Source organism: Phodopus roborovskii, unplaced genomic scaffold (genome assembly GCF_943737965.1).
Source record: "Phodopus roborovskii unplaced genomic scaffold, PHOROB, whole genome shotgun sequence".
NCBI classification, from domain to species: Eukaryota; Metazoa; Chordata; class Mammalia; order Rodentia; family Cricetidae; genus Phodopus; species Phodopus roborovskii.
In genome coordinates, this window is record NW_026126517.1 from 9,683,481 (window position 1) to 9,755,569 (window position 72,089).

A 72,089-nucleotide genomic window follows, 5' to 3' on the forward strand; every position below is an offset into this window, starting at 1 on the left:
GGCTATGCACGGAGGGAACAGAAGTAAACTATCAAACACTTGATCTGTCCTGACACTAATTCAGGAAATCCCAATTGTTATTTGTCCTGACAGCCAGAGTAGAGATGTATAGACCAAGTGACAATAAAGGTTTAGCTCAGATGTATCTTACTGTGCTATTTTTTTTCCTAGTTCTGAAATGCATGATTATTAAAATAGATACTCTCAGCCTCTGGCAGAATCCCTACATTGATTCCCTTACCAGTAGAGTGAGGGCTGTAACAGAAGGAAGGGCAGTGAAATCCCTAGCAGTGACTATGTCAGGAAAGTAGGAAACCAAAGCAATTTTGTGTCTGTGGAGGAATGGGATTGGTGCCACTTCAAGGCCTCAAAAGGTGAAAGGATAGTGAGGTCACCACCTTGCCTGCCACTCAACTCCTGCGTTGAAAAGTGGGAAACAGATGGGTTTTGAAAATGCAACAGGATATCATAAAATCTTAAACAGGTGGTGATTCCAATTGCACCTGCTGTTCCAGATGTGATTTCATTGCTGGAACAAACCGACATATATGCTGCCACCTGGCATGCAGCTATTGAGGTAGAGAATGCTTTTGTCTCTCTGTCTGTTACTAAAGACCAGCAGGACTCAGTTGCTCTTGGGTGGAAACATAACTTGGGTGGAAAATGTACCAGTCTCATTTCAGGAATATATCACTTCTCATACTTTAGGTCCACAGGGATTCTGATCACTGCACATGTTTACAATAAATCACAGGTCCATCTCATCAAAGGCAATGGAGATATTGTGTTGACTAAACCTGGTAGACTAGTGTAAACTCCATGTCAGGTGCTAGAATAAAAAGCTGACAAAATTTTAAATCTCCCACAGATTCAATGTTGTGGCATGTGTCAACATGTCCCGAGATATCATGGGCACAATGCATAGTGGCCTTCTTTGTGCTAAAAAAGAAACATGTTATTCATCTGAGAGTGTCACCTAAGCCTTTTTATAGAGACATCCAAGTGGCTTTTGAGGGATGCTTAGAAGAAGAGAAAGCTCACCAGCTATCCAGGATGATGCCTAAGCTGCTGTACCACTTGAACCAAACCAAACAGAAGCATTCTTTGGAACCTCTGGATGGCCCCTTTGGGTACATTACAGAGTAGACCAAGTGTAGAGCAAGCACACAACTGCTTTCCTTTTGATAAACAGCCTTCAGGTTGATATTGTGACTTAATTAACTTTAGCTTACCTGAAACCTAGGTTGCCCACTAACTGGGTGTTATCTGACCCAGCAGGCTGGGCATGTACAGCGTCCATACAAAACAGCACTTGGTCATCAGATGAACATATATACATGAACATGAAAATAAAAAGTTATATGAAGCAGTTGCCCATATGTTTCTGGTCACTCACTCTTTACACTTGTCTTTCCCTGTCTGCACCTATGACATCATGTGGTATTCCTTACAATCAGATGGTGGAATGGAAGAAAAGGCTATTCATGCTTGGTTCTCAGATGGTTATGAGTGCCTAGCCTTAGCTTGGCTTAATTCTAGCCAGCTTTTCTTACCTTAAGTTAACCCATCTAACTTTTCCCTCTGGGCTTTTATCTTTCTTCTGTATACCTTTTCCTTTTACTCTGTGGCTGGCTGTCTGGCTGTCTGGGTGGCTGACTCCTGTCCTCATTCTCCTCCTTCCTAGTTTCGTTTCTCTTTCTATGTATCCTCTCTGCCTGCCAGCCTCACCTGTCCATGCTCCTGCCTTGCTACTGGCCATTCTTTATTAAGACCACCAGGTATTTTAGACAGGTATAGTAACACAGCTTCACAGAGTTAAAACAAATGTAGCATAAACAAAAGACACACATTAAAATAATATTCCTCAACAGAATACTACATAGCTATCAAAGGCATAAAGTGTTGATCAAACAACATGGATGAATCTCAAAATAATAAGTATTCCAAGAGAGAAAAGCCAAGCACGAAGAAAATGGACCATATGTGGCTACATTTATATAAATCTCTGGAAAATACTGACAGACAGCAAGATGGAAGATCTGTTGACTATAGTTGTGAATTTTGTTTAATATGTGTGCCTATTTACCTGTGTCAAAATGTATCAAACTTTGAACTTTACTCATTTGAAATCTGTCTATCAATTGCACTTCAACTGAGCTATCCAAACATAAGGAAACAAGTGACTGAGGAAAGGTGCTTCTAATGTCCCTCATCCAGATGCTCACTGGGAAGAATTTCCTAGGCAGGCTCATTGTTTTTATTTGAAACAATGAACAGATATTGGATATTATTTAAATGCTTTACTGCATTTATTATTATTATTATTATTAGCTGTTCATTCTCCAACACATCATATCATAATGACTCCCCCTTACTGATCAGTGTGTCATCTTTATATTAAAACATTCTGCAGGATTTTGCTTTATGCCCACAGCTCTGGACTTGGTCAGCTGATAACTTTAAGTGTTTTTGCACTGAGATGAATGTAGAAACAATGCAGCATCTCTAGCATTTTCTTCCCTGTTCAGTTTCAATTTCAAGTTTATAACATGTTCCCAAGTTGTAAAATACATGCCTTTTATCTTCTGAGAATGTATATTAGATCCACAAGCTTAGAATGACCCATGCTATTTGAAATTAGTTGGAAAGGGGAAATAGTAGGATGACCTGGTATTTCCTTGGCCACAAACTTTTAAAATGTTATTTAATTTCATAATAGATGGAGATCTATCCAGTTACTCCAATATTTCTTGCATTATTTTGCAGTTTTTATTTTTCTAATATTTTTCCACTTTAAGTTCCTACCATGAAGTTGAATCATTAATTATATATCCTTTTTCTGTACTTAATGTTCATTATACTTCTTTTTCAATCAAAATCTATGTTCCTTGATTTTTATAACAATCACCCTTTGGGTTTGTTGGTCTCATTTAGATTATTAACATTTCTTAAAGCTATAGTTCTATGCTTTTATCACAATTTTAAAATGCTTCTTAAATGTTTCCTTCTCCTCAATGCTCTCTATTAACAGACACTGGAATACAGAGTGTGTTAGAAGTTTTACTCCATTCTCCATCTCCATCTCTCTTAATTTCTGCTTTAATCATCTATCTTCCAGCTCTGTATGCTAATGTCTAAGCAGTTTATTTCCATAAGTGGTCTAGATTGATAATTCTCTCTGTCATTACATGGAATTAGCTACTTCTAAATAATTTCTTTAGCACACTTATAAAGGATCTTGTTTTATCTCCATAGTCACACAACGATGCAAATTCTATTCAGTTGTGTCTTGAATCTGTGCAGCCATCCGGACATTATTTTTGTCAGACCCACCCTTCCCTCCTCATCTGATCACTGCCCACTACTCTCAGTTCTACCCTGATCTTAACGTCTGTTTCTCTGATTTCCCTCAAGATTGGATTAGGTATTACATCTCAGACTCCTAGCTTACTATATATCCTCTTATTAATCTGACACAGGGTCTTCCCTTCAGTGTCTAGCATGTTCTGCAGTGGGAGCACCTACTAGAGCACCTAGCAGTCTGTGTAGTCAGACACCATATCTTAGAAATTAAAAGAAACATTGGAAACTATCATAGCGATCTGCCTCCATTCAGTATCCTGATAATTGAAACCTACTCATTCATATAACTTCCAGGTAGGAAGGAAATGTTATGAACCAAATTGCATCCTTTCAAAAACCATATTGTAAAACCCCAATGTTCAGTATACTTCAGAATGAAGCTGTGTTTGGAGATTGGATGATTAAAGTGGTGATTAACGTTAAACAAGGTCACAGGGTGGGATCCAGCATGCATAGTGTCTTTCTAGGAAGAGGTAGAGAGGGAAGGAATGCCTAAGCACTCTCTGAAGAGACAATGAAATGTTAACTCGCAAGCCAGTGAGAGACCCTCAGGAGAACCAACCATGTCAGCACCTTGATTTTGAACTTCCAAAGTCCAGAATTATCAGAACCAATTTCTGTTGTTTAAAAATCTCATTCTGTAATGTTTTCTCATTATGAGTCCTAGCAAACTAATGAAGCTTACAAAGAATTAAGTGTTCTTCTCACTCTTATAACTTGTTCGTCTTGCCTTCCTGGGAAATTACGGCCATCTTTCAAGGCCATTTCTAAAGTCATATCTTCTATGTAAATTCCCTTCATCCACCTCATTCCCATGTTTTGACATATTTCCATTGTAGTACTTTTACACTGTTATCAATGTCTGTCTCTTATATTAAATGTGCATTCCTGAAGAGTTGTTACCTAAAGTAAAGCTAAAAGTTACCTCAAGTAGGAACTGTTTGTTACCCAGTCCCTACAATGATCTGTGTAGGGTGTGTGGATAAGATGCAATTTCTCAGGCTACCATACTCCTTGCTGCCCTCTGGTGTCTATTTATTCTCTAACACATCATTGAAGGCAGAACTGGTACAATACCCAGGCTTTTCTGGCCTCCTGTAGGCAGTTGACTTTGCAGTTTACAAGAAGCATCCCCTGGCATTAACGTTTCTCAATTTTCTACAGTATCTGCAACTTTTTGGTCTGACGCTTATTAGTAATTATGGTACAACCTTTAGTCCCTGCATTTGAGAAGTCGAGGCACCAGCATCACAAGTTTGCTATAACATGAGTTTGACACCCTATCTTTTAAAAAAGATTCCAAATTCTTAATAATTTACTTATATCTTACTTCAGAAATCCATTATTTGACTGCACTCAGATATAACTATCAAAACGCTTTCATCTATATGCACTTCAGCGCTGCCATAGCCAGTGTCATCCTGGAGATCCTCCTTGCTAAGAAACATGTTGCTTTGCTTGATCAAAGAGACCTAGTAGATGTGATTAAGGGATGGGAAGATAGTTCTGAATTACAGAATCACAAAATCTTTTGTGCAATCACAAAAGTCTTTATGAGAAGGCAGGGGGTTCCGAGGTTGGGAAGAGATGTAATGGCAGAAGCACAGGAGCAGGAATGTGGAGCCAGGAGCCAGGGAACATAGGTGTTCCCTGGAAACTGGAAAGGATTGGAAAGCACACTCCCTCTCCTGGACTTCAGGAGCACAGCTCTGCCAACCCATCTGAGGCTGCTAATTTCCCACAAATAAATTGTGATGGTGCAACCCACAAGGCTTACAGATCAGAAATAGGAAACTCCAGTAAACAGATCAATAGTGTGTCCTAAGCCTTTCTCTGGTTCACATTTATACTTTTCCTACTATATTCAAGCATGTTCCTACAACCAATTGTCCATCTAATGGCTTCATCTCATTTCCAATGCACCTAGATATTATGGTTTTTATTTGAGCACCTCACTTCTCAGAATGTTTATGTTCTAACCAGTTGCCATTTTCTTTATATACTCTAAAAATCTCAACAGGACAATATATCCAAACCCTGTTTGCCCCTGTTCTACACTGAGGGTACATACCACCTTGTAGTAAACAACTGAACAATAAATATTAATGAAACTACAGACTCACGCCTCACAACCTCAGCTAGTTCCTCCAACCCTCTATTTCTTTTGCATGAATTTCATTACTCCCTGTTTTCCAGAAATAATTCTATGCCATTATCCCTTGTCAACTCAACTATACTATTATCAGAATTCTCTCTGGTAAGTTAACTTATCTGCTTGTTTTATTGTTGTTCTTCTTTTAGTTTATAATGCTGGAAATTGAAGGCAAGGCCTTGAAAAAGCTCAACATTTCACTACCGAGCTATAGTCCTAACCTGTAGGACTGTATTTTTGAACAGGGTTTAAGCAAGTTGTTCCAGCTGCCCATGAGCTCATTCTGTAGCCCAGAAAGAGCTATCAATCCAGCTGCTTCAGGCTCCCACATTTCTTGTAATGCAGACCCACAACAACAAACCTGTCTTGTCTTCTGTTTTTAAGAGAAATGTGGGGAATAGTGTGGGCTTGTTCTAACCCTGTCACAGTGCCTCTTGCTCTCATGGTACTAAAAGAATCCCCTCCCCTTTCTGCCACCATTCTTCCTAGTCTTTATTTTCCTAAAACACACTTATCTCTTTTCCATTTGCAAATTGAGGGGTAAATGTCTATGAACCACCTATTCCCCAGGTGACTTCCAATCTTTTGTGTTTGCATTTTTATTGTATTGTCTTCTATTGCAATTATCATGTCATGTCACATTAAACATGACATCATGTTTAAATGCATTCCTCTTTGATGTGTCTCTACTCTGACTAGACTGAAGATACCTTTAGGTGAATTGACGATTTCTGTCTTCTCATTCCTAATGCTCTAGCACTATGCCTTTAATTCCTGAGAAATAGCAAGTAGAAAGGGAAGAAGAGACTCTCTGGAGGTGAGCAACCAGTCAGCCTCCCCCACCACATGCACACACTGTTCTATACCAGGCATGACTCTCACCTCCTTCCAATGATTAATCTGTTTGGAGACTAAGATCTGTCCCAAATCCCCGGGCAGAAGCTCATAGCCATCCAAATGACAAGTGCATGGGCATGTCCATCAAATCTGCTTCAGAATCAGGAAGACACTCTTGGCTGCCTCGGTCCTCCAGACCATCTGGTCAGGTGGCATAATGCCCATTTACAAGGTCAGTTCCTTGCTGCCCTGCACTTCCCATATTGTGATGCATAGGAACTTTTTCTCTGAGCTTCCAAGTGAAGTCATGAGTGGTATTATTAGTTCCTCCATTACTTAATTTTCTGCTGTACTCCTCAACTAGGCAGCAGGGATAGTTATTTCTCCAGAACATTACTGTCAAGTAGCTATTCCCAAGAACAACAGAATGGTTTGGGAGGACATAGGGAACTATATGCCATTCTCATGTTCCTTTCCATTTGGGGGGGATGGTGGCAGTGAAGTAACATTCACCAAAGAAACACAGACTAGTGTTTTATAGAGTAGTATTCTTTTTTTCACTTTGCAGATTGCCTCGCCTGCTTAGTGGACACATTGATCCTAAATTGTATTGTTGGCCTTAGAAGGGATGTGTCATTCATTAATTACATCCACTTGGAAATGATGGTGTCTTTTACATTTAAATGAAATTATTGCTCCAACACCAGAAGTGGAGAAGAGAAAGGCAGCTGTTAACACACTCTTTGGTGATTTCAGTCTTTTTGGTTGGAATTTGCTTGAAGATCTCTTCAAGCTTCTTGGGAGTAATTGGCTGCCAACAGAAGACAGAATGATAAAGAACTGTGCAAATGTCATTCATCTGTACCCAAATAGAAAGGAGAAGCACACTGTAAACACAGTTCCTGAGGACCATGTTGGAGACCTGTACAAGCTTCATACAAAACAGATATAAACACTTCTACACACAGTCGGTGCCATCACTTTCTTTCAAGTACTGACTCTCTTTTCAGGTCATTCTCTGAGTGGACAATTGGCAGGTGTATTCAAAGCTGAACAAAAGTGAAGCCATATTCCAAATGTGTTAGAGGATAACCTAAAAACTATGTCTGTGCCTTTGCTTTGCTTTCCTATGCAGCTGCGAAGAAAAGGAAGCACATAGAAAGAAAGTTGTTTCCTTCAAGATTCAGTACAAAGGCTATCTTTTCAACAGGCTCCTTTTAACTACTGCGATTCACTAAATTGTTCCTGAACACACTTAAGATTTTGCTTTCAGCATGTTCCATACAGACTGGCTTTACAGAAAGTCCACTTATATAAATAAACTCACTTCCCCAATTAGCTACAAGGGCCACAAGGACCCACTCTCTAATCCAGTGCATGAATGTAGAAAATGTTCACTAGAAATCTACTCCACATCACAAATTGATACTTATCTTTTGTTTGGTTTTCTCGAGACAGGGTTTCTCCATAGCTTTGGAGCCTGTCCTGAAACTCACTAGCCTGGAACTCATAGAGATCTATCTGCCTCTGCCTCCCAGTGCTGAGATTAAAGACATGGGCCACCACTGTCCAGTGAAGTATACTTATCCTTTATAACTCCGGAGAACAAATGAGGTGGGCTGTGAATTGAGGACCGAGAGTGAGAGAGTGAGAGAGAGAGAGAGAGAGAGAGAGAGAGAGAGAGAGAGAGAGAGAGAGAGAGAGAGAGAGAGAGAGAGAGAGAGAGAGAGAGAGAGAGAGAGAGAGAGAGAGAGAGAGAGAGAGTTAAGAGATGAGGGTGGAAGAAATGATTTCTGGAGGAAGCAGGGAGAATATTAAAATCCTAATCAAGCTACTAAAAAATATACCTCCCGGGGAATTAAAACAAATTAGATTTGTGAAAGTTTACCTAAGCGGCTAGAGATATTTACAAACAGCACTTTATTGCGCCTGGGCAAGTTCTGAAGACATCTAGACTTTTTGGGTGCTGGGTGAGCACAGGCAGGCTCTGGGTCTCAGTCCAGCAGAGCGCGCCCGCCGCCACCACGGCTCCTCACCACCAGGGGGAGCCAGTGGCGCTTATCCACCGGGCCGCTCTCCCAGCGTACCCCGCTCCCGCAGGCCACGACCCGGAAGCTGTCGCCGGCTGGCGGCCGGCCGGCGGCTCTGACCGCTTTGGGGCTGGGGAACGCAGTCGCCTGTGCTGCCGGAGCTTGCTGTGGCCGCTGACCGCGAAGGTCCGAAAGATCCCCCCATGAGTCCGCACCAGACAGGAGCGCAGTCTGGGCACGCGGCCCCCGGCGACGTGTGACCAGGTCCGCCGGCCGCTCCGGCGCTCGTAAGTGTCCGTGGGCCGCGCGGGCTACCGAGAGCCTCTCCCTGCGCCTGGGCCATGAGGAAGGCCGTCACGGTTTCCTCATCTCGACTGGAAGAGACTAGTTGGTGGGCTCCGTTTACAGCAGCGAGCGGGGGAAGCGGGGGTTTCTTGCTTTGCAGTGCCTGTACTACCGAGGATCCAGAGTTCACTCAGTAGCACCCGGACTTGTTCTTTCCTGGCACAGTTCATGCTCTCACTCCTATCACCAAAGTGAAATAGGAGGCTGTCATCCGTGGAAGCCACCTGCTCTTTCAGCCATGAAGGCAGAAACAGGGTCCCCTACCCGGAAGAATACCCCTGAGTCCAGCTGTGTCCTCGGTAATCTGTGGAGTAGCCGGAAGCTGATGGTTGTGGGGGTCTTGCTGGGCTGGCTGCTTGTCATCCACCTTCTGGTGAACTTGTGGCTTCTGATCCTTCTGTGTGCATCGTTGGTGGTGCTGGGAGGATGGCTGGGCTCCACTGTCATTGCAGGGGCTTCGGGTCAATTGCACCTGGAACGATTCATCACAGTCACCACCTGCCCTCCATGCCCTGAAGCTGAAAGGCAACTGGAACAGGAGATTAACCGCACCATCCAGATGATAATCCGAGATTTTGTGTTATCCTGGTATCGTTCGGTGAGCCAGGAGCCAGCATTCGTGGCAGAGATGGAGACAGCCATGAAGGGGTTGGTTCAGGAGCTCCGAAGGCGGATGAGCGTAGTGGACAGCCATGCCCTTACCCAGAAGGTTCTGACTCTCTGCGGTTGTCACCTGCAGAGCTATATTCAAGCAAAGGAGGCCACTGCAAGGGAGCAGAGCTATTCAGGTCAACCCCAGCTGTGGGATGCTTACTGCCAGGCTACTACTCCCCATCCTGCCATGCACAGTCCCACCACCGAGGTCACCTATGCACGTGGTGTTGTGAATTTGTTACTTCAAGAGTTAGTGCCTAAGCCCCACCTGGAGACTAGGACTGGAAGCCATGTAGTAGTTGAACTCATTACTTGCAATGTAATCTTACCACTGATCAGTAAGCTATCAGATCCCGACTGGATCCACCTTATACTTGTGAATATCTTTTCCAAGTATAGACATGATGCAGCCCAAGGAACTAAACCACCCTGCTCAGCCAGTGTCCTAGAGCAATCCTCAGTGCCCACATCTCTGCCATTGATTGTTGAAGTAGAGAGTCTGCCAATAGGAAAAGTGCCTTCTCCAGTAGCTGCCCCAGTACACATAACTTGCAGTGAGCCAGCCCCCTCCCCAGAGGTTGAAGAAGGCCATGAAGCAGTAGAGAGAGATTTGACTGAGATGCTTGAAGAAAGAAAAGTGGAAAATAATGCGTCCCATTTTCTACAGCCAGATATTCGAGGCCCCTTGTTCTTATGTGAAGAGTCTGAGCTGGAGTCACCGCTGTCTGAACTGGGCAAAGAAACCATCATGCTCATGACCCCAGGCAACTTCCTCTCTGACCGGATTCAGGATGCCCTGTGTGCCCTAGAGGATTCCCGGACTCTGGAGCCTAAGGATGGTGAGGGGTCTGAAGGTGTGGAAGGAGCAGAAGCTGAGGAAGCTCCAGGAACAGACACAGACACAGGCCTGCTGGTCTCCATGCTTAACTGCCCAGAGATCCAAATTGACACAGCAGACAAGGAGGTGGAGCAAGAAGACGTCACCCCTCTTACAGCTTTGCTAGAGGAGCCAGAAAACTCCTGCCCCCCACGACCTTCGTGCTTGGAAAAGGAGCTCACCAGTGATGTGAGCTCCCTTGAGCCTACTCAGCCACTGGTTGCACTTTCCTCATCCCCACCTGGTCCTCTCAGCTCATCCACCTTCAGCTTTGAGCCCCTGAGCAGTCCAGATGGCCCCGTTGTCATTCAGAACCTTCGAATCACTGGCACCATCACTGCCCGAGAACACAGTGGTACAGGATTCCACCCATACACGCTGTACACCGTGAAGGTAACAAGATTCCAGCCATTCACTCTGGGAAGGAATCTGGAAAGCAGAGTCAATATACAGGATATTGCAAGGGCAGATAAGAGTATCCTGTGTTTAATTAAACAAAGGTGTGAGTGGCATATGCTAATTTGGAAGGCTCTCACGCTACAACCATACAAACAACCCTAGAAGCTCCATGTTGCAATAATGAGAGTTAAATTTTCATTAGTTCTCAAACCTGGTTCCACCTCAAAATCGCTTGAGCTGCTGTTTAACTATACCGATTCTGATAGACACATTCTGGATAAGAATTTCTAAGAATGCATTCCCAAATTCTCCATTAAAAAAAAAAGGTGTACTTATTTTATGTGTATATTTTGCCCATGTATGTAAGTGTGTTGTATACCTGATGCTTGTGGAAGCAAGAGCATTCTAGATCTCCTAATATTGGAGTTACATACAATTGTAAGTTGTGTGGGTGCTGGGAACCAAACCCTGGTTCTTTGTAAGAGCAGGATGTGCTCTTAACTGTTGAACCATTTCTGCATTCCTCTACATTTGGTTTTTTAAATGAAACTTTTCAGTTAACATGCTGGTCCACAGCCCCACTTAAGGGGAAATCTGCTACTCTAACTTTCTTCCTATCATCTCTACATAGTTATTTCCAAGTCTGTGCTTAATCACCTCAAGGAATAAGGAACTTACCATCTTGTAATGCAAATATAAATATTCTACCTCCCTGTACTAAAAAATTCAAAAGATATTAATATTCTTAAGGAGAAAACTAGGCAGGAGAAGTTTACAGAGTTCCTTGGCAGGACCCTATGTGTCGAACTTTCCTTGCCTTCTGGAATTTCCAGGATGTTCACCAGCTTGCACTGGTGTGTCCAAGTACCGCCACCATACCAGCTAGACATGCTACTCCTTGGGAAATCCAAGCCAATTAATCAGGCATTTTTAGTTACATGACATTTAAGGTGAAGGCAGTAAATGTAATTAGAAGCACCTGTGCACTCATTGCAATGACAATCACTCACATGGTTTTTATAAAACAGGTACCTTTTAGAAGCACAGACATCTGGTCATGAATAACAGGTGACTGTAAACCAGTAGAATAACTCTTAACAGTTTGCCTACCATTTTATTCCCTAATTCCAGGTGTCCCTCTGGCATGCCCTGTGCTCACAGAGAAATACTACATTTTGGCTACTTCATCTTATGACATATTTGTGGACTGATAGCAGAGAACAGTTTTTCCTTCATATTACCAGAAAAATTAAGTTGTCCCTCAAGGGGCAGAATACTCTACAGATGGCATCCTAGCTCCCAGGTGCCCCACGCTTGAAAACTCTGCCCTGAATTCTGCCTGTTCTCCTTCTCAGTACTTATCCAAGGGATGTCTTTGCTCCCCTCAGCTCCTAGTGGATATCTCTTTTCTGTAGCTCTAGAAATGCTCAAACACCAGTTCTAGTTTTTTCAACAAGGAGATCATTTTCAGTTTTTGTTGTTTTACATCGTGTGCCATTCTATACTATTTCAAAGAATAACCAATTTCTGCCAAGAGCAAGCACATGCATAGTTGTTCATAGCAGCTCTGTATCTTAACTTCTGTGTCAGAAAGTCTTCCCATGTGCAGTCATAGCTTCCATGCTGGTCAGGTGCTTGCTAGTCTAGAAATGTGCAGTGTAGGTCATCATTCCCACACACTGGCCCTTTAGATGCATGAAGGCAGCAGACTGACCTCATATAACATTTCTAGTCATCGTGGGATGCCTAATGGTGCAGCTTATATATTCTTAAGACACATAATTTCAGTTCAATTCCAGGAATAACAATTAGGAAGATTAATCTGCCCAAAGCAACAGAAAGAGAAATCGAATATTCCAGGGAAAGACCTGATTTATGATTATCTGTTGTTTGGCTTTATTAGTTCTTCCCCAAACTAGTATAATCATTAGTGGCTGGATGTAGTGGCAAAGTGATTTTCTCTTGATGAGATCTCACCTGTCATTTAACAGTGGTCACTATTGGAGGTATTATGGCTTCTGTTTTATAATGACTTTAGGGTTGAAAAAAGTTACGTAGCTACTTTGGAAGTGGGAACTTTTGGATAGAAGTAATCCAAAGGAACAGTGAAAAGTATTTCTGACTGAGCAAAAGGTACCTGGAAGTACAGCTCTCTCAGCCACATTGGCGTTCCGGTTGTTCTTTACAACTAAGGGTGACAGTCAGATGCAGTAGGTTCATCAGCCTGAATGAACAGTTTTCTCCGTTTACCCATACTCCTCTGTGACCATTGAACAAGTCATAAAAGCCAAAATAGATTGCCTAAACCTCATTGATCCCATTGATAATTCTGTTCCTTCCACAGTATGAGACAGCCATTAATGGAGAGAACAGCAGCGGCCTACAGCAGCTGGCTTACCACACTGTGAACCGCCGATACCGGGAGTTCTTGAATCTGCAGACTCGCCTGGAGGAGAAACCAGATCTACGAAAGTTTATCAAAAGTCAGAAGTTTTCCAAGCCCCAAATGCAAGCTTGCATATCACATCTATCCACCCTGTTCTGTGTACTGTTGGCCTGTGGGTTTGTGGGGAGGAGAAGACAGCACCGAGTGTCTTATCCCCTTGAGAAGCTGTGGGGTTTAGAGCAGGGCAGCTGTGATGGAATCCTTTGTGAGATTGTCCTTGCCTACATGCTTTGTTCTAGTGCCCCCAATGGTTTACTCTTAAAAAGAAGCATTCACACGGCTACCTGTGCCCATAGAATCATTTGAGCTAAATTAGCTTTTCCAGGTCTGTGGATCCATCTTAAATAACCTAGAAATCCTGGCCTTTAGCCACCAAGCCTTTAGTGTGTTGTTTGACACATCCAAGGTTCAGGGAAGAGTATAAAATATAATAAAATGTAGCTACAAATACAGAGCTGGCTACTTTGTTGTGGTTGTTTTAGGTGCTAATGAGCACCTAAATAAATGACAGGTTGAATGTAACATAGCTAATATAGGGCAGGCTTCAGAATTGTACCTGGTTCTCTTCTACACACTTTACATGTGTTAGCTCATGTAATCCTCTAACTGCTCATGAGGTAGATACTACCATTCTTTCTTAAAAGAAGCTATCACAGATCATACAGCTTGCCAAAGGTCATTATTATAGCAGGAATTGGAGCCAAAACTTAAACTTGGACCATTGGCCCTGCCTTAACCACTGCATTGTATGTTCTCTCCACATTAATGAGAGTAGATTATTGCATTACAACCACTGGGACAGTTGGAAGTCCCAAAATTAACAAAAACCTAAAAACAGCCTAGTGATTCTGTTTGTTTCATGTGGATTACCTCTACAAGAATGCTAAATGGATGAATTTGTTGTTTTGTTTTGAAGATATAAAGGGTCCAAAAAAGCTCTTTCCAGATCTTCCATTTGGAAACATGGATAGTGACAGGGTAGAGGCCCGGAAGAGCCTCCTGGAATCCTTCCTGAAGGTCAGCATCTTCTCTTCTAGCTTTGCTCGAATTCTGACCCCCAACCATCCAACGGCAGGTGGTGAAATCTGGGGCCTGGGATTTCTTCTGACATGTTTGTCTTTTTCAGCAACTCTGTGCCATTCCTGAAATTGCCAACAGCGAGGAGGTGCAGGAGTTCCTTGCACTTAATACAGATGCTCGGATTGCCTTTGTCAAAAAGCCGTTCATGGTCTCTAGAATAGACAAGGTAACAGAGCCACTATGCTCAGCATTTTCCTGTCAGCAAGTTTGAAATGTTTATTAGACTGGAAACCGTTCTGGGAAAATAAGAAGGTGAAGGTAGAGGAGGCATAGAGAACATGGGATCTGTAGAACATGAACTAAAATTTTCAAGACCTGTTGCTAAATATTAACTGGATCATCAAGTTGCTGAGCAGCCATTGGAAGACAGTGCCCTCACACTATGTGTGTATATACTGCCAGGAGTTACTGTAGTATTGTTCTAATGGAAGCATGGGAGGATAGAAGTGAACCTCTGTTGATGGCAAAAGGCTGTCTTCAGAGAGAGAAGTCATTCATGTTATTGGGTTCTCAGCAGACAGCTCTAAGGCAGGACATTAATCTGCATTTGGGTTGGTGTAGTGACCCTCTGCTAGAGCACAGAATGTGCAGAGAACTATACGTTCCTCAAGAGGGTGTCTCAGCACCTGTGTGGTGGGAGAAGGGTGCTTGAGGAATCTAATACACTGGAGCCTCAGTTGGTATCATCAGCTATTTTATAAGGAAACAGGATTCATTGTAGGAGATGGGCCTCCTCATTTTGGCTGGAGAAGGAAAAATAAGATGGAATTTCATGTGATAGATATTAGGAAGCATCCTTGGTTATGGGGGGAAAAGCAAGCTAGAAAGGGATCAACTAGGTAAAAACCCCCAGAGTTCTGAACAGATGTGTTCATTGGTTCTTTCCTCATTTCCTTATGGGGAAATTGCTTTGCTATTGCCTGTTCCTTTCTTTTTGGCTTCTTGAGACAGGATCTCACTGTAGCCTAGTCTGGCCTGGAACTACCAATATAGTTCCTCAAACTCCTCCTCCTCAGCCTCCCAAATGCATCATGACACCCAGTTTTTATGGAGGTGTTTAGCAATCTGAGCTTGGGATCTCATGAGTACGGACTTCACCCGCTGAACTATCTCCCCAGCTGTGTTTTAGAAGCTGTATTACTTATGTTCATGCCGTTCCATCCTCTGCTCCCTTTCTGGTTTGTTTTTCCTAGTGTTCCCTGTGGCCTTGCTGATTGTCCAGTATGTCTTGGCTGTACTAGCTGTGCTCCTGTGAGGGATTTACAGAAGGCTGGCACTCCGCTGAACCAGCAGCGTCCATTAGCATTGTTTACTTCCACTTCCTTGATAGTTCTCTATTGTACACTTTTTAATAGCAAATATTGCATGCCAGCTTACTCTGAACAAGTATATAGGTTCCTGTTTCTCCAAGGTGGTTTTCTCTTTGTAGCTTAGCAGGCCTAAGTGATTTTTATTCTTTCTCTACCTAAAGAAGAAAATTGTTTGATTTGACTATAAACCCAACTTGTTACTCTGTGAATCCCCGCAGCATGTTTGTATTACTTAAGAGTCTACACAATATTTTCTCTCTCTCTCTTTTTTTTTTCATTCTTTTTCCTTACACACCTTTGAAATTTCCACTGATTCACACTTTGGTGATGGTATTGTCAATTTGGAAGCTAGGAATCCCCTTTTTCATGTAAAGAGAAAATATTAACTAAAAGTATACTCTAGTCTGAAGAACTTGCTTGACTTTTTTGTTTCTCCCTGTTTTGCTTTTGGCTTCTTTTCCCTCCTGTGATATTATTGTTTGTCTTATAGTATAAAGAAGATGAAAAACAATTCTTGTCACTGTCCGATTTTCTCAAAGACTGAGGCTCTGTGGCTGGCTGGCTCTTTTCATCCTGTGGTATAAAGCACAGAGAGATGACTGCTCTGTTCTCCATCACTGCCCATCAGGGATATGCATAGCCTTACTGACCCTGTACCTCCAATCCTGCAGATGGTGGTGAGTGCTATTGTGGACACCTTGAAGACGGCGTTTCCTCGTTCTGAACCCCAGAGCCCCACAGAGGAGCTGAGTGAAGCTGAGAATGAAAGCAAGCCCCAGACAGAAGGCAAGAAGGCTAGCAAGTGAGAAGCCCTTCAGTGGCCCAAGGCCCCTGTCCTCAGGTGTCAAAGCCCCATTTCATTCTCAGGCCCTAGAAGAGAGGAGGTGTATGGTACCCACCAGCTCCTTAGCCTGGCCAGAGGCTGGGTTCCACAGTGTTCCACCCAAGGTGTCTGAGTAGGCAAGCAGATGTGAAGGCAGCACTGCTAAGTGTTTGCTCCCACCCAGGGAATGCTGGACCCAGCTCATTGGAAATTGTTGACTGGAAGGGAAAACTCTAGAAGGTGGATACTTTTCTTTTTGTAGAAATTGAGATATTTCTTTCCTACAATGAATCAAGGCTTACAATTGATTTGTTTGCCATCATTTCTGGAAATTTTGGCTCAGAGAGCACTTATACTAGCAATAAACAGGAAAGGACTAGAATGGAATCCTGCAGGGTGTATTTTAGTAACTGGTTGACTGCTGCTGCTCCTGCCACATTCATGTCCCAGCTGGCCCCTGGACACACTCCACACCAACATGTGGAAGGCAAGAATAACACATGTACACTTACTGAAAAATTTGTGTGAACATGGTCCATTAGAGAGAGAGGATTTAAATGAATATGTACCTGACTGGTTATCTTCATGTTCATGCTAAGAGCCAGCAATACTATCTTTATAATACTTAGGCTTTAAAATGAAAAGGGTTATTTAATTTTATTTGTGTGTATGTGTGTGTTGTAGGCAACTACAATAAGTGCACTTACTCTGCAATCATCCCTGTAGCCATATAAGCTGTGCTTATATATGAAACAATAACCACAGTACCTTCCCATTTTATTGAAACTGTCATTTGCAATTGATTGTCCAGTCTTATTTGGAGTACAAGGGGAGCAGGTGATTATTCCCCAAAGATACCAAAACAGTAACAAAAAACCTTAGTCTATGGTAGTTGTCTGTTTAATCTTCAACAAATTTCTTATGCAAGCCTGTCATGTAGCCTCTGGGAATGTAGCTATGACAGACTAAGCACTATTTTACTTAAAAGCCCTTTCACAAGCACCTTATAGACACAGTATTAATGTGGCACTGTTTGAAGACTTACTGGGTATACACTGAGAGATTTCAGGGTCGCATCTTTCAGGTCGTTCTGAACACATTAAGTCCCCCTGGAGCAAGCCTGATGCTTCTTCTTTAATGTGTTGTCATTCCTTGCCAGCCTTTTTTTTTTTTTAGGGTCCAAGATCTTGACTTTTATTTCATTCTACCTGTGTTTCTGTGTCAGGTCCAGACTGAGGTTTTCATCCAGTAAAATTGCTCCCGCACTGAGTATAGCAGAGGCACAGGACAGGATTCTCTACTCTCTCCAGGAAGGCAATGCGGTAAGAGCCCAAACCCAAAGAACTGCTAGAATCACACTTGAGGTTTTGATCCTGCAGATACAGTGTGCAGGAGGCTTCTCTGAAGTCAGGGAAGAATCGGGTACCCTAGTCAAGGCCTTGGCTGATATCTGGATCTTGAAATTTTATGCTACAAGTGTTCCCTCTGAGTGCTTTGGAATTCTATCAGTTCTGAGTGGGCAAGTTGGCTTCTTAGGGTAATGAGTTTGTAATAATAATGATAGGATAAGAAGGAGAAGGAAAACCAGTTTCTAGATAAGAACAGATGACCCAGCAGTGTATGAAAATGATTATCCCATAACAGGCTAGTTTTACTTGCAACTTGGGTAAGGAGTGAGAACTTCCCTAATGTGGTCATGGGGATAGTGGGCTCTGTGCCCAGGCTACTTTTGCTTGTGGGAGATAGGGAACCTAGATGCTACATTCATTCTACCTTCTGCATTCTTGGTGATCTTTGTCACTGACTGTTTCTCCAGGAAATCTTGTCCATGTCTGGGATGGAATCCTTCATTAAAAAGCAGACAAAGTTACTGAAAATGCAGCCAGCAGAAGTCCCAGATGAAGATCTGCATCAAGTCCCCAAAGAATGTGTGGATAGTTGTTTGCTGGATACAGCTGTAGTAGCCCAAGAGCTCAAAACCAGTGACCCAGGTGAGTGACAATATCTTTGCTTCAACAAAGAAAAGCCAAGGGGAAGTCCACTGGGACTCAGGGTAGGTGGACTTTATAGTTCTGATTTCTCTTGTGTTCAGCTCAGAGTTGGAGGTGCTAGGGTCCAGAGATAGGTGAGATGGAAATGGTTGCTGGGTCCAGTCAAGCAGCAGGGAAAGTCTGTATGCATAAAATATGCATAGTTTCAGTGTGTTGTTTTTGGCACAGGGGCTACTGTCTTTTCTAGACAACTCCCTTCCTCAGTGTCTGTGAAACCACTTTCCTGATCTCTATCTCTCTCTCTCTCTCTCTCTCTCTCTCTCTCTCTCTCTCTCTCTCTCTCTCTCTCTCCCTCTCCTCTCCTCTCTTTTCTTCTATCCCTGTCTCGCTTCCCCTCCCCATGTTTAGTTTGTGATGTGTGCTTATTCTGGGCCGTGCCTACTGAGGGGCTATCACAACCCAACTGCCAGATTCTGCCATTGCACATCTACCAGTGATGCCTACATTTCAAATAGGGTGCGGCTCCACATGGCTAGACCCTAGAACAACTGAAACACAACATCACCACACAGAATTCATCTTCACCCAGATCTGGTCCTTTTACTTCCTGCATTTGCAGATGAAGCTTTCTAGTTCCCTAGGGCAAAAGAGGCAAATGAGGTGGAGGGTGTGAGCCCCACTTGCAAGCATTTTCTTCCCATGAGAAGGTCAGATGTTTCCTACAGAAGAAAAGTTCAGAACCTAGCTTTTAGTATGCTTGTGAACTTAAATGAAACTTAAAAAGAAGAAAGTTTGATTGATTAACTAGAACAAAGACCCCTGCGACGACTAAATGATCCCAAAAGTTTGAGATGAGAAGGGAATGAAAGAACTAATTTCCTGCTTTCTCCAAGATGCCCAAGAACAACTCACCTGGCTTCTGCTGTATGGACCTCAATTTAAGTGTGCTATAAATGGGACTTACTACTGTCCTATGTAGCTGTAGCTGTCAACAAGACACAGCCTAGAGTCATCTGAGAGGAAAGCCTCCACTGACTGAGGAATTGCCTAGGTCAGACTGGCCTTCGGGCATGTTTGTGAGACACTGTCTTGATTATGTTTGTGAGTTAGAGAGAGAGTTTACCATGTTCTTCTACAAGCTATCTTGTAGCTCTTTGTTTGCCTTATTTTTACTGCTATGACTACATGTTACCACAGGGTGGCAGCTGCAAACAGATGCTAATCCCAAGGAAAAGATGAGTGAAGAGGCCATCTTCTCACCTTAAGCAAAGGGCCCCCTTGAAATACAGCACAAAGAAAGAAAACTGTGTACTGGGCAGAGTTTAAAATAAAGTGAGATTCAGTTCCAACAGTTCTTCCCAAACCCAGAGTGATTTATATCCTGATTAAACCCTTGGAAGAACAGCCTGGGCAGGTTGGTCCAGAGATCCCCCAATGATCGTAGACTAGCAGAGCACTGGTAATAATCATGATGACATTTCTAGCAGAAATATCGGTATTCCCCTAATCACTATGGATCATCAGCATGCCTCTGGGACACTGACATGCCATGGGAGCACCTCCAGCACAGATGCAGAGAAAAGATGCTCCTGTCCAGTAAACAGATGTTCAGGGCACTCCATCAGAACATAAACATGAGCTCAATTGGCCCCTCAAGTTTTCCAAATAGGAAAGAAAATGGTAAATGTCATGGCCTTTTACCAGAGGTATGATACTTTTTAGATCCACATGTTATCTCAGAATCAGACTAAGGCCTCTTGAACAACCTCACAGCTCTGTGTAATGGAGATGGTTTTTTTTTTTTTTTTTTTTTTTTTTCAGGAGAATGAAACCCAGCTTTTTTTCCCTAATATGCCCACTTATTTCCATCATTCACTGTGGGGGCGAGTGGAAGGGTCAAGGAGTGGAAGGGTCAAGACCTTGCCAATTCCAGTTAGTAACCAGTTGTGAGCCCCTATTTGGAGTAGACTGGAGTCAACATTCTGGAGAAATACAGGGGAAACCGATGCCAGATAGGTAAAATAATTAAGTGTAAAAACCTGTTAGTAAGATTTTAAAAATAACAAAAAAACCTGTGGTGATAGAACATTGGAACATTAAAAAGCTGGAAAAACATACAAAGCACATAACTCAGTGTTCTAGATACAAGCATTTCTTGATTCATATTATGCAGAGGGCTCTCAAAACTCTTAAGATAAGGACATGAAGCTAGAGAAGACCCGGCTGCTACCCAAAGCTCTGAAAGAGGAAAGGTCGCTTCCTGAGTTTTTGTGATGTCTTTGTCCCATAGGAACAGAGACAGAGTTAGCCGACACGGCCTTGGATCTGATCTTGCTGCTGTTAATGGAGCAATGGAAATGGCTGTGTACTGAAAGCATGCAGAAGTTCCTCCGCCTTATTTTTGGAACTTTACTTCAAAGGTAAGATTGCTGAGCTCTCTGTCACATTGGAGCCTCAATTTGCTAAGAAACTGGACATGAAACTCCTTTCTGTACTAGGAAGATATATACCATCTTAAAAAAAAAAAAAAAACCCATGACCTCAGCAAAAGGTGAATTCCTTAATCTAGAGCTGTGGGGAGGAAGCTCCTATCAGAAACCCTTTTGTAACCACCTTGTCTAAACTTTGAATGTATCTAATTCTCTAAGATTAGTGCACTGAATTACAGACATTGTGTATGTTCTTAGAGTACTTTACCTCAGTCTGCCTATTCCAGTACACCTGTTTAACACATTAGAGATTCCTCACTCAGGGCACCAAAATGTGGTTGCTGTAAATACATTAATGTCTGTCTCAGTCACCAAGTGTGCATTAGTGTCACACTAAGAAAAGAAATCAAGGCACTTCCCCTTGGAGTCCTTTGAGCAAGAGTGAGCCCAGACTTCAATTCTCCACTTCTCTCTCTAGTTTATAGTTTCTGGTCTGACTATAATCTGTCTGTTGTGTGACTATGAATCTTTGCCACTATGGCTCTGTTTGTTGTCTGTCTTGTGTCCCTAACAAAACACTTTGCTCTGTGTTTATTGGACAACACAGAAAGCATCACATGGGGAAGGAAGGAGGATGCTTTGCAGAGTTTTACAAGGAGTCAGTCATAGACTCTGACTGGCCCCAATTAACAAAAATTATCAAGCAATACACACAGGCTGCTTCCAGCATTTGTGGTGGATATTTGTCTTATAAGATAGCTTTAACCTATTTTCTGTTTTCACATACACATGTGTGTTACTCATAAGGCAGAGCATCAAAAGAGTACACAACATTAAGGCTGTGTCTTATCTCAGTTTGTAAACCTTGATTATGTGGGAAATTCAAGTCAAGTAAGGTTTGTTGTTACATTCTCTTAATTGCAAGTTAAAGAGATACTTACAACAGTATATTATGTAAATTACCCATTTTCTCCAAGAAGTGATTCTCAACAGGTTTCTTTTATTCTCAGGAGACATTTAGCAGCATTGGAGGAGTTTTTGATGTTACAATAGGGAAGGATGGTAGGACTGCCCCCTGGCAGGCATCTGGTGGGTAGAGCTCATTGATGCAACTTTCCATCTATGCTACATAGAACACCCCACCCCACCCCACCCCACACACACTGTACTCCCACCCCATCCCTGTGCACACACAGAGATGACATATTTTTCCAAAATGCCTCTAGTGCTAAGATTGAGAAATTGCTTCACTGTTAGCTCAAGGGCCACAAGGACCTACAGGTACTGAGCCTGGTAGAGCCTCTGTAAATATTGGGCAAAAGGATAAACATATTCCTACATATTTTTGCAGTTACAATCTAGCACTGTTGTGTTTTCCTCTGTTACATGTGAGTGTGGCTAATTGGGCTTTTATTTCTCTTCACCCTTTCTGGTCTTTCCTTTACTGCTTTTCTAAGTAAGGGCTTCTGAGAGTAAAAAGACCCCCAGCATTCTAATCTGAAATCTGGTAGTCATGAGTAAATGGCACCTGGTAGTACGTGAGCACTGATGGTCCCTCCTCACTGAAGACATTTACATGATGAGCTGTTTTACATAGAAGCATCAGAAGAAACTGAAAACAAAGATTGAGATCCATGACTTACAAGTTGGAAGAGGTCAACCTTCAGTAGGAATAGCGCAGAATGTCAAAGGACTTGGGCCAGTTCAGATCCAGAAAAGAGAACTTTTTCCAGAGAGTTCCAGGAAGACCCCTGAAGAACTGGTATGCCACTGGGGAGTTCACTCCACATGAAGCACACCCCCAGGGTACATAAACATAGAAAAGTCTTGGCCTCATTTCAGAATTCAAGCCAAGTATAGTTCCTTAGCAGGAGTAAATGGGATGGGAAAAGTAACGCTGTGCTAATCTGAGCTCTCTTGTCTCGGTGGTGGAAACTTGTCTAAGCTGTTTTACAACGTTGATCCAACTCTACCTTAAAGTGCTTGTCTTACTCTCTGACTGGGGATCTATTTTGGTCTTCTATCCTCAGGCATTTTTTAAAAAAATATATTACTAAATGTTGGTGAGTAGTGTCCAGAACAGACATGAGTCCTGACTTTTCATATATTAAAATATAATGGGGGTTAGCAATGAAATGCAGACCTTGCCCTTGACTGAAAACTGGGTGAGTGGTGGAGCAGTATTCAGCCCAGCTGTCTGAAGCCAGGGTCCCACTACCACAGACTGCTCTCCATGTTTTAGTCTCTGAACTTTGTTTCCTCATCTGGAAATTGGGATTAATAATGCTATTTTTGCTTTATGTGTATTACAAACTGGCCAATAAATGTTAGGTCTTAGTATTTGTTCTTCAGAATAGGAAACAGTAAAAACAAAACTTGCATTTCTAGTAACTCCAGCAAAGGGCTCCAAATTAGCGACACTTTGAGTGTTTCAGATCTTTAGCCCTTTTGTGCCTGACTGAGCAATATGGAATTGAGCTTGCAAACAGTAGAGGCTCCATGAGGTCTTTGAAGGGAATTTATACCAGTGGGTTCTTTTGTTCCAGACTTAACATCAAGAGCAGAGGACTCATGCCCCGGGCCAAGGCAGACAGACAAGTACAATGCCAAGTTTTATCACGTTTTGCACATTTATGCTTCTGGTAACCTGGGCAGGGAGGGTTTCTGGAACCTATTTCTAATGAGAAGAGTTTGGAGGTTAAGCTAAGTACCCCCCCCCCTTTGTATCCTTCCCTCGGACACTTCCCTTAGACCCAGTTAGCCAGGCTGCCAGCTCCCATGTGCACCTCCATCTGTAATGGAATCTAACAGGGTATACTTCCAGGTGCCCCCGATTCACTTGCTTTTCCATTTTCATTCTCTGGGATTTTGGTATTTGCTTATGTTTTGCTTTATGAAGAAGAAATGCTGTTTGGAAAAGCAGGAACACTGGAGTGTGAGTGAGTAAATGCCAGGACAGTATTTTGTGGCTACCATGAAAAACTCTAACGCTGGTCAGTATTACCTATTCATCCAGGTATTCCCAGATTTTGTTTTGTTATTGCTGTTGTTCTTCAGGTACCTCCTGCCAAAAAGGTCTTACTTCCATCTACCCATTTTCTCTTTGGCCATTTTGCTTTCTGTTAGAGTAAGGGTTAGAATTGCAGTGATTGGCACCCCACTCACCTTCCACAGGCTGGAGTTAAATGAAGACCATCTCCTTCCCTGACAAAACTTCTCTTTCCCTACAAATCATTCCCCATTTTTTATAGTGTTTTTTTATTTGTTTCTCAGAATCCATTCTAGTTTTATAATGTTCTAGATGCTTTCTTAATAGGAGGAAGGTGGCAGGGATCATGGTCTTTGAAGAATGAAACATTTCCCTCAACTCACGCTTAAGGACCTGACCTCTGTGGTCCATAGACTTCCATCAACAAGTCCCCACATGTGTGGTAATATCCAGAGTATCACAATGGATAATCTTATTGGCTTAAGTGTATTTACGATGCAGCAAATATCTATTGAGAGATTAATTCACTCAGACATTATATGTGACACTGAGGGTATTTTATAGTTTAATCCATTCAAGCTCTGTGAAAGAGGCATTATAATCCCCACTTCTATCATGAGGAATCTAAGGAATTTGGGTTATTAAATCGAACCATAAAGTTCATAAATAACACATGCAGAATCTAAAACACATTTTCCCACTTTTCATCTGTAGCAATTCTCTTAATTTCAGGATCAGACCTTTGCCCCATGATTTCAAGGGACAAGAACCACTAAAAATCACTGCTCAGAGTGGGAAACATTCCCTTGGAGGAGCTTACCACATATTTATAGACTCTAAACTACATGTCCATGCTACATGGAGTAAGGAGAGCCTCTGACATGAGGTTTTTGTGTGGTAAACAAAGCTGGGGATTTGATCTCTCCTGGAGCAGCAACATATACACCCAACACACCTACCCTGACCCCACTACAAGGGATAATGTATGAGGTCCTGGTGTCCCCATAATCGACCCCCACATTTCTATCTGAAACCTTAGGGCCCTTAAATTCCTGTTCTTTATGTGCTTTAAGATGCTTGGTGGTTGTCACTGGCCACAGATAGCTGCTATTGCAGCTTTACTTTTCCTGAACACTATGCAGCCTGGGTATCCAGAATAGGGCAGCCACCTAGATGTAGGTGCCATGCCCCCTTAAAACATCCTCACTTCCCACCTCCAGCTTATTATCTCCAAGCAGACATGCTTCCTTCTGCTGCTTCCAGCTTCCTTTACTCTCCCTGCTCCCTTAAAAGACCTATATACAGAACTGCCTTGGACTCCAGGAACTTCTGCCAAATTGTAAGCACACTCTCTGTAGCCTGCAAAGGCGGGGCAGGGGGAGACAGAGTAAATTCAACCCCATGACCCCTCCTTCTAAGCCAACTTTGGAGGAGTTCTGATCTGTGCCAGGCTTATAAATCTCCCTTGATTGTTGATGGTGCGGAGGGAGTGGGAGGAGGGAAGCTCAAGAGAAGTTAGTTGCCCAAAAAAGGCATGGTTAAGTCAAAGGCAAGTCTTGCACGCATGTGTGGCTGACCTCATGTCAGCTTCTGTGCTGGGAATATCCAATTATGTAACGAGGAGAGCTCCTTATTTGGGAGGAAAGGGGAGTGAGGATAGCAGTCTAAGCCAAGGAACAACTGCATCCAGCTTGTGCAAACTTCTCATGTCTGAAAACAGAAGAAGTGTAACAATTCTCTGTGTGCATCAGAACTGGACTTAAGAAACTAGAAAAGTACTCAGAGCTAGTCTGGGTTTGGGGGAAGGAGAGATGTACTGTGCCCCATTGATGGTAGAAGGCTTGGGGCAGGAAGACCCAGCCAAGGTAAGGGGTAAAATTATTTTAGAGCCCTGATGTAGAGAGTAAAGGAATGAGAAGAAGCTGGACCATCTCCCTGCCTAGATGCCCAGAGCCATGCCACGATAAAAATAGGAGCCAGGCCAGCATCAGAGTACGGGAATGCCATATCCATGACTCTGCCCTCCCCATGGCCCCAAAGATGGCATCAAACCCTATGTCAAAAGGGCAGCAGACACATTCCTGGCATCTTCATCTAGATTTCTTAAAGTGTGAGTGAGAGAAAGTGAGTGTGTGTCTGTGTCCCAGATGTATGGAGGTGGAATTACCTGACACAGTAGAGAAAAAAAATATTCAGTTACCTAGGGAATAGAGGAGAGTAAAACCTACATAAAGTAAGCATAGCAAAAAAGAAGAAACAAACATGCAAATTGAAGAAATCCAACAAGCAGTAAACCTGGAAGTTAAATATTAAATGTGAGTTCTAGAGTTTATGCTAGGCCATCTGGTCCTTCTAGAAAAGGTCTTGCTCAACATACTATCTCCCAAGTCCAGAAGGTGGTGGCAGAGCATGGGACTGTTGGAGAGTGGGGGCTACCCAGTGGGATAGCCATGTCTCCTAAGGACAGTTGCCAGTGACTGATATGAACTCTCCTTCCACCACTGTTCTCTTAAGTCACTCAGAGTTATGGGTGTTATCTGGGTAGAACTCCACTCAAGTTTTCTTTCTTAGTGGGCATGCGCATGTACCAGCCTAAGGGGCCTTTGTGGCATTAGTTATTTCTTAAGGGAAACTCAAGGCCTGCCAGCAAAAGAACATAAGCAATTACAATAGTAAAGGAGCTTACATTTATGAAGTACTCACTATAGCAAGTAAGCCAGCCTACTTACTAATGCGTAATTCTGTAAGATAGGCATGCGTGTTCATATTTTACAAGTGAGAAAACTGATATTCAGATTAAATACCCCCCAATCAATCATCCTGGCTTCATTGCCCAAGCACCTCCTTCCACTCACACTGCCTGCCTCCCTTTTGTACAAAACGTCCTCACAAAACAGCACCCACTAAAATCTGCCTAGCTAAGTTCCAGAGTCCTAGTCCGTATAGTCTTTGGTTTTCCCCAGACTAGTCAGATGGATCTGATGGCACCACATACATTTGTTTCCCTCAGCAGGCTCTGACTTTATTCTTAAGCACTGCTGGGCCAGAGATTACCCTGTCCTAATGTTTCTATTCTACATCCTGTCCACAGCTGGAGAAAGAATATCAAAACTATTCAGAGTTGGCCTCACAAGTGCTGTGTCCCTTTACTCTCTGACTTCCCTTCCAGCACAACTCCAGTGACACACTTTGTCTCATACCTGACTTCTTCCTGCAACAGTATGTGCACCAGATCCTTTTTTGACTTACAAGTCTTCTGTTTCTTGTATTAGGCTATTGCAGGCCTAAAATTATCATTGATTTGGGTTGTTTTTAAAAGTGCTGAAATTGGGGTTTGTTTGTTTGTTTGTTTGTCTTTGCATGATGGCTTTGCTCAAATTGTATTTTGTCTACATGGGAAGAAGGAATATTTCATGTTTTGCTTCTTCCATTAGGGATGTTGAAGGGAAGCCTTTGACCCCTGTGGATCGGGCCAGGAGGGACCCCAGCAGTTTGGCCTACCGCATACATTGTCTGCCTTGCATTTAGGAGGATATCACTTGCTCTAAATTCACATTATGTTAAAGATACCATGCTCTATCCTATTACATATGAGAGTCTCCATGTGATATATCTTTAACATTGTAATCAATATGTAACTATAGTTTGTGTGTTGTTCTTCTGTGTATTTTATCTTTTTAAATTGTTATATATCCCAATAGAAATAAAGCACTAATCCTTAGAAAATGAAGGGGAAATGCAGAATATATTGAGGCATAAACTCAAAGGGACTTTTATTTCCCAAGCCACATTATTGGTAGCTGTTGCTTAACTGCAACCTAAGTAGGAAGCTGAGGTTTTGACAATAACTTTGACTGTGTAAGATCCTACTCACTGTTGTGTCCTGACCCTCATCTGGCACCTCTAGGCACTGACCGGAATTATGTCAAACGAACTGATGTGCAAGATCGCATGCAATTCTACTCATACCGGTACCTCTTCCTGTACTAGTGAGAGTGTGCTAGGGGAAGAGGTACCCAGAGAAACAAAATCCCCCCAGCTTTCCCCCCACAGGAAGTCTGCACTTGATAAATTAAGCAGCTCCGATACCACAGGCATGGTTGTGCCTACACGCAGAAGCTTTCCCTTGCTCTACCACAACAGTACTGTCCAAAAAAGCACAGTGGCCTTGAGCATCTCCTCCCGGAGCTTATCCTGTCTGGAAGTGTGTCCTGCTGTGATGCCATCTCGACCCACTATCTACATAGAGTGAGGGTGGGCATTGAAATCACACAGATCCAAATTTAAATCCTGCCATGTGTCTCTCTACCTATGTGAATTAGAAAGGAAGTCACTTCCCCTCGCTCTGTTAAGTTACTCACTGAATGGGAGGTTTTTTTAGGGGAAGGGTAATGTGGAATAAATTTTAGGAAGGCTTCATAGAAAAAGATATGTGTTTGGAGCTGGACCTTATAAGACAGGCATCATTTAAGCTAAATAATATTTCAATTTGTGACACATTTTAAAATAGAGTTACTTGTACTTTTAAATAGAAAGTGTCTCATATTAATTTTGAATGTGTTTAATCTGGCTCTCTGAATGTCTGTAGCTTGGAAAAAATGAGTACCATAATTCTCCCTATAGGCACCAGGTGGCGCTGCAGGTTAAGACATATGCATCCCCCTTTGAGGAAGACCTGTTTTGCAATAGAAGTTCCCCTGTCCTTCTGTTGATAATGCCCAAGCCTTGCTCCATAATTCAGAAGCCATTCCATGGTGCCAGTGACATAAACAAGCTGGGTTTCTTTCATCTCCCACATTCCTTCTCCTCCCTCTCTTCTGATGGGTCCTCAACACACTGCTTTTCTCTGGTCGGGCCTGTCAGAGATGCCCTTTTGAGTGGGTTCCATCCCTTAAGAATTCAGGGCTGGGACTGGTACATTAAGAACAGAACGAACTAGAGCTGTTGTAATAAATAGCCAGTCGGACATCTGAATTGGATGACTTTTGTTGGTACTCTATGAGATAGCTCATATTCTAGCGCTTTTGGATTCCAAAGCCTTAGATGTGCATGATGATAGATCTGACTGAAGTAGAGACCATCAGGGCCATACTTCCCTGATGCTAGGGATCTTAGGAACCTATGACATAACCAGGGATGTTAACCGTTTCTTTCAGCCTGGCATTGAAATCCTATGGCTCACTGCTACTAACTTACCTTGGAGAAGCAATCAATGTTCACGTAATTTTTTTACCACTCCTTCCCGCAGATGCTGAGTATTAAGCCCTGGGCCTCCCACGCATTAGGCAAGTGCTCTGACACTGAACTAGATGCCCAGCTCCATTCTGATCTTTTCTCTGGCCTTAGAGTTGCCATCAAGTGCCCTGTAAAGGATGAAAACTTGACATTGGAACAGGGAAGGAGCAGATAGTACTTCAAGAGATATGCTTTACTGTCACTCTAATGTCAGGGCCAGTGGGCTGCAGTTCTCAGGGAGAATTAAGCCTTTCTGTGAGGGAGGGAGTCTCCCTTTGTAATGCTGTGTCAAGCCAACCCCCAAAAGCCCCTTCCTCTCTTCTCTGTGGTTTCTCTTCTCAAATTTTATGCATTATTTCCCATGTTTTCTAACTGTAGCCGATGGAGCTGCCACCATGCTGTCCTTGTATCCTGAGTGTCTCTTCTTGGTGTCAGAATCGCCTTCAACTGAGAAGGCTTGCAAATCATCCTAAAAACAGGAAAACAGAAGCCTGTGCCATTAGATAACTCCCCCAGGTGATTCCCCATCCAGTTCACTGTTCCTTCTCTCCTGCTCCCCTGTGAGTATTTCTCCTGTTCTTTCTCTTAGACATCTGCTTCTCCTGTTTTCAAGGCTGGTCTTTTCCAGCCTTCTGTGGCCATTTCCACATCTTAACTTGAAGCTCTGCTATATCTGTGTATTTAAATAGGATCCCGGCTAATTCTCTTTCAAACCCTGGCTGGGCACACTCTACCTCTGGCATTTCTAATAGCGGGAACATGTGGAAGTGGGCCCCTTAGAATGAAGAGCTCATAATTACCTAGCTCTTCTCCCTCTGCTTCCTTTCTCCTTCCCTGCAGTGGTGACCATGCCCTCAGCCAAGAGGGGAGCACTCCCAGTGAGTTAAAGTTGCCAGGATCAATAGGGACTCCAGTTGTCAGGACAACCACTAAATTACTGCTTCTTCCTTCCTTTGTATCTTGCCTTTATTCCTGCTGCTCCAGTGCTGAGGACTTCACACCCTCTTACTGCCCTTTCCCCTTCAGCTAACTCCATTTTCTTCTGAATGGGTGGCCCTTTTGATTACCCTGGCCTTCTCAGCCACCTCCCTGCCTTTGCACACCACTGAGAAAGGCAGGCTCTGGATAACTACCTGGGGACTGTGAATGAGCCAGACCTGCAGTTCACATGGGGTCAGGAAGAGGGGAAAAGGCATTGTACATCCTATAGTCTCTAAAATGAAAGTGTTGTTGTTTAGGATACAGAGGTTAAGCTTTGGGAGAATTCTGACATAATTCTTATGTTACCTCTAACTCCACAGGCTTCACTCCAATCTGATTAGTCACTCTGTACCAGTTTTAGACTTAGTGTCTCTGTCTTTGTTTCCCTGAGCCTGCTGGGAAGATGGGAAACTGAGGCATGAAGTACAAAGCTCATTGTCTTCTGCTGTCCTATTCTCTGGACCTGGTAGGGTTTGTTACAAGAATCGGCATGGGTCCCTTTCTCTGTCCATGCACAAACACAGCATCTTCAAAAACAGTTTTTTTTTTTTTTTTCATTTTTCTAATTTGTTCTTGTGAAGAAGACAGAATAGGAAATCTATTTTAAAGGGAAGGAGGCCTAAACACGGTTCATTCAACTTCTAAGTGGTCGAGCCAGCCAGTTATGCTGTGCCTTCCTATCAAATGGCTGAAGGGATACTTAATGTCTTCAGAGGCACACTAATTTATGTAATGAGCTTTCAAATTAAAATCTGAAAGGTGTCACAGTGTCCAAATCTGGAATGTCTGCACATCACCCTTTGCGCTCTCTTTTTCTCCCCCAAACTCAGGATCTACAGATGTCTCCTTTTCATGCCTTATTTGTTAGAAAGGAATGCCACCCGGCCTTTGATTTTTTTGTGTCCCCACCCCCACCCTGGTACATTCTTTTCTTCTTTCTAATTTAAAAAAATTGGTTGGAAGCAGCTTGGTGTTGTTCCATCCATCAAAGACACTTTCCAAAACACAGGGGCGACTTAGTCATCATAGTCCTCTGTGTTTGACTTTCAGCCCCTTCTGTCCTCAGGGCCTATTTGCTAAGAAAACCAACAGAAATGTAGACAGCCGGCTGGCAGCTGTCTCCCTTCTCTGAGATTTATAGTGTGCAGAAAGAAGCCATGGCTGGGCCACTAACCCTTGCCTTTCACCTCCTGTCCCTTCCAGCAGGATGCATAAGTATGTGTGACTTGCCCATTGCATGACTATTCATGATAAATTCCTCATTCTAGATAAGCTGAGTTATTAGCAATGTGCTCCTGACAATGCCCACCCTGCAGCTGGTGTGTTGCCTACATTTTAATTTGGTTGCTGGCTTTCAAAAAGGTCATTGTTAGGAAAGTAAATCTAAGGATTATGACCAGACATTTGTGTAAGTACATATGAAATGTAAATACAAAGTATTTCTATATTGTATACAGTCTGTTGGGGTTTTGATCATTGATTTGGTTGGTTGGTTAGTTGGGTTTTGTTGTTGTTTTGAGTTTTTGTTTGTTTGTTGTTTAGTTCTCCATACCAAAGGTTCACTATGTAGTGAACTCTTGATCTTTCTATCTCAACTTCCCAAGTTCTGGAATGCGGGTGAATGCCCAGGGCCCACTTATTTGTTGTTTTGAGACAGTCTTACTTTGTAGCCCAAGTTTGGCCTCACTCATAATCCTCTTCCCTAGGCCTCAAAATGCTCTCTGTGCAGGTTTACACTCTTGTACACCATCTTGTCTGCAGCATTTTAAATCTATCATAATCCTCCACCATAAGCATGAATAACTAAAAGCTTGCCACTTGTTTTCTTCTGCAATATTGGAGCATATGCTTTGTGCAGAGTTTATTTTGTACTGTGGCCATACTCTAAGACCAGAGGCTTCTCCACAACACGTATGAACTGATATTTACTGTTCAGCTACTCTGTTTCAAGTTTGGTGATTAAAAATACATGTAAAAGACCCCAAGTCTCCATAGTAGGAAGTTGGATATCCAACTGGAGGTACAAACTTATAAATGAGTTCTAATGTAAACCTGAGGCTTTTACAAAGGAATTGTGTTACTCCAAGAAAGACGAAGCAGTCAGTTGTGAGAAGCCCAGGGAATACTTGCAGACCAGGTGATATCTGAAGTAGGACCTATAAGAGTGGGGAGAGTTACAGCAGCCTGGTGCTGCAGACAGAGCAGTGGGATGTGTAATCTGCCTGGTCCTAACAGGAGCTAAATGGTTCAGGATGTACTGTGTACCAGACATGAGAGCTGACTCACAGAGTCTCGTGAAGAGCATAGCATCTGTCTACCACTTGATGGGATGCAGTTTACAAACATATATCATGATGACATGATCATTTTGGCAATTTTGAAAAAATGAATTTAACAGTACTGCATACAATTATGGGAAAAAGACAAAGCTGGAGACAGGGAGAGAAACTAGGAAAGAGTTAATCTGAGAGATAGATGTTGGGAAGCTCAGCCTGGGCCCCTGCCAGCATAATGGTACAGGCAATAGGTCCATAAAATGTTGAGGTGATACAGTCAATCCGATTAGACCTGTGCTGTTGGAGTGGGGTCAAGGACAAGAAGAAATCAAGAATGATATTTATAGAGATTCTGTCTTGCGGATTGAGACCTATAACTGATAGAATGACAGAATCTTTCTGAACAATGTATCCAGATTGTGATTAAAAAGCTGTCACTGCCTAAATCAATAGCTTTGACTTGAATGCATATGAATTACACTTGAAGAAGCACAGGCTCTGTCTCTAATAATTACTAAACTTTTAAAGCCTAGATAATATATCTATAAGTCTGTCTCTAATTTTTGCTTTTGTGGATTGTTTGTTTGCATGAGATAGGGCATCATGTATCCCGGGCTGGCCACAGATTCACTATGTAGCTGAGGACAACCTTAAAGGTCTGATCCTTTGCCTCCACTTCCTGAGTGCTGGGGTTACAAGGGTGTATCACCACACCCAGTTTGTGTTCAGTGCCATAGTCTGTGATAACTCTGGATGGATTCTGATCACAGATACCAGAAAGCATATGCTCTGCAGGAGACAGTCACCCAAGGACAAGGGAGAAGTTGATAATTAAGGTAAAAACTAGAAAATAGCTGCCTCACATGGAAAAAACAGAAGTGGAGGAGAGATATTGACATTCGTAGAGAAACAAAACAGTGAGTTTTTTTTTTTTTTTTCAAGCATGCTGCTTTATGAGCTATATACCCAATGGAAGTAAAATATTGGCATCATATTCTTGAGATAGTCATGAAAGTTCTAGAATAGAATTGAGTTAGATATTTGACAGCTTCTTGTGGGTTTGTCACCATTATGTTAAATGCTCCAGGAAATAGCCTAATGATTAAGTCAGATCCCTGCCCTCCAAGCCATAAGTTGTATTCTTTTGGCACTTAGAAAAAGCTGTACCAAATCAGATTCAGTAAGTGTGAGAACAAATTAAACACATGAGTCTAAGTAGGGAAAATAGAAGAGTTGGCATCAAGTGAGATTAAGATCGATATTGAGATCAGTTTCTAGATGAACACTGTAAGTTAGAGAGGGAATATAGACTGGCAATACCAGTGAGAATAGTGAACAGCACACTAGCAGGTAGTAGGAGATAGGCTGATCAAAAACCAGGGAAGAATGACTTTGTAAAACAGCCTGCTATTTCTTTGAAAGCCATGCTGATTGTTTGGGATAGGTACTAGACTTTTAGCTACTAACATTAAGAAAGCATTTATTCATTCACAACAAACAAATGGGTCTATATTCTAGGCTGTCTAAATTCTGTTTTGGTTTCTTTGAAAGGGAATGATCTAATAAGAGTGAACATGAAGGCAGAATTGATAGCTACAATAAAAATGGAAATAATAATAGAGCATTTAAAGTAATTTGTTTTGTTTTTGTACCGAGAATTGGACCTAGCCCATGTGGATGATATATAAACATTCTACTCCTGCACTATGTTTGCAGGTCATAGATATAGCTCAGACTAACCTGGAACTTAGTATCTTCCCCCCTCCTGCCCCTGCCAACTTAACCCTTTCAGCAATTGCTTCCTCCATTCATCACAACTGGCTTAAGTTTCAAGTCCATGTATCTTACATAGATGAATCCAGTCTGTGAAACTGGATAAATTTATATTTACCACTAGAGATCCAAGGTCCATAATAAATGATCATTTGTGGATGGATCGCAGATGGACAAATTTGCCTTGGCCTTTAAAAAGAAAAGTAGATAAAATCTCTCTCTCTGGAAGTTTCTGAAGCATTTTATGAAATAGATATTTTCTGAACATCCAGGAAAGGAAACAGCCCAAGATAGTGGAATAGAATCTGTAGGCACATATCCTGCCTGGTTATGGTAGAACATGACAGGATTATAGAGGGAAATAGTGATGGTAACATATGTCTGGATTTCAACAGATGTTTGTTATGATATGCCTATAGATAAAGATGGACATACTTGACCAGAATTAATTAGTACTTTTCAGTGATTTATGGCTAATTCAAGTGGTTTTTACACACACACACACACACACACACACAGAGAGAGAGAGAGAGAGAGAGAGAGAGAGAGAGAGAGAGAGAGAGAGAGAGAGAAATAAACTGTCCTGGGAAGCTATTTGGAACATTGCTCCTCACTTCCCCTCTTCAGTGTTTTTTTTCATCAGTAACTTTAGAAGCAGCCCAGTCTTACAGCGATGAGAAAATGAGTATTCAAAAATATTTGAAAGGTTGGTATTATTATCTAAGACCACAAAATAGAATTTGTATGACATATTAACTAAAAATGTAGATTTTCTTTTTGTTTTTCTTTTTGGTTTTGGTTCTTTGAAACAGGGTCTCTCTGTATGGTCCAGATTGGCCTGGCATTTCAAATCTCCCTCGTTCTACTTTCCTAGTTCTGGGATTACAGGCATGTGTCACCACATGCCTACTACAAATTTGTATTGCACAATTACAGGTTTAATGACAGGCTGTTGATTTTTTTTTTTTAATGTACATATGTAGACTTGTGGTTTTAGTTGACTGCAAAGGCAGTGTCAATTAGTACTTTTTGTGTATGTCCAAAAGCCAGCATAGTCATAGACTGTCGACTGATAGACATCATCTAGATCCAAGAAGGCTCTATTCCCTGCATGCAGCAGGTCAGATCCACTCTTAGGCATGTTTGATTTTGGGTACTCTTAATTTAAGAAAGGAATCGTGAAGCAGCACAAATTTAGAGGATGGAGCCAGGATGAGAAGTAATTCATTTCTCTCCATCATTCAAAATATCATTAGGTGGTTGATGTGTACCCAGCTTTGAGGCTAGAAGAGTCATGTCTATATAGCTTATATAAGAGGTGTAAGAGAGGAATAATGACTGAATTAAAACTGTAATGGACCATCTTTAGAGGTAGATTTACCCTAATACCCGTTAACCCAGAGGATATAACTAAAACAAGGGACTAGAATTCACAAGGATAAAAGTACTTCTAATATACTAAAATTATAGTTTGATTAAGCATCCCTAAGGTCACATTGCTAATGAATGGCAGAAGTAAAATAAAGGCCTATTTCTAGACTCAACAGATAAGCCCTTCTTTATACCTTGAACTTACAGAGCAAGGCTCAGCTTCAGAAGGAGATTGGATAGGATAAATTCCCTCCCGGTTCTTACATTGTGCCTGTAAGCCACTTGTGAAGGCTTCTCATTGATTTTCAGCATATACATGTGTGAAATCGGTGAGACTGAGAAAGGTCACCTCAACAGAGGATTTCCAGAAGTTCCTTGCTTAAGATCCTTGAATTCTTAATGAATATTAATATAGCATCTATGATTTATAGATTCCTAATTTAGAATAAAATAGTGGCTGTTTGGAGCTTGAGAGATAATTCCAATATTCAGACCAGTTGCTGCACTTCTGAAGTCCTGGGTTTGATTCCCACTACCTACTACCTACATGATGACAACTCCAGTCCCAGGGGATCTGACACCCTCTTCTGGCCCCTGCAGGTACCAGGCACACATGTGGTATACACACACATGGAGGCAATATACCCATACACGTAAGTTTATGTACATTGCCTATAATTCTCAAAGAATTATTAAAAGTATGTTTGTAAGATCATTGCCTGTTTGCCCTGGATACAAAAGGAACCAGATTCTTAAGTTGTAGTGTTATGAATGGTTAGGTCTTCTTTAGAGGGAGATGTCTTACAGATGTGGACCCATGATCTAAACCATGAAAGCAAAGTTCACAAAAGACTTGTACATACACAGTAAGCCATTTCAGACCTCACAATAAGTGCATGGAGGAGGAAGCTGGAACTCCTTGCCCTCAGGGTTCATTTCCTCCTCATTCTTCTCCTATAGAGGGCAGGAAAGGTTAGTGACCTAAATATACATCACAGGGCAACAATGTTGAACTTTCTCAGACACTTGGGTCTGGCCTGCTATTAGACTGAGGAGTGTAAGGCTGCCTGCTGACAACAGAGATCGTGACTAAACACAAGAAGGGGCCATTGCAGGAAAAGAGGCCTGAGAAAGGAATCTGGGGAAAACACTGCTCTATCAAGTGTGAAATCAGCAAGAGAGCTTACTTAATGGGAAAGACCTGGGCCCACACTGCACCTCCCCAGGGCCTGCTTTCTCTTCCGCTCTGTAGATTAGTGCTACTGAGCAGTGAGTCAGTGCTGTGTTTGGTAAGTATATAATTTACAGGGCACTGTGATGTGAGGTGGCAGATATTTCTAGAAAACGAAAAATGGTTTGGGCTGTCTCAGAATCTCTAGTTCATTATACTGTATCATTGTATTAAAACTTTTCTGAAAACTTCTGTCCACAGTAAGAAATAAATTTTATATTGAAATTTTTACTGAATATACATGTGTACAGACATGCACACAGATACACATACATATTTAATCAATATACACATAGGCACATTCATGCATGGTACAGTACACTTCTATATTTGCTATTCAGTTTCTACTTAGATTTCTTCTTAAAGTGTTGATACAAATGATAACACATTCTCTAATGTTGTCCAGCCACAATTTGAAATATACTGTTTTAAAACTCACTGTGAAAGCAGCCCAATATATTGGCTCTAAATAACCAGGTCTAAGGCAGTGAGTCTCACCAGAGACATTTTACTCTCAGGGCCTATGGCAGTGTCTGGAGTACTTTTGATTGTCATGGCTACCATTGAGTTAAGGAAGAGAGTCAGAGATATTAGCTGATTTTTTTCCTACTACACAGAGCAGCTCCTCACAGTGAAGAGTTAGCAGTCACACCATCAGGAAGTGTATGGCTGAAAAAGCTTGCTTCAAAGGTCCTAAGGTGACTGTCAGCCTACTGTAGGTCTGCTTCAAATGATAGGAAATGTCCACAAACAGAAGATCAGGTCATTAAAGATAAGCTTTAGCCCAATCATCTCTGTTCTCTTTTACTTTGAACTGTATTTGGTATCTTACAGTGAAGTCAGAGCATCTCCTTGGGCTATAAGATACAAGCCTGATAGATAATTAAGAGTTCAGTTATTTTTCTTTCATTCAGAATGCACTGGGAAGTTTTGTTAGAATGTTATTAATACACATTTTCTATTAAATTACTCCACTGTCATTTCTCTTCTATTTAAGTCATTTAATCCAGGACCCCCCCCCCCCCCGACTTAGCCCGCTGTTCTCTTAGACAAGAAGTGAGAGATGAACCCAACTATCTGCCTTAGACAAAATCTCCAACGTCTTCTCCCCTCCCTCGTGATATTTGATTCTGCTGTTTTGATAGGATGTGACCTTCTGCTAACCTTGAAGTGCTGTCCTAAGCCCTGGTATTAAACTGTCTCCATTTTAGCCCCTGCTCCTTTCCTCTATCTGTAGCTATTTTGGACCAGGTTCTTCTGAACATGGAGTAACATGCACTCTTCTGTGACACTGAGCCGTTACTTTCACATCCTCCTTTCATATTAGGCAAAGCAGAAGCCCTTCCAATGTCCCAGATGTCCCCATGCAGTCTGTTGTTTGTCCTTTTTTGTTATTGTAGCTTTGTTTTGTTTTGAATTTTGGTCTTGTTAATTGCTATTTTGGAGTCTTCCATTCACAGATGCTTGACAGATTAAGTTTGTGAGTGGGGGTTAGGGATTGGAGGGATAAAGGTAGAGTGACAGAAAAAGACCTCTCTAAATCAAATATCAGACTTGGAGAGGTGATGGGAAATAAAACCAGTGCTGCTGGAAGCTATTCTCTACCATTTATTTCAGTGTGTTTACTTCAGACGTCTTGTGTTACATAAACAATGGTATTTGTGTTAGTAAATGATGCAGCAGAAGTTACTTCTGATAACTAGACAGAGATGTGTGTGTTTATAGCTACCTTGAAACTTTAGATTTAGGTTAGCCAGAGGGTAAGTGAGCTGGTTATAGTGGCACACTCACATAATCCCAGCATCAGAAAGTAGAGGTAGGAAGATGACAAGTCAAGGCCAGTCTGGGTTACATGAGGCTAGAGACCCTACTGCAATACATCAGTTCCATCCTTTTACTTTAAAGGAGCTATAGCAATACAGATCTCTTTTTAACCTTTCCATTTCCTGTGTTAAAAATAGAATAAGACAGGGCTAGAAAGACAGCTCAACAGTCAAGAGGACTTATGCATTTACAGAGGACCAAGATAAGTAGCGTACAACCTAACTCTAGCTCCCAGTGGAGCTAAAGTCCTCTTCTGGCCTCCCTGGCTACCCACATGCATTTACACACATACACAGACACACAAATAAACAATAAAATATTTTAAAGAAAATTTAAAAGAATAGGGTAACAAACTTGGAATAGAGAGAGAAAGGGGACAAGTGAGGAAGGGTCACAAGGCCATGCTCTCTTGATCACTCCCTCACATTTGCCTTACCTAAGGTAGGTAGCTTGGTGAGCCCATTATGACTCAAGGAGTTAAAAGTTTGATAAAGAAATGGAAAGGTGGAGCTGGAGAGGTGGGTCACAGGTTAGGGGCATTGGCCTCTCTTGCAGAGGACCTGGGTTCAATTCCCAGCACTCACTTGGTAGCTGATAGCCATCTATAACTATAGGCCTTGCACACACATGGTGCACTGATATACATAGGTATAAACTATCTGTACTCACAAAATGAAATCTCAAAAAATTAAATAAATGGTTTAGAGAAAAATGACAGAATAAAAGAAAGGGAACCTGGGGATAGTGAACTCATCTCTCTTTGTTTTGTAGAATCTCCTGGTGTTTGTTTCTATCTAGACAATCAAGGAAAGCAAATTATACCAAATGCCCGAACCTACAGCTTTGAAATGCATCTTGTGTTATAATAAAGCATGTCTTCAGGACCGTAAGTGACAGCTTAGGCACTTGAGTAGCAGCAGTGTTTGAAGAGCATGACATTTAGGCAGGGGTAGTTATGGTGGCTGTCTTCTAAGTTTGCACTTGGTTAGTTTTTCCCACTGAACTGGAGTGTTCCTTGTCCATAATGAGGTCTCACCCTACCCTCCAGTTAGAGCACAGGTGTTCATGATGAGGTACCGTCTGCCCTCCTGTTAGAGCACAGAGCATTTGATGACTAGGACCAGGAAGTGAGGCCAGGCTGGGGAAAGCAGGACTGCAGGAAAACCTGGACAAGAGAAGACTTATAGAAAGAACAGGTGTTTAAGTCACATGTGACCTGTGAAATACACTCTAGAACCTCCCCCACCCCCCTTTTGTAGACCTGATTCTTTTCTGTTTCTGTCAGTTTGCCAAAGGCTTGTTTGAGAGATCCCTACGGTTGACTTTGGGGCCCTCAGTTGACCAGCTCTGTGCTTCTACTACTTCATCCTGCCTTCCAGTGGCTGTTTCATTAGCTTTGAGGTTCCAGTCCTTATTGATAGTCCCACTGCTTTGCCTCCCCATATTTAGCGTACCAACTCAGCCCCATCACTGGGAGCTGAAGTTTACTATTTTGGACTTTGATTCTTCTTCCCAGCATTCATAGAGTTTGAAGAATTATAGCCAGACTTGTATAAATTCATGCTTCATGACATACCAAAAACTGTACCCAACATCTGTGTATGAGATGCTAAATTCCTGTGGAAGAGATCAGAGGACATCCCTGCCATAAGGAAATCCGAGGTCCTATCCTTATTGTATAATTCAATGTAAATTCAAAAGACTCCAACTCCTGGCCTCTAAAATATGCCCAAAAGAAGGCTGAGGTACCCAGATGCAGCACTCTTGTATAAGGAAAGATTGTGGCTGCTGTGGCTGCTTGGGAGAGCTTGAATGCCACATTACTAGCCCAGAGGACAGAAAAGGAGGCAGACTGATTTATTCTATGCATATGTGAATGAAGCTGAGCTAAATCTTGTCCTGTTTAATGTGTCTTGTGCCAAGATTCTCCAGTCTCCTTGAAGATCTTAGTTAGCAAGACTTTGCCCCTTCCCTCCATTCTTAGATGAGAGCTAACACACATAGTTCACCTTAGTAAAATGTGCAAACTTGTACATGGCTTTCAGTGGGAGGGAATGCTGGAGCAACCTTATCCCCTGCAGAGAACCCGATCAGGTTGTTACAGCTACCTCCCTCGGGTGCTCCTCTTCTATAAACAGGAACAGGAATTCTTCTTGCCACTAGATCCCTCTTGTCAGGTGGCTTAGGCTTGCTGAATGAAAAACCTTGTGAAAAGGAGATGCAGCCCTAATAATAACAGACACGATCCTGTTGGCTATTCTGGGCAAGAGCGACTTTGTGCCGCGCTTGATCTCTATCAATGCTTGCCATTCTTGCCCTGCTGTTACCTTTGGACTTCCTATTCTTAGAATCATTTGTGAGCCCTGGGCTTGGGGGATTGCAGCCCCCAGGACTGGAATGCCCAGCTTGAGTGGAATGCAGACAGTCTGACAGAATGAAGGTTAAATAAAGTTTGCCTTGTCAGCCCCTCTTCTCTTGAATGGATGACAAGTAATTTGGGTATAAGAGCAATGACATGAGTTGTTGTGTAGTGTAGTCCCAAACAGCCTACTGTATAGCTGTGTCACTCTCCAAGGAGATATATACTAAGGAGACCTCAGTGACTAGGTGTCACTAGGGAAAAAAAAATACAGAAACAAAAAGAATAATGACACACACCTTCCAGGTTTTCAGCTGAGCTCCAGAATTAGCTTATTTGCTCCTTAGAGTTACTAAATCATGTTTGAAGGCAAGACAAAGGAAAAAACCTTCATAATTGTGAAATCAGATATCAGAGAACAAACATTTCTTAAGCCACAAGTACTTTGGGGGATTTTAAGAAGTACAAGACATAGATGAACTGACAGTCTAGTTAAAACAGAGTATGTTAGCTTACATACCTTTGCAACAGCACCAATTGCCAGAGGAGGCATCAGGAGGAGAGCACTTTGGCTGGGCCTCTCAAGGAGGATTTCAAGCAATGAGTGTTTACATGATGCTTTGGGGAAGAAGAGAAGTAAGGCTTGAAGCAGTTCGTGGGTGTAGAACATTCTGAAGATAAAGGTCTTACAGGCTCCTGACCATACCAGAATGGCCAGGAAGAAGAGTAAGAGGTTGTGTGACAACCACCAACATCTTAACTCCAGGGCAGCGTGTAGTGGAGAGATGGAGACTCTGTGTATAGCCTTGCTTTGAGATTGGGGCCTGTTAGCATTTTCTCTGCAGGTACCTAGTCTCACAGTTGCTTGTATTGAAATGTGTGATCCTACTTGTTGAGGTGGCTTGGTTTCCTTCAGGAAGGCTGCTGTTGACTCTGGCTGCCTACATGAGTTATGCTCTGTCAGTCTATCAGGATGACTCTAAGAAAACATAGTGGTCTCCTCTTCTAAGCTATGTGTCTCTATCTTCTCAAACCGATGTCCCGCAACAGCCAGTCATGGACCAGGTAATGCAGTTTGTTGAGCCAAGTAGGCAGTTTGTCAAGGACTCAATTTGGCTGGTTAAAAGATGCACCAAACCTGATAGAAAAGAATTCTAGAAGATTGCCATGACCACAGCCATAGGATTTGCTATCATGGGATTCATTGGCTTCTTTGTGAAACTGATCCATATTCCTATTAATAACATTTTTGTGGGTGGGTGATTGCTCTCTCTTCCTGGGAACTAGTGAGCAAATGAGGGTGAGTTCATGAAGTAAAAAATTGCCTGGATAATTTGTGAGTTTTTTTTCTTCCCTTTCTCCTCCCTAAGATGTTTTCTATTTCTAAATTAAAATAATTTCAAAATAAACATTTTTTTCATGACAAAAAAGAAAACATAGTGGTTACCATAAAGCTTGTACACAGTGGAGTCTGCTTTTCACACTTCTCAAGGCTGAGAAGTCAGGGTCCAGGCACTGACAGACTTTGTTATATGCCTATAATTTGGCTCATAGATTTCTGTCTCATTTTCAAAAGAGGGGAAGCACCTCTTTTGGGGGCTTGGGTCTCTTTAGAATGAACACTATAGTCACATTCACAAAGGCTGTAGACTATAACCTCATCACCTCAGAGCCCATGTTCACTAATACTATCTCTTCACAGTTAGGATTTCAGAATATGGGTCTGAGAGGAGACATCCAGCCCATTGCCTTGAAAATGGCTGGCTTTTTCTGAGCTTTATTCTCTCTTCCCACAGGTGGCTAGAAGTACAGGTGGCTAATCTAACGTGTCCCCAACGCTGGGTACAGTACCTCCGGCTTCTTCGGGAATCTATTTGGCCTGGTGGAGTGTTGCCTAAGTTTCCACGGCATGGACGGACTCAGGCACAGAAAGCAGCTACTGAGAAGCAGGCTTTACAGAGCTTGATGAGTATCCTGCCAGGTAATGGTGATACTGACAATGTATATTCTTTCCTCCCATCCTTCATTGCCAGTGCTCCCTGACATCCTTCCCAATCTCCAAAAGGCCCTCAAAGTCCCATTTCTCCAACTGATGGGAAGATGGTCACAGCTGTGATTCTCCCATCCCTCACTCAGTGGTGGCAAGGGAGTGGAAGGATCACTTTGGCCACAGGTTCTAAGGGAGGTATGGGTTTAAAACTTTGAGCAGTTTTGAAAAAGCTATTACTGCAATAGCAGCTCTCAACACTATTCCCACCACGTGACGATGCTGAGTCTCTGCTAACTCATGGTGTTTGGAAACTAGAGAAGAGCATGATGTCTTCTGTAGTACTCATACTCAATTGTGTCCTTAGCAATATTAAGAACACAGCCTGAGAAGGGTTTTTCCTTCTCGTGTTGCTTTTCAGTGGTAGGGAAGGCAGTTTCTTGCCTGGGGCTGTGATAACCAGGAAAGAGTAATGAACTGGGCTCTGAACAATCCACTTGAGTTACCTTTTCTCTAGCCTAAACCATGACCTCAAAAATATCTCTGCACCTTTGTGGCAGGTTGCAAAGCCTTCTTAGGGCTCATTCTTAGTTACATATTCTTAAAAACCATATTTTTCATGACTTTTCTCTGTTCTATGGTGTTTTTGTTTGGCTGTGTACCTTACGGCTATTCTAGAACTAGCCAATCTGTGAGATATTAGAAGTCCTGGGAGATGTTCTTTGAGTCTAAGGCTGTGGTAGTAATGCAACTGTCTTACTTGTTTTCTCCTTCAGATTTTTTAGTAGAAATCCTGGGGGTGAACAAGTGCCAGCTGAGCTGGAGTCTAGTCTTGGAATCATTCCAGCAACCCCTCATCAACAGGTAGGCTGATGTGTGCAATACTCAGCACATCATAGAAAAAGCTATTCGTTGTCACGGATGACATCATTAGTAAATGCAGAGCCCACTATTAGAATAGGTCTGCACTTGACTTGGGCTGATGGAAGGGTCAAGTATTCAGATTCTACACACACTCAGTGAAAGTCATGCTGCCAGCTTTTGAGCGGGTAGCTTTGTTGTAATAAGCTGCTATAGAACCAGCCACTGTTAGTATTTGGAAGAACTCAGTGTAGACCCCAGCAAGAGCTAATAAAACTGCTCTGTTAACCTCCAGACAAGAACAGTCCTTGTGACTAAATTTCATAAAATGCCATACTTTTTTACACAATTACATTAGCACTTGAGCACTATACTGAAGAAGTATGCTCAATGGATTTTCCCAATATTTGTCAGTTCCTATGTCAGGAGCATGCCCTGGCAGTTCGGGCTATGTGATATCTTTCACTATAGGTTCCCAGCCTCACACCAAAGCTGTGATTAGTGTTCACATCAGAAGCTGTCATTGTTTAGTGGGATATAAACAGGATAGTAAGGGTTGCATTATATAAAGGACTAGAACCTAGAAAATTTCAAGATATAGGTCCCATCTCTAAAGCAGAAAGACTTTGGAAAAGTATCAAGTACCCTTGTACCCACTTTCTCAAGCCTCCATCAGTGTCTTATCTCTCAACTCTCAGACTTGAGGACTCAGCTCATCAAGAGTAAATTCAGTGATCCATCATCAAAAGTAGCAATCAGCTATAATGACATCACAACAGTTCTTCCCAAATTCTGCAGAATAGTGCGTGTGTGCTGTAACTGCAAATAATGTCGTTCTATACAGTCTGGTCTCCAGGACTGTTCTTGTCTTCATTGAGCTGTAGCTTTCAGTAGTGTAGTACACGTTGGTTCCATCGCAGCTGTGCTATGGACTTGGCAGCTTCTGTTAACAGTTAGACTTCTTAGAGTTCTCTATAAGATGAGAGCTATATGAGGCAGACCCTCTTCTCAGTTGGTCATTCTATCCATTTGTTTCAGACATTTGATTTACTGTCTTGGAGACATCATCCTGGAGTTCTTGGACCTTGGTGCCTCTGTTGAAGAGACTGCTCCAACCACCTCTGTCTTAGACTCCCCAGGCAACTTCAAGAGAATGGCTGTCTCCACCTAGCTAAGAGTTAATCACACAGTCTTCAACGGCTTGAGAAAGAGAGCTTTTCAACCACCCAGAGATCGATTAAGGTGCCCTCTGGAGCTAGGCTACCTTAGCTGGCCTCCATCTCAGTGAAGTTCTCCTGTCTGGTCTCCCTTAGTAACAGGTGACAGGGATATATAGCCCAATTGCATGCATATCTGTTTCCATAGTCTTAAGGCATGTGGATTGCTGCTGGTGAGGAGGTCTTGTTTCTTTGTGAAAGGAAGCTGTGAAACAGAGGCTTCTCCTTTGCCTTCTTCTCATCATCATGGTTTGCCAACAGCATGGCTCTGTACATGCATGCACCTAATCCACAAATGCACAAGCATTGGGTAATACAGGAGAAAAGCTGTAGCCAGATTTCCTAGGAGGAGAAACACTCTCCTGAGCTCTCTTTTCCCACCTGGAAACTAAACATTCATTCAGGAGCACTCCCATGCCCTGCCTAGTTTCATAGCAATTCCAGAAGAGGGAAGGAAAGTGTGTCTCAAGAGACTTCTTGCTCTTTGACTATTTTCTTACACAGTGGCCTTCTAGAGGATATCAGGAATGCTGTTTCCTTGGGTGGCTATACTTTTCCTGTCCAGAAGGCTTCCAAGCACACTGTCAAACTTCTGGTAAATCCACTCCACCCTTTATAGCCTTTCCTGCAAGGGATTACACCACAGAGTTTCTAAACTCTCCTGCCCAAGAGCACATGAGTTTTGGATTTGTAAGTTTCCCTCTGTCTTAACAGAATTATATGACAAGTTACATATTTGGCTTCATTGTTTCCAATGAGAAGGGAAAGTACTTGTTCCATGGCTGAGGATGTACAAAGAATAGAAGTTGGGATAAGTGGGAATCCTTTCACAAGTCTTTGGTGAGAACCCTTTACTCTAAACACATAAAATAGCAAACTTGCAGGATATATAGATTTTACTTCCAGGTCCTTAAAGGGTGAATTAGTCCTTATGAGCCCAATGGTGAAATCAGACATACCCTGTGCCCATTGGAAAGATAGAACAACTCAGAGGATCTGTTAGAAGAAAGGGGAGTTAGAAGGAAAGTCACAATGGAAAGGGTGCTCCCAGTAAATGCATATGAGTTGCTGGTGTTCACATGGTACCAATGGGAGACCATAGCCAATCCTCAGCTCATTAGCATCTGTGTAGCTCTAGCCCAACTTACCCTGAACTGAACTACAGGATCCACATGGAAGGGGGAGGGGGTCTTAGAGGAAGACTGATGAGAATGAGGTAAGGCATCAAGAGCCAGCATTGAGGTTTTCCAGACTTGGAAGTATGTGATGAGTACACAATTAAAGTTGTTAATAAAAAAGGTTGTGAAATCGTTGTTCTTCTACCCTGAGAGGCTCGTAACCATACATCACTCTCTGATTTGACTGGGTGGCTTAAGGTGCTGCTCTTGCCAAAAGGCAAAAGGTAAATGAGATAAAGTTTCATGGCCTCATCTGGCCTTCAAGCATGACTTGATGGCTCCAAAGTTCTTGAAGTATCCCCTTCCTTTGGCCTTCAAAGGCAGAGGTAACTCAACATGCTGTACTCTGAGTGCCTCCCAGGGCATGATTCCAGGGGACACCTGGGATCTGCCCCTGCAGTAAGGACCACTTTATTCTGTTTTGGTGAAGTGAGAAGTCTTGACTTCTGGAATTCTTTTCTCCCCACATCCACACCCTTTCGCATATCCATAGCCACCTATGTCACTTTGAGTCTGTGTACACATGTGCGTAAACCTGTTGGTAACCCAATGCACCCTGAGTTCCCTGTGGCTGTGAAGTCTAAGGGATCTTTTCATGCTTGCTGCCCAGAGAACTTCCTTACATTTGTACAAGACCCCACTTTTACTCCACCTGCCCCCAAAAGATAAGCTATCTTCAAGAGGAAAATGATAAAGATAACCAGAGAAATCATCATAACCCATCTGGCTTTGAAAAAGACCAACCAAGTTTGAGTAGCATGTTCAGACCATGTGATCATCAGCTTATGGGAGTGTCAGGATGATGCTGCAGGCTGGGAGAATGAAAAGCAGGGAAGAACCAAGCCCACACTAGCCTGCTGCTTTTCTTTCCTTTTTGTTGGTTTGTTTGCTCTGGCTCTCTTTATGATAAGTTTACTCATTTAATTCAAAATATTAATATCTGAAATAAGACCAACACCCTGTCTTGATTGTACATCTAGTAAAAAGATGAGGGATGAGGGAATATTGTCAAACTCTAAATGTGATCCTTGCCACTATTTGTTGAAGTCCAAAAAGCTGTATTTAATTATATAATGTTATATAGCTATAATAGCCCACAATTTTTGTTTTCAAGATTCTGCATTAAGTTTGATAAACTTTGAAGGGAAGTGCAGTCCTAGATCTGAGCATAGGAAAATATTCAAATTTAATATTAATAGAAGTAACCCTGACTTCCATTTTGAAGTTTCCAACTTACAACATGATTTTTTGTTATGAGTGCCATGGAGTTTTGCCTGCAAACACTGTTGTACACCACATGTCTAGAAGATTTCCATCATGCATAGCTATAACTTTATACTCAGTGGAAAGCAATCTGTCCTGTCCCCTGCAGGGTGGTGGTGGTGGATTGGTTGGTCATCATGCCACTTTCTGTGTATGTAAATCACAATCCAAGTGCGTGGAGTTGAGTTGTGCAGTGTGCCCTATGACTGGATTATTTCAGTTAGCTTATGGTTTCTGGTTCATCCATGTCGCAGCATGTCAAAATGCTCTTTTAGATTCAACAACGTTATGTTTTATGGGTATGCCACATTTTCTTCTTTCTATTCATCCAGTAATGGACATCTAGGCTGCTTTAATTTCTTGGTTAATATGAACACAATGGGAAGTAGCAGTGTGAGTATTTGTGTGGGAACCTGCATTCAATACTTTTTGATAAAAGTACCCAAAAGTAACATTATAAGATTTTATTTATATATATATATACATATATATATATATAATATGTATTTGCATTTTAATTTTTGATTAAAATTACTATTCTATGTAGCAGCTACATTTCTACCAATAGTGCATAGAGGTTCCAATTTCCTATGTGCATGCACTCACACATCTAATAATGCCTCCTTCACACATGTGGTTGCTGCTTCACTACGTTTGAACCCAGGCCTTCTTGAGTCCTGCTTTGCCTCACTCAACCCATTCATTTCTGCCCTTGCTCTCAGCACCTAAGAGTTGTTGGGTCCTAGATGGGGTGACAGTGTGTAAATGTAGTTCCTGGCTATATGAGTTCTAGACAGGATTAAGTTGCTAGGAACATTGTATTTTCTTCCATAAAATCAGTGCATAAGTAAATGAGTCCCAGTGGTTCATTGATTCAACAACTTTGGGATGTCACAAGACCTGTTTTTATTGGTATTGTTTGTTTGTTTTTCTGCTCTTGCATCCTAAACATTTAAGATTCCCCAGTCCATGCTTACTGTGCTTCCTGATACCTCATCCAGACCAACTGTCTGAAAGATAGAACATCTCTTTCAAAGAATGAGGGATCCATCCAGGGACCCCTCCAGGAATTCTATATTCATTGTTCCCACCCCTGAATCTAGACCATACACATTAAGAATGGTTGGCTCAAAGTAGTACTTACTCCTAAGGATACGACAACTATTAAATGAAGGTCAGAAAGATAAAAGAATAGTTTATCAAGGAAGAATCAATGCGTGTATATTGATAGACATTGTCTCCCTAGAGATTCATTTTGCCTGTAAATCTTCCATGGAAGTCTAAGAGCTGCCATTTGTTGAGGTCATTGCTTGAAGCACTTTATATATATTATCATTTAACCCAGGAGTCAACACCATGAGGTAAGTTCTGCCATGTTCCTATTTTATAGATGTGGAGCATGACACGGAAGTTGACACATGACATGTCAGTTACTAGCAAGGAAGTGACAGAGCCTAGATCCAAGTGTCAGCAGTCTCTCTCGAAGCACACTTACATAACCACTCAGTTGCCTTTTTGTTTTACCGAGCAAAATCTGACCAGACTCATTTTTTGAGGAGTCTCTAGCCTAATCCAGTAGGAAGAGAACTTCTGTAAAGGATCAGAAAGCAAATGTTTCAGGCATTGACTGCATCCTCAGCTGTAGCCACTCAGTTCTTCCAGGGTAGCATGAAAACAACCACCAACAGTTCATAAATAAGTGAATCAGTGTTACAGCAAAATGTGAATTAAAAACACAGGCAGATGGCCAGATCTGATCCTTGAGTGGTAGTTTTCAGACCCAGTCCAGTGAGTTACAGGAGTGCTACTCAAACTGTTGTGGCTGAAAATCTTGTAAACATAAAATATAAAAAAATTGATTTGGTAATCTGGGATGAGACCCAGTAAAGATATAAATGCCATGCTATGAGATGTCGTTTCTGAGGAGACAGGTGAAGGGCTTCCCTAAGGGACTCCACCAGACCTGTCATGTCCTTTTTACCCTGACTGAAGGCTAGCCTGTCCTGGATAGGAAAGGGATAGGCACCAGGAAAGAGCTGGTCATTGGCAAAAAGAGGAACTATGATGCTTTTACAGTTGAAGACACAGCTGGACAAGCTTTGCCATAACTTGGCCTCCTCTGTTTCCTTTCCACTGAAAATGCCAGAAATCACAGGACAGTCATTCTCACTGCCTTTGTGGAAAAGAGAATGAAATCATTGTAGGGTGAAGTTCAGCTAGCAAGCCTGTGTCGCTACTTTGAAGTGTGAGACAGACACTGCTACAGGAAAAATAAAAAGGTGGGCAGGGTGTGAGGGGTTTTCTCAGGAGAGCATTATGAGGGAGGCATTGTTGCAGGCTCCATTCTACATCCAGAACCTTACCTGAAAGTTCCCATTGCACAGGGATACCACTCACTGTCTTTAAATAAGCATGGGACAATGGAGAGATGGCTCAGCTATTAATTGAGTACTGTTCTTGCAGAGAGATCAGTTTCCAGCATCCATATCTTGCAGCTCACAAACTGCCCAACTCTTGCTCCAGCCAATTCAACAATGTCTTTGGACTTTGCTGTACCTGCACTCACACATGTACATTCTACTATACAGGTACCCACATAATTTAAAAACCTAAACCCAAAAGAAAGTACAAGCACATGAAAGAAACAAATGAAACTCATGAGGACCTGTTCCTGTGATGAGGTGGCATCAATGAACGGGCAGACTCTGCTCAGGTGGCAGAGAAACCATGGATGCCAAGTCACCTGGCAGACACACAGAGCTGTTCTCACACTAACTTTGACTGCCTCCTCATCACTTCTTGCCTGTATGCAGTTGAAAGGTCCATGCCAACTCTGTTTCTTTGGATACAGAATAAGCATGCAGCAGGAGAAAGAGAATGATTTTGATGTCTCGTTGCCAATGTAACATTGGATTTCTCCAAAGACCTCCTCCATTCTGCATGTCTATAGAAGTCAGTGTTTTAGGTTCTGAAATGTCAATGGTTGGGAGGGAAGAATGAAAGAAAAAAATGAACTGAATCCAAATCCAAATGTAGAGATTATGATTGCTTCTCGAGACAAGGTCTCTTTGTAACCCAGGCTAGTCTTGGACTTATGACTCTTCATCTTGAATCTCCAAAGTGCTCTGATTATAAGTACCATGCCCAGGCAAAAACCATTTCCTAAAGTAAAATCATCTACTTTGCCCAAAGTAGACCCCGTGGTCACCAGTCAGTGCTTTTTCAAGAAATACAAGCTAATTGTAGTATCAAAGTGTTGCAGTGGCAGACAGTATGTCTATATGTGAATAACCCACACTTGGGCTTTTGCCTTCTCCCTCGCTCCATGCCACCACTACACTCAGTTGTTACATGCAAGGGAGAATTGGCTATGATTACGTCCAGACACTTTAATTCATGAGAGCAGAAACCAAGCACAGAAGTCTCTGAGATTGAATAAGGAGACCAGCGGCCTGGAGAAATGACCCAGGGGTTAAGAACGCATGCAGCTCTTCTTCCAGTGGACCCAGTTCAGTTCCCAGTGCTTTGGCTGTGCAGTTTACAAGCACCAGTAACTATAGATCCAAGGGGACTGATGACCTCTTCTGGACTCTCAGATAACTACACTCACATGCACACACCTCTCTCTCTCTCTCTCTCTCTCTCTCTCTCTCTCTCTCTCTCTCTCACACACACACACACACACACACACAGATGTGCATACACATAATTAAAAAAAAAATGTTAAAAAGAGACTTGTCAACAGACGCTCTGACCTGCCTATGTGTGTTAACTTGAGTTTGGAGACCTGTACCAGTCTACTGACCCCTTGCTGTAGAGTCATCCTGTCCTCACAGCTAATAGAAAGATTAGCTTGAAGTGAGGCTGTGTATAAAGTGCCTGCCATCACGAGAAATAGACTTTGGTTAGGGAGGGAAATCTCTTGCGCAATTCACATCCTGTATCAAGACAGCTCCTGTGAGGTCCAGTTGCAGCAGTGTGAGAGCAGGCTAGCTCCTTTTCATCTTCATGTGATTATGGTAAAACTTAACCTTCTATTATCTAGGTAAATAATTCTTCCCAGTAGTGAAAAGGCATCTTTCATTAAGGCTTCCTGGGTCACTGGAAGAGTCACAGCCTTGCTTCGCAGTAGGGACAGAATCTATTATGGAGATAATTGAGGCAGGGGGTTAGATAAGAAAGCTTTACAGAAATCTTGGAGTTAGCATCCTGCCTCAAACAACCATGCTCGGTTCTGATTTTTTTTTTCTAGCCTATCTCCTGATCTTGCTTTTGTTTCTAGTGGGGAGATTACCTGATTACCTACTTTCCCATCTCTGTGTGGGCACATAGCTTCCCTCCACCTGTCAGGACCCATTCAGGTTCTACCTTCTCTAATAAGTTTCTGTGTGACCTTGCAGGCCAGACAAAACTCTCCCTCTCCCTCTGGGTTTACATTGCCTCTACAGTCAAGTCGCATATACATAACGCCTTCCATAGTTATTTGAGAACAGTGAGCACATGTATCTCCCATTCTATCCCTATGGCTGGCTGGCTGACTGGCTATATGTATGTGTGTATATATGCATTTGTGCCACCTATGCTGTGTGTGTGTATGTGTGTGTGTGTGTGTGTGTGTGTGTGTGTGTATGTGTGAACTATGTCATATATGGTATAGTTGGTACAAAATAAATATATATTTATATATAATATATCATCTTAGAGATAGATGAAGAAACAAAGGAAGGTGGCAAATTTTCATTGTTAAGACCTTATTATGTCCTTATTTACAGCAAATATCAGAAGCCTATTCTTATATTTTCTAAGCAAGAGCCCATACACATTCAGGATGTACTGTGTGCATTGTAAGTATATGAGTCATATAAGATTCAAAAACTGGGCTCAAAGTTAGGGGTCTTCCTGCCTCTGTCTCTTACATGCACGTGCTACCATTCTGCTGCCCTCACACCCTCTCCCCACACACACAAAAAAAAAAAAAAAAAAAAAAAAAAAAAAAAAAAAAAAAACCTAAGCTCTTTAAATGAAAGAATTCTGCCATAAAAAAATACCTTTTAAAGTCATCCAATCATAAAATAGCCAGCATTGCCAATGACTCTCTTAATTGTTCTAACTTCACTTCCCACATCACACTTCCCACATCAGGGTATCTGCAAAGGATGCTGCGACCAAGAAGAGAAAACAAAGACCTTTGCTTCTGCTCACTATATGAATCCCTTAACACTTTCCTCGAGTTCCTTTGGCTTCAAGTTTAAAATCTTGTCTCCCGCAATGCCTCTGGTGCCACAACAAGAAAGCCTTCAGAGTTTAAGTAATGTTTTTTAAAGGAAGGGTACCACAAGTTCTTTACACATATGGGTGTTTGCTATCTCCCATACTGTTTGCTGTTTTAGCTATGTATCCAAACCCAGATCAAAATGAGACTGCTCTCATAGGAATGAAAACTAAGGGACCCAAGCTCTCTGACCACCGCTATAGGGTCTGTAGGGACAAGGTTACCTATTTTTGAGTCTGTAGCACCAGGTGGTCTACAATCACCAGGCCATGGGGGTAAAGAGCAGATGGAGGAATGAAAAAGAATGTTCAGCCAGAGAGTCAAGGCAATATTGGGTTTCATAACGGGAATCTAGGCATCTCAGTGCTTGAGTTATATGTTAGTTTATATACTCGTGTAAAGCCTGCATCTGCCGTGAAATAAGGCCTGTTCCTTGTTCCAGGGCACATTTGCACAACACATGATGCAAAATAGTATGGAGCCAAAGCTGATTCTGTATCCACCCCTGGGGCAGATGGGTCATCTCCAGTGTAAACCTCCTTGGGATTAACCACTTATTCCAATGGAGAGCACTGGATAATTAATCCCAGACCTGCCCCAGCCTACTCTGAATGTCTTGCTTATGGGTGAGGGAGGACCCATAAAGTTTCTTGAGCATATTTGGATGAGGTAGAGAATCTTCTCTTCTAATATGTGAAAGGGGGTGTGGTTTGCACAGATACAGTCGAGTGGAGAGCATATGCATTTATAGGGCAGGTCATAGGGGAATGGTATGCATTGTGACTCCAGCAGCAATGCCTATGAGCTTTCTGTCTGCCGGCAATGGAATTACGTCCTTCCTTTTAGCATTCTGGAGAGACTGAGGCAAGGGCTTGTGTTTCAGCAGCTCTGGACCCTGAATCTTGAGGAATGGAAGAACTGCCTACTGGAAGGCCAAAATGACCTGACTTCTAATGGGGTTGGGTTTCTGTGGAGTTTTTCCAAATGGTAGAAATTTCCCTGATCTAGTCTCTTTCATAACAGCCAGCCTCGAATCAATGGTTCACTTTGTCCAGTTCCTTCTCTGTGTTCATTCCTGGGGTGCTATTCTTACAAACTAGGCACACAGGGAAACAATAAAAACTCCTATCTCTCTCATTTCTCCTCAACTCATATAGCCCCCAAATTTAATTTCTTTTCAGTGTATCTTCTCTTCATGGTAGATTTGGACACCCCAATGTCTTTTTTTTTTTATAGTTAAAATGGTTATCAGTTTAAGGATATGTCCCTCATTTCCTCCAGATGATGCTTCCTGGGGAAGGTAAGCCCAGTGAAATCAGTCATTGCCAAGGTTAAGGGTAAACATTTTGATGAACTTTCTCCATCTTGCACAACATTCACAATGCTGGAGTTTAGCTTCCCTTGATTTTTTACCTCAGATTTCAAAGCCAAAGTGTTTTATTGACTTGTGTGAGAACTGATTTGATACTGGGCTGGGCTGGACTGGGCTGATCACCACAACATCTAGAAACACGGTCTAAACTGTTCTTCATCCCTGCCCCCCCATTCCAGTTATTTCTACAAGTTCAGCCTCTTAGAGAAACTGTCCAAGGATATGTGAGCAGTTAGGTCTCGGGTAGAAGAAGGTGACATGTAAAAGCCAAAATGAGTGCTCTGCATACCTCCTGTGTACTCTGCTGATGGGCTATGTGAATAAAGATCCCTTTGAGACTTTCTCCTCAGTCAACTGCTTCAAGCCCCGGCAGCTGTCTTCCTGAGAGGTACCCAGCTGGCAGAGTTCCTTTTGAGTCTGGCTTCAGACTGTCTACATGCCTGTCTTCCCTTCTGGGTTGTAAACTCCTCACAGGCAGACTCTGATTTATACTCTCTCCAGCACTGAACAATGTGCCTGGCTTCCAGTTTCCTCCTCGTATATTCTGTCACGTAGCAAATTCTCAGGCCCCAAGACTTGTTCCTCTGCCTTCACTCAGACTAGTGATGGTATTGACAAACTTAGTGCAACATTGCTTGATGCATAAATGAAGTCAGTCTGCCAGTGTCCTCTCACAGTAAACAAAATTTTCTTTCCTTGGGATGGACTTAGAAGTCTCTCTGCCATCTGGAAGTTTTCTTTCCAGCTTCCTACAGATATGAGCCCCAAGCCTCATCCCATACCCCTTCAGCTATCCAGAGACAGCAAGAACACCCTGTTCTGAGCAAGCAAAGGAGATGTCTCAGGCTTTGCCTTCCCCAGAACTCTCTTCTGCTGTGAAAGTCTGTCCGGGAGGGGAGGACACTTCACCTTTCTCTTTGTAGGAGGGGTCTCAAGTGAGTTTCACAGCTTCAGTTGCTTCTATCTGAAACTTTGTGAGCTCCTGGGCTGTTGCCACAGAGACCAGCCAGCTCCTATCACCAATGTCTTTGAGTCAGCCTGTCTGATCTGAGGTGGAGATGGACCCCAGGCTCGCAGCTCTTACCCTGATTATCTCATAAGCACATAGCCAGCTGCCGTCTCTCCGTTGCTGGGGTGAAAGGACCTCAATACCTTGGGGAATTAGATGGGTGCAGAGAAGGGGCAGACTATTTTTCCTAGTACCAGACTGACCTCCCAACCCCTAAACAAACCCCTTAATCAAGGGACATTTTAGAATTTTTTTAATGAGGCCTTCTGGTGTATTTGTTGCTATTTCATAGCTCCCAGTGGCTCTTCCCACTCACAGGAGCAGGTACTGGTTTCCAACCTGAAGGGAAGCATGTTCTTGTCACAGGAAGACAGATGATTAATAACCCTGAGTTATTTATTATCCATATTCAACTCTTCAGACAACACAGAGGAAAAGAGACTTGAGAGATGAGCTGAGAAACAAAACCTTCATGTCATGCTTTGTGACTGACATAGGGCACACTATGGATCTTTAGTAAATTCCCACTCACCCAGCCTCTCCTGAAAGAAAGCAAGGAAATGGGGAGAGACATGTTTCCCTGTTTTCAGAGTAGCTGACTCAGTCACAGGTGCTGCGGACTGTGGACCAGTTCTTCACCATCCTGGTCTTTGATTTCTTGCATACAAAGAGGGTGGATGGAACCACAGACAGTCCTTGTTCCATCTGACAACTTCATTAGAGTCGGATCCAGGCTGGTTTGTGACAGTGGTCTCCAAGGTATGTCACAGGATGAGTGAGTAGCCACTGTGTTCAGCTTGGCTTTCACCAGAGGTTTTCTTCACACTGGTGTGGGTCTCAACTTAGGGAGGGAAGAACAGAAGCATAGTGAAAGATGAGAAGACAAAGAGCATCTTTAAGAGGAAAGTGTTAGGCTTGGCTCTTCTAGCCTCCTCTAAGGTGAAGTCCTTCCCTGCATGTTTCCTCTTTAACCCTGGCACAGTCCAGGTGATTCAGGAGCCACATCCTCAAACGTGCATGAAATGGAAGGACCTTACCTCAAATTAACCTTTCCCCAGGAAGGTGGGGTTATGGATTAGTGGGGCTCACACCTTTATGTTGTCCATCTACCCATGTCATTTTATCTTCTGATCATTCTCCTGAGGAATATACTTCACATGTGTATAGGGTTTCCTGATTCACAGTATTTCTATCCATTATGCAACTTAGCTCTTAATTAACAGCTTGGGTAATTTGAAGTTATCCATGTCCTCATTTGACCAAAGAAAAACCTGAAAGGCCGTTCATCTTTGGCTCAGATTTGGTCTCCCAATGGACAGAAATTGCAGACTTGAATGGGCTATGCCCACAGATAGCCAAGGAGCACTCCAACTCTGCCAGTGGCTAAGTCTGGATTCATGGGTCAGTGGCATAGAAACTCTGTGCCTTAGACCCCGTATCTGTGAAATGGGAACAGAGAGATACAGGCAAGAGGTCTCAGTGAATCAGTGCACCTAAGGACAACATCTGGCTCCCAGTGTAGTACATATCCATTATTATCATTGGCAAAATTAAGCCTGGAACCTGAGCCTTCCGAGCTCCAGTTCAGTGATGGATGTTCCTGCTACCCCGCACCAGTGTTCACTGTAACACGTAGATGACAATCTCAGCCTCTGCCTTACAGGAAAGAGCAATTCCACCCGTGGGCTTTCTGCTCCAAAGGTCTCTGGGCTCCACTTAAGCACAGGTGATGACCTTCAGGTTTTTAGATGACAAGCTAGGCACTCTCTTCCCATAAGACTGTCAGCTGAACATAGACTGCCCCAGGTCTCTGGGGAAAGTATCTCCTACCCCCAGAATCTTGTAACTCATAGCTACAGTTACATGCTAACTGTTGTCTCCTGTCCCTGACCTTTTCTCATGTCATGTTCCAATTGCAATGAGCCAGAGCTGCAGACCATTGAGGTTTTGAGGATTTGTAGTTTTCAGAGTACATCTCTTGTTTCCATGCCCTTCGTGTGCTCCACCTGAGAATATAGACTGTGTGGAGTGCAGAGAGACCACCTTTCACTGTACCTAACAGAATTCTTGGTAGATAGTGGGCACATGCATATTTCCTGCTTTGAGAATTGACTGATGGGCTGGCAGAGAACTCTCAAAGGGGCTGACAGAGAACTCTCAAAGAAGATAATAGGTTCCTTTCTCTATGTTGCAAGCTTAGAGTGATCAAAGACCATACCTAGATGCATTCAGCCCCCTAGTGCCTAGACTCAGAAACAGATTTTAGGACCTACACATGAGGGAGGGGTTCATTCTTCTTGCAGCACAGCATACCATCTGCAGCAAAAGCCCAGAGTGTGGGCCTTTCCTGTTGCCAGCTGCACACTGGACACAGAAACCCAGGCCAGACCCAGGGCTCCTGCTCCCAACAGTGTCTGTACACCTTTTGGGAACTTGCCAGTAAACATAGCCCTGCTCTCCAGTTCAAAACAAGTGAAAGTCATTTGCCAGAATCACCTGGCACCAAAGCCATGTGGCAGAGGGGCTCCGAGTAAAGGGCAGTTCAAATCCAGGCATTAAAATAACCCAAAAGCTGTTTTCTGATCAGATTGCTTTCCTTGTCGGGTTTGTGATTCTTGAGCCTGAGAATGTCCTTCTCAGCTCAGGTTTCTCTGCTGTCACAGTAGTCTCAAGTCTGGAATGTGAGCAGTAGCCGCTGAGATCTGATGTAGCTATGTCACCATCCCAAAATGGGGAGACATTATCTCATAGGTGGTGGCACAGGCAAACACCAGAGTTCTGCTGGCAGGCATATCCTACCACTGGACTGTGGGCACCTCCCATACCCACACTTCGCAGGGAACACAGTCTGATGCCCCATACTCAGAGTTTTGCACATCATCATCCCTGGAAGTGGAGGCAAGAGCACACCCATTTTTGGTAACCGCATCAGTTGTCAGATGATTTTTGGAAGTAAGATCTGAAGCCTTGGACAGAATGCAAAGACAGCCATTCACATGGTGGAAGACACTCGGGTAGTGCTAAGCCTGCATCCTTCCCCAGCCTGCCCAGGGGAACAGGGCTGCTTTATTCAAGGGCACGTAGGTCCACTGGCCTCTGAGGCAATCATCCCTTTTAGCACTTGAAGAGGATGAAACCTCTGGGAAACCCAATAACCACTTTTCAAATAATAGCATCAAAGTCCTGGTCATTTTGACCCTGGATGAGACTTTGGGTTAAGAGGCAAACTTTGTTATCTAGCCTTGGAAAAAGGGAACCTTCCTGTTTCCTTCCTCCCTAGTCTGCTCCCCCAATTTTGCATCCCATTACTTTGTTAGGAAAACAGTTTGGCTCATTTGCCAACTAGGCCACATCCCCTCCACCGTCCACCCTTCCTTAACTAGATAAGCTCTTTTCTCAAAATTCAGTCTAAACTGTCCCTGCTTATCCAGGCATGCTTGAGTGCCCGCCCTCCTCCTTATGTCTAGAACTCCTTCAGAACTAGTACTTTCATGTGCCACACTCTCCCAGTACAGAAAGGATCTCACAGGCACCAGGCAAATGCTACCTCTGAGTTGTAAGCCCACAGCCTCTGGGATGTGTACCTAATGCTTAGTTCACACCTTCTCTCACCATCAATTTCTACCTCTTCTATGAATTAGTGTATGTCCTTTAGAGCACCCCCCCCCCAGTATAGACAACAGATGCAGACATTCCCAGAGCCTAGCTAGCTCACTACACAGATTCAGGAATGCCTCTGCACCTCAGTAACTAATTGCTTCTTAGTATCAAAGCCTACGAATGACTCTTGGATTTAGCCTCACTTCCCATCTCTCCCCAGTTTCCTTATTTTTTCAAGCACAGTAAGCACATCCCTGATTCAGGCTTCTGTCTGGAACCATCTTCCCTTGATGTCCAATGGCTCATTCCCCTGTTGTTTCTGCCTCACTGCCACCTTCTCTGAGACCACTGTCCTGACCATTCTGTCTAAAAGATAGCATCCTTTATGCCTAATTTTCCTTCACAATATTTACTAGCAGTTGATTTAAGTGAGAGCATGTTATATTAACAATCAGTATGTCAGTATGGAAAATTAAAAGTAGTGTTTTGAGGAATAAAGCATTGCATTGTAATATGTATATGAATTGAGAACTGAATAAATTATGATATATATGTATATTTGTATATATTACCTAACATTACTTCTTGGATTGAGAACACTCTGTGCAATTTTCAAATATATAATGGGCTTCTATTTCTGGGGACACTGTGCTAAGTGGTTGATCCTATAAAGTTATGCATCCAATAGACAAATACTGCCAGGATACTGTTTCATCATTCTTCCTTACCACCTGTTTAGCAGGACCCTGAAGGACTGTATGCATTTGGAATTAAGAGGAAAGGCAGGCATATAAACAAAACTAAGTTGTACTTATAGCCCTTGGTCTCCATTTGATCTTCCCAGGCTTCCCATGAGATGCTGGTGGGGACACTATAGATGGCAGGACCCTGCTCAGGGAACCCTGGGCATGACTGTCTCAGCTGCACTGTCAATAGCCATCCCCAAATATTTCTGTTGTTTTGGGTTCCCCACAGGGGTCTAAGGAAGTCCCACCAAAGCGAGAGCCTTCTCTTCCAGCAGGCCTTCATGGCAGCTGCCTGCTGCTTTCCTGGGAAGACTTGACAGCAAGGAACACCAACAGTTTCGCAGCAGTCACTTCTTGGCAGGACAGATGGGTATGAGACGTGTCCCCAAACAAAATAAGCCTTTCAGGGAAGTATATTTCAAGCCTAGCTCACGTTCCCAAGACACGGAGATTCTTATATGGCTGACACAGGAGCTGAGGCTGAGCCCTAGCCGGGGACAGCTCATTATTGCCAATAACACAGAGAGCCCATCAGTTCAGAAAAGGGAACCGGACATGCCTGGGGAAAGGCTTTGTGCTCCAGCCTCCTCCTCGCTGACTGCAGCATGGGACAGAACAACACCCCTTCTCTTTCCGAAAGTTTTCATCCCGAGAACCTCCCCATCATGCTCCCCGGCTTTTTCCTCTCCATCAACACCATTTCTACTGCGGTGTTTGTCACCTGGAGTAGTTTGCCGCCTGGAAACCCGTTACATCTACGCCTCTGACCCTCTGCCCTGCAGTTAACTTCTATGCATTCTTTTACACCAGCCAGCAAAATCAGACAGACTTCCCAGGGGAGGTTCTCCAGCCACCAAGTCACTCTGTGTTGTCTTCCAAAAGTCCACAAGAGGGCACCCAAGATCACCCCAGCCAAAGCACAAGCTGTGGCACTGGAACCAGCAGGTGGTGCTCTTGCTTCAGCCATGGAGCTGTGAAAACTAACCTGAGAGCAGAGCTTTCATGTGTAGCTAGCCATGGGACAGTGATGCCATGAGATGCTGCAGCTGGCCAGACTAATGTCACCAACCACCCTGGGAAGTACACCAAGCCCCAAATACTGGCTGTGAAAAGGAAGCAATCCAAACTGTCTGCAGAGCCCCAGTTCCTGGGCTCCTATTCTGGTTGTGCCAGGAGACTGAAATTGGGGGTCATTTTACCCTTCCTCTGAACAGCCCCCTTCACTTTCTCTGAATCCAACACAAATCTATAGGGTCAGGTGGCCTTGGATTCAGATGGAAAAAGGCTAAGTTTCCACTCTGATGAATTCATCCTGGGTACAATGGTTATGATGCTTAAGGCATGAGAAGTCACAGTGTCACTCAAAGACCTCGCCCATCTGGGAGCTGCAGAGGGCAGAGTCAGACAGTAAGGGCACCCTGGAATGAGTTTGGGAAGATCATCTTAGATAAGGGCATGGGTTCTCGCCTGAGGGAGCACAGCTAAGGAAGGAGTTGGATCAGGCCGAGGACCAGAGGGTGGGAACTGCAGGTGGTGTGCAGACCTCCCCTGATAGACTTCCTCCTCAACATGCTTTGTGCAATTACAAATAGCAACAGTGTCCATAGCACATGTATTCATTTACAAGTATGTAAACATATGCTTTTGTGCAGATACATGTGTGACTCCCCTTCCCTCCTTTCCCTTCCGTCCCCTCACTGCCCTTCTCTTCCCTTCCATACCCCTTCCCTTCCTTTCCCTCCCATTCTCTCCCTTTGCCTAACAAGAAATACAAGAAGCATTATATGAAATCAACTTGTTACTATTTTGAATTAAAGCACTGTTGACTCAGTCAGATCAATATGCATAACCCTTATTGTAAGGTAAATAGTTCCCATAAGCAAGTCAAATAGAGGTACATGTCATCATTTATTCATCAAAACTTAGGTTTCAATTTTATGGAAGAGGAACTGAGGTCTACTGAGTTTAGATGGCTTCCTACTAGTGAGAGTTCTCATCCAGACAATCTCGTTGACCCTTCACACATGAGGTGCCTCACCCGCGTTCACTCAGGAGTTTGCTACCTTGCTGGAGAAGGGGGGTGCCAAATATCAAAAGTGATCAGTACACTCTGTGCAAGACACTAAGTCATACGCTCCATGGGTGTAAAGACGGGAAGCCCACAGCCATATGTTGCACTGGCTGTTCTCGCTTTCTTTTCTATAGCTTGCTAGCATGCCAGTGTGAGTACTAAATGGTTTTCTGCACTACAATGTCTAATGGTGGCAGACACTGTACTACTTGGTTAAGTGTGACAGGATAACCAAAGTTCACCCTCACAGTTCCAGAACCTACAAATCAGGATTGAGGTGCTGGGGGTTCGATATCTGGTGAGGACCCACTTCCGTATGTACAGCTGTCTTCTTGCTATGTCTTCACATGGCAGAAGGGATAAACTCCGGCCTCTTCTACCAGGGCACTAATCCCACTCATGAGGACTCCACCCTCATGATCTAATCACCTCCCAAAGGCCCCACCCACCAATACCATCACCTCTGATGCTTAAATTTCCACATAGGAATGTGAGAAAGACACAGACTTTCAGTCCACAGTATGGGAAGGTTTGTTCTATAAAACCACTTATTTGGGCATGATGGCATCTATGACAATGTGGCAAGGAGGGTCATCTGGGAGCATCTGTGAGTTGGTACATCCTTAGTTAAAGTGGCTGCTTTCCCAGATGCTTGATCCACACACAGAAAGGCCTGTAATTTTATTCTTGGGAGTTTCTATGGCAGAGATCCCTTGCCAGTGTGTTGAAGTTTATTGAGAGAATGTTTTTAATCAGTGAAGTGTATCGAAGTGGTGCACAAAGTTCCAGGAAAGAACAAAACCCACCAGTGTGGCAAAAAAAAGAAGTCCAGTAAAGACAAAGGATGTCATGTTAACCTTCACTGGGAAGAAGAAAAACCCAGTAAGAAAGCTTTGCTGGAGGCAGATCATGAAGAATAAATACCATGGAACTAATGGCATGCCAGTAGTCCACAGGGTCTCATGTACCCTTGCTTTTGCTAGCCTCCGGGAATCTTCAGGGAGAAGAACCTGAGAGTCTCAGGACTCCCCATCAACTGAAAATGGTGATGAATCCAAGAGAGGGAAAGCCTTCCCTGACAGGAACACTAATATCCAAACGGGTTTACAGTGTGTCAAGCTCTGGCTTCAGTCCTCCTGATAGTAAACTGTGTCCTTTCCAAGCTTGCTTGAACTATGAAGTTTCCACCCATATTAATACACTTGTAGATGGGAACATTGATGCTTCAAAATAAAGTAACTTGCACAGCTCAGTAAAGAAGGGGCAAGGCAGGGACTCAAACCCAGGCCAGCTAGTTTTGCAGCACATTCTCATGGACACTTTGCTATATTGGTAGCTCCAAAGCCAGCAGAGAATCAATGAAAGAATGAGGGCCAACCTCCAACACCTCATCTGCCAGTTTTTCTACCATACTACTCTTAGTAAAACTCAAGCTCCACCAAGACCAACATCTTCATCTGCTTCAATGATAATATCCGAGTGCCTCGCACATATAGGCATTCTGTAAACAGCAAATAGGTAATTCAACAAATCAATAAACAAATGGGCAAATACTAAAAGCATCCATAGGCCGAAGAAGTCTAAACACTACCATGCTGTGTGTTAAAAATACTCCTTGGTTGCTTCTCACCTGAGTTCTTGGATGTTCAGGTGGCTCCTTCCCCATGAAAACCCTAGTCTTCCCATCCTCCAGCCAAGCTGCTTTCCTAGAGTTCTAACATCATATATTTAAGAATAGTATGTTAAAGGTTAGAGTCAAGGCTAGGCACTTCTGAAAGACAGTATATAATAAATCAATGAGTTACTATCCAGCAACACTTCTAAATATATTAAAACAATACCTATAGACTGCTTTATGGATAATCGATCTGAACCAAAGTGTAGCTATAATGAAGCGAGTGCACAGAACATTGCCAGCCATGGTGCTAAGTACTTTGCACACTAGATAAAATTCCAAATATCTCCAGCCCTCTGCTTTCCTAGCACCAATGAGAAATGTACTGTCCAGACCTTTGCCGTTGGATGGTACCACGTGGCCAGTTCTAGCCAATCAAGCATAGGTGGACCTGTTACCCACCTAGGGTGCTAAGGAGACAAACTTCAGAGCTCTTTTCCTTTTGGCTCAGTCAGCTGGAACACTTGAAGATAGTGTCTGGCCCATCAGCATAAGTCCTCAAGTGATAGTGATGAGCATTGTCCCCAGTCTCATCCATGTCCCCAGCTGAACTGCACACAGCACCTTTTACGGCAGTCAGTTCTGAAGTCCTTTGCTCCACAAAACAACAAGCTCCAAGATGTGAAACAAAGCTGGCCAGGCCCTGCACCTATACATGACAAGAGCAGGAGTAGATCCCAGGTGTCAGATGCTAGAACACAGGACCTGGCTCTTCTTGTCCCCTCACCTAAATTTTGTATGGGCATATGAAGATAAGAGCTTCAGCTTCTTTGTGGAAAAGAGGAGTTTTAAAGGACACTGTGGACTTGGAATCATGGGAGCCAAGGGGAGAGGAGTGGTTGCTGGAATACTTGGAAAGGGTTATGCCCACTGTGGGTGGTGTGGGGTGTGCCACACTGGCAGCACTGAGGAGCCCACAGCTGCCCAGTACTCTGCTTGTTGGAGAGGAAACATCCTCAATTTTGAGTTTCCTCTTTTCACAGCATAATCACCAGCAGAAAGCTCATGACTAACTAATTATGCAGCAACTCTGCTCAGGGTAGAATGCTGCAATGAGAGTCTCTCAATGATGACAGCACCCATGGGCTCTGCTTTTGAAGACTCACAGGATATCAGTAAAACACTCTGCCTTTTCCCACGGGCTATGTGCATCACCTCTGAGACGACAGGCAGCTGTGTGCCCTGTAGGTCACTGGTCAGTGGTTTCCTGGTAGAGGACCTGAAACAAATCCATGCACTACCACTTACGTCTGAAATCATTTGGCATTTTTATACTTATGTGTGGTTCCAATTCTCTTTGACCTGTTCACACAGCTGTTGGGGAGAGTCTGGGAAATGCTTCTGAAAATGCAATCTGTAGATGTGCTTTAACTTTTTTTCTTAAGTTGCACACATGGTGAGTGTGTGTGTATGGGGGGGTATATGTATGTAGGTCCCTTAGAGGCCAGATGGCATCAGATCCTCGCCTGTTACAGGTGATTTTGTGCCACCCAGCAGAAGAAAACTCTGGTGCTTTTAAGTGCCAAGCCATGTCTTCAGCCCCCGGGTGTGAAATGCGGTGTTTGAATGAGAAGTTTCCACTTCTATTCTTACATTTAGATTTTGAAGGGGGGAAAGGCTGGAAAGAGGACCCAGGTTGGATTCCTAGCCCCTCATGATGGCTCACAACTATTTGTAACCCCTATTCTGGGTGATCTCACACCCTCTTCTGGCCTCTACAGGCACCTGGCATGCCTGTGGTACATGCAGGCAACACACCCACATACATAAAATAAAAATACCTTTTAAAGATGAAAAGTAAATATTTCACATTGAAATTCATTCAAACAAGAGATGGGGTGTAAATGTTGTAGCACAACAGAATTGTTATGTCCTGATAATGCTGGAAAATTAGCTGCAGGCAGGATAGAATTGCATGTGGTTTCTAGACCAGATTAGCTAATGTGGGTGAAGCTCTTGGACACTTGTGAGGAGAACAAAATAGTGTCGTGATTGTTGTTATTACACTGTTAGATGTTTCCCCTGAGATGTTCAGTGAACTTTAATGGCTGGTTGGCCAACCTCTGCATCTCTGCTTCTAGAACCCACAAAGTGGTTCCTTAGATCAGATGGGCTGGGCTGCTGCTTCTTGGAAAGGAAGGAATTAGCAGGTACTTGGTTCAGAAGACATTGGGAAGGAAGAAGTAGAGAGAAGAGGGAGGCTAAAGGACAGAAGGAAAGATGAGAAAAAAAGGTTAATAATATCCTCTCTGAGTTCTTCACTCTATGTGAAGACTCATCCAAGCTTGCATTTGTTTTGAAAAGCAATCTTGAAATTTTCACTTTAAATAGCCCATAGTTAAGCAAACCTATTGATAGATTAGGAAGCAATGTACCTAAAAAAGAAAAGGGCATGTACTAAGTAGAGCAGGTGTGTGGCCTATGGAATACATGTAGTCCAGGATAGCTGTGAATAAAGCCAAATGAAAAACCATAAATTTAATTAAGACATCAAGAGGTATTTTTGTCATTTTTTTGTGAAATTCTCAAACACGAGCTATATAAATGACTTTATGTTGCAATGTCATGCAAAATAAATATAAGTATGTTCTTGCTATTTGTACTCATGTGTGGCTTCAATTTTACAGTGGCCTGTGACTTTCCATTTGTTCTTTCAAGTGCAGAAACTGAATTGGCACCTTCAAATATTATGTGTGTTCCTGATGACCTGGCAACTGAAACACAGTGACAGTTTCACATCTGTGCACATGCATATTTAGGTTCACTTGTGTCTGAGCAGGTATAGGCCAGAGAGTGATATCTCGTGCCTTTCACAATTGCTCTGTGTGTGTGTGTGTGTGTGTGTCTGTCTCTCTCTCTCTCTCTCTCTCTCTCTCTCTCTCTCTCTCTCTCTCTCTCTCTCTCTCTCTCTCTCTCTCTTGTTTTTTTGACACAGATTTTCCTCTGTGTAGCCCTGACTGTCCTGGAACTGGCTCTGTAGACCAGGATGGCCTTGAACTCAGAGATCCACCTGTCTCTGCCTCCCTAGTGCTGGGATAAAAGTCATGTTTGCCATCTTTTTAAGTTACAGTTCTGATTGTGAACACTAATTTAATTGCAAGGTAAATATATACAACAGAAAAGGAAAAGAAAAAGAAGCAAAAACCATTAGCAATGGTGGGTTTGTTAAGAGGTGTATGGAGGGTGTGACAGATATAATACACCCTGAAAAGGGAAGAGTTCCTCTAGATGACATCAAGGCAAACTGGAGTGTTTAGGAAATCTATCAAAAAGAAGTTTGGAGAGTTGGACTGATATTTTTAGATTGCATGCATTGGATAATAGATAAGAGCACCAATGCTACAAATATGGCCCAGCCTGATACTCTTGTTAGACATATTCATGACAAACATGGTGTCATTGATGAAACAGCTCCTTAGAGACATTAAAAGATATAGATAAATCAAGAGATATATATGAAACATTAAAGTGATTTTACTTGTCCATTATCAACATATCTGATACTTAAAGTTGCTGATGGTACCCTGATAAATTACTGGTGGATTTGGGCTGATGGGAAAAAATACTGGCCAAAACCAACTTGAAGGAAAAAGGGGTTTATTTAGCTTACACTTCCATATCATTGTTCATCACTGAGGGAAGAGTCAGGGCTAGTATACAAGCAGGAAGCTAGTGGCAGGGACTGAAGCAGAGACCATGGAGGAGTGCTGATTACTGGCTTGCTTTTGCTTTTGCTCCACCTGCTTTCTTATAGAACCCAGGAGCACATGCCCATGGTTCGGCAGGCCCTACTACATCAATTATCAATCAAAAAATGCCCCATATATATGCTCACAGGCCAGCCTGATGGAGGCACTAGTTCAATCTTCCCAGGTGTGTCAAATTGTTAACCAGGAATAGCCATCAAAGAGGTAAAGGAGGTGCACTTGTGAGATTAACAGATAATGCAGCAGGTACCCAGACTCACAGTCCATCAATACCACTGCAGAGTATGTCAAAGTAATGTGTTCACAAACACATTAGAGATGGTAATGTCATGCAAATCATCATTAAGACTGTGAACATGATAGGGACTAGGGGATTAAATTATCAACCATTCCAGGATTTCCTGAGAAGTGATGATGCTAACGATGATGACCTCATTTATTTGTCAGAGGTAAGATGGCCAATAGAGAATAAATGTGGAAGTGATTTTATGAAAAAGTATTTTAATGGTAACGTGACACGTTACCAAGTTCTTTATGGTGTCATAAACAAAATGCATGCCAGAACTTGGTGATGAAAACTGGCTTATAGATTAATATTGTCAATGACTTTAACTTCTCATTTAAGTGAGTTAAATTTCACCTTCATGCTGCAAATCAACTTATCAATATAGTGTTTCAAATCATAGCAGCTTTCCAAATGAAGCAGAGATACGGCAAGCTCAAATTTATGGATTTTGGCACACTGGTTAAAAACAGTCCTGTAAACAGAGAATAATATGTAGCCCAGCATTTCCATTGATGTAAGTTTGCGAACAGTTTGCTGCCAGACCTCTACCACCATGGGTCACCTGTCTGCTTCCAGGAAGGGCCTGTCCCAATCAGTGCTGCCCTACCTACATAAAGTCCTCACCTGGCAGAAACTGACATTTACAAAGTAGCCAAGAAAGGCCTGAATCCCTTCCAAAGAGGTGTGATCCTGAGAGACTCACAGGTCTGTTTTGTGACTGGTGATAAAACCTTGAGAATTCTTAAGGCCAGAGGCCTTGATGTCCCTGAGGATCTCTACCATTTGATTAAGACAGCAATCACTATCTGCAAGCATCTTGAGGGGAACAGAAAGGATAAGGATGCCAAGTTCTCCCTGATTCTGTTAGAGAGCAGAGTTCACTGCCTGGATCCTTAGTATAAGACTAAGTGGACCTCCCACCCAATTGAAATATGAGTTGTTCACAGCCTCTGCTCTAGTGGTATAAACTCTCTTGTGTATGTGAGCAATTAAATCACTTTAAATACACACACACATACACACACACACACACACGCACGCACGCACGCACGCACGCACGCACATGTGATTCCCAGTCTTTGAAACTCTCTTATGTCCTATACTATAGCTACTCATTTTATTTTAGATTTTATTTATTTATTTATTTATTTATTTTGTGTGTGTGTGTGTGTGTGTGTGCGCATGCACACATGGGTGTCTTGCCTACATTTATGTCTGCATCACATATGTGTCTTTGCTTACAGAGGCTGAAAGAGGGCCATAGGTTCCCTCCCCAGTTGCTGGAGTTAAAGATCATTGTGATCTGTTATGTGGGTACTGGGAATAAATAAAAACCACAGTATATATTATTATGTGTATGAGATACACATATGAAAAGACCTCACTATTTCCAGGAAAATAATGTTTTGGTGTGTTTTTCATTATATTTCTTTTAAAAATATTTATTTTATTTTTATGTATGTTGTGTCTCTGTGTATATCCAAACGTGCATGAGGATGCAATAGAGCCCAGAAGAGAATATCGGATCCCCTGGATCTAGAGTGACAGGCAGTTTTGAGCCTGCAAACAATGGTGATAGGGCCATTCAGATTCTGGTTCCTAGCCATCCAGACCGTGTCAGGCTTGGACTCCCTCTCGTGGTGTGGGCTTCAAGTTAGATCACTTATTGGTTGGCCACTCCCATAAGTTCTGAGTTATCATTGCCCTAGTACATCTTGCAGGAAAGACAAGTTGTGGGTTGAAGGTTTTGTGGCTGGGTTGGTGTCCCAGTCACACCACTGGATGCCTTTCCTGGTAACGGAAGATGGCATTTTCTTAATTATTGATTAATGGGAGAGGACCCAGCCCATTGTAGGTGCTTCTATTCATGGGCTGGTGGTCCTGGATTCTATAAGAAAGCAGTCTGAGCAAGCCAGGGGTAGCAAATCAGTAAATAGCATCCCTCCATGGCCTCTTCATCAGCTTCTGCCTCCAGGTTCCTGCCTTGTTTGAGTTCCTGCCCAATATCCTTCAATGATAAATAGCAATAAATTCCTCCCACCTTCCTTTTTGGTCATGGTGTTTCATCATAGCAATAGACACAGAATATTGGTTTCGCTCATCATCATCAGTGTTGAGATATTTAATATGTAGCTCAAAATAATATTTCTTTATCCACTATAGCCCAGAGGAATCAGAAGATTGATCACCCCTGGTGTAAAGTGTATCATTATTATAAAAATGGTGAGAACAAATTAATTCTCAATGTCAGCATGTGTTTCTTCCTCTCTAGGATAATAGTCTATCTTGGTTTGCCTGGGACAATGAAACTCTTGGATTCCCTAAAATCATTCAGTCCTAGTCAAACCAATATAGTGTCTGTCTGTACCCCAAATGTCTACTTGTGATGCTTCTTCCCTTACCTGTTCTGTTGGCAAAGCTGTCATGCTTCAATCTCCTCCACAAAGTTCTCTGTGAATCTGGAAGCAAAACATGTTCTTATATCTATGTTCTCATAGGACTTTTCACATAAATAACGGTAGCATAAGTGATTGCATCGCTCAAATGCATTACTTCCCAATACACTCCAAACTCCTTGGAAACAGGGCTTACTACATATTTATGCTTGGATCTTTAGTCCCCAAGTAAACAAATATTTCCTGATTATAATTGGATAAACAAAGGAACAAAGAAAGTTGGAGATAACCATATTTGATTCACTTCTAAATGTTAAAAACATCACTCCAATCTGCTTGGACATGATAGAAAATTCTGGAGGATTGCATCACCTATACTCAAAACAAAAATGCTTAGTTAGTGGAGGCTTCCTACACAAAACATTTTAGCTCCTGCTAATATGTTATCTAAAAGTTCTGCCCTGGAATATCTGTTATTTAGGTTAAAATAAATGCCTCTGATTGCCAAAGATTGGTCCAAAATCATGTATAATGTATTTTTTTTCATATAAAATTGTATCATCTAAGTGACTGGCCTAATAAATCATTACAATCACCCAGCATAGAGATATTGCTCAAATAGCTCGAAATATCTGGCAACCCAGATCAAAATGCTCCTTGGGGCATTCTCTTTAGAAGCAGTTGTTCCCAAATAAACTCAAGCAGAAATTTTGTTATTATTGGGCTTTGGGGAAGAGAGTGTTCAGCTTCTCACTCATCAACCCAAACTGATAAGAATTTGTTACTGTACTTCATAAGACTCACGTGATCTGCAACTGGTTCCACACAGGCTTGGGGAATGAAATGATTTCTCTGAACTGGGATTTTAGATAGTTCTGTTGTTTTCTTCTATGAGCCAGTAGAGGCAGAGTGCTGGAAGCCATGCCAGGCACCTTAATGAAAAGAGACAGAGACCTTGGACTATACCTGTATTGAGTGAGAACTTTCCTTGAACAAATGAGGGAGGACTTAGGACCAGTACATGGTACTATACAACAGTACTGACTACAGACAACACAACAGACTCACTATGGTCTATCAGAAATGTCAGCAATGGAAAAAACAGTATAGTCTGGGAGAAGTTAAAGTGATCAGAAGAAAAAAGGTTTTTCTGTGAGCTGGGAGGAGGTAGGACATAAGGACAAATACCCAGAATCAAGAGCTATCATGATACTCCTGAATTTAGAGGGTGGCAAAACAAGAAAGTGTTTGTATACTTAACCCTAAAATTGTGTAACTTGAGATCTAATTGTTTTTTTAAATATTTCTGTCCTTTGTTCTATTTGCCTTTATTACCAAAGAGCATCTGATAAAGTATGTTGAGACTGGGTTGAGGCTGAACATGAAAGCAAACTGAGTGTGAACAAGAATTACTATAGCACAAATCTGAATGAGAAATGGTCAGAAACTATTCAGGAAATACATAACTGGAACAATAAGAAAAAAGATTAGGAGAAATTTCAAAGCTCGACTCATTTGGAGGTCCATGGAGCAGAGGAGTTAGGGAAGCTAAGTAAAGAAAAAGGTATGGGTGGACTCCCAACTCAGCTGCAAGGAAAATTCACTGGACTTGAATCATGTATGCCTAGCTTGAACCAGGTGGCAAAAGTGCCAGAGGAATGATAGATCACTATTCCTTGTGTGTTTATAGCCTGGCTGACCACAATTGAGAGCTACAAGAGACAAATGTTCTCTTATGGTGCTGTGGTGTGAATGAGAATGGCCCCTATAGATTCATGTTTAAATGTGTGGTCCCCAGTTGATGGAACTGTTTGGAAAGGATTAGATGGTGTGGTCTTGTGGGAGGAGGCTTGCCATTGATGGTTAGCTTTGAGGTTTTAAAAACCCATGCCATTCCCAGTTAGCCCTCTGCCTCGTGCTTGTGGATCAGATGTAAGCTCTCAGCTACTGTTCTAGTGCTGTACCTGTCCCTCTGCTGCCACACTCCCTACCCTGATGACCATGACCTCTACACCTCTGGAACTTTAAGTCCCAATAAATTCTTTCTTCTACAAGTTGCTTTTGTAGAAAGTAACTGAGACAGAAGTTGGTGCAGGGGAGTGGATTTTTTCTATGACAGGCTTGTCCATGCTGGGGGTTTTAGTTTTGCTTTTTAAGGAATGTGGAAGACTTGGCATCATTAGCTCCTATGTTCTGGTTTTACAATCATGAAGGACACAGGAGTAAAGGGCTTGTAGAATCTTTCTCCACATTTAGGGAAAACTGCTGAGGCCTATAGAGTTCCTACATGGAAGCCTGAAGAGGCTATTGCATGAAGAGATGAAAATGAAGCCTGGATTGCATTGGATGCCAGGATGTTGAAGGTGCCAGAGTAGTGGGATGTCTGCTAGGAAGAGCTGCATACAAAAGGTGGAACCAGAACAAGAGAAAGAAGTGAGTCACAGCCAGAAAAGTTGCAAGTGTAGAACTATATAAGCCCTTTGCTATCAGACGTGGAATTACAGAATTTGGAGTTTGGCCTGCTGGATTATGCTCTTTCTTTGGTTCAGTATTTCCTCACTATGCCCCCATCCCTCACTTTTAAAATGGTAATATATATTCTGTGGCATAGTATATTGGAAGTATGTACCTTGCATTTTTATTTTATGGGGAATTATAGTTAAAATTGCTTTCA

At 42.6% G+C, this 72,089-nt stretch overlaps 1 protein-coding gene across 1 annotated transcript; it reads left to right on the forward strand.

The window, feature by feature from the left end:
- The first annotated feature begins 8,484 nt into the window (after positions 1 to 8,484).
- Snx19 (sorting nexin 19) lies at positions 8,485 to 46,140 on the forward strand. The gene is made up of 11 exons (XM_051196966.1): positions 8,485 to 10,651; positions 13,002 to 13,140; positions 14,020 to 14,120; positions 14,230 to 14,349; positions 16,165 to 16,295; positions 17,542 to 17,644; positions 18,133 to 18,307; positions 20,598 to 20,727; positions 42,572 to 42,756; positions 43,539 to 43,626; positions 44,662 to 46,140. Exons 1-11 carry the CDS (start codon positions 8,966 to 8,968, stop codon positions 44,792 to 44,794), a joined length of 2,991 nt encoding a protein of 996 aa, XP_051052923.1. The 5' UTR covers positions 8,485 to 8,965; the 3' UTR covers positions 44,795 to 46,140.
- The last annotated feature ends 25,949 nt before the right edge of the window (positions 46,141 to 72,089 follow it).

Coding starts and splice junctions, on each gene's coding strand:
- Snx19 (XM_051196966.1), top strand. CDS start 8,966: ATGAAGGCAGAAACAGGGTCCCCTACCCGGAAGAATACCCCTGAGTCC. Junction 10,652..13,001: donor ACACGCTGTACACCGTGAAG/GTAACAAGATTC, acceptor TTCCTTCCACAG/TATGAGACAGCCATTAATGG. Junction 13,141..14,019: donor TCTACGAAAGTTTATCAAAA/GTCAGAAGTTTT, acceptor TTTGTTTTGAAG/ATATAAAGGGTCCAAAAAAG.